Source organism: Centropristis striata, chromosome 11 (genome assembly GCF_030273125.1).
Source record: "Centropristis striata isolate RG_2023a ecotype Rhode Island chromosome 11, C.striata_1.0, whole genome shotgun sequence".
NCBI lineage: Eukaryota > Metazoa > Chordata > Actinopteri > Perciformes > Serranidae > Centropristis > Centropristis striata.
In genome coordinates, this window is record NC_081527.1 from 36,925,993 (window position 1) to 36,986,940 (window position 60,948).

The 60,948-nt window shown below is 36.5% G+C and overlaps 3 protein-coding genes across 5 annotated transcripts in view; 2 read left to right on the forward strand and 1 right to left on the reverse strand.

Annotated features, from left to right (window-relative positions):
* Positions 1-19,629, forward strand: part of mcoln3a (mucolipin TRP cation channel 3a) — a 21,748-nt gene extending 2,119 nt beyond the window's left edge. The window contains exons 3-12 of the mRNA XM_059343991.1: positions 1-125; positions 1,409-1,490; positions 3,350-3,446; positions 3,528-3,627; positions 4,859-4,971; positions 7,621-7,770; positions 9,155-9,256; positions 10,782-10,904; positions 12,389-12,595; positions 19,238-19,629. The exon at positions 1-125 is cut by the window's left edge and continues 29 nt beyond it. Of these exons, the coding sequence (XP_059199974.1) occupies positions 1-125; positions 1,409-1,490; positions 3,350-3,446; positions 3,528-3,627; positions 4,859-4,971; positions 7,621-7,770; positions 9,155-9,256; positions 10,782-10,904; positions 12,389-12,595; positions 19,238-19,378 (1,240 nt within the window). The 3' untranslated portion in view covers positions 19,379-19,629. The remainder of the gene's footprint in view (positions 126-1,408; positions 1,491-3,349; positions 3,447-3,527; positions 3,628-4,858; positions 4,972-7,620; positions 7,771-9,154; positions 9,257-10,781; positions 10,905-12,388; positions 12,596-19,237) is intronic.
* An 8,553-nt stretch (positions 19,630-28,182) lies between these two features.
* LOC131979888 (palmdelphin-like) lies at positions 28,183-33,558 on the forward strand. Its single transcript, XM_059343963.1, has 8 exons — positions 28,183-28,227; positions 28,391-28,471; positions 29,222-29,349; positions 30,070-30,184; positions 30,285-30,309; positions 30,387-30,479; positions 31,530-31,690; positions 32,480-33,558. Exons 1-8 carry the CDS (start codon positions 28,183-28,185, stop codon positions 33,500-33,502), a joined length of 1,671 nt encoding a protein of 556 aa, XP_059199946.1. The 3' UTR covers positions 33,503-33,558.
* Positions 33,559-38,073: 4,515 nt separating this feature from the next.
* LOC131979885 (uncharacterized) lies at positions 38,074-53,766 on the reverse strand. 3 transcript variants are annotated; one of them, XM_059343958.1, is made up of 7 exons: positions 53,548-53,766; positions 45,979-47,031; positions 43,304-43,518; positions 42,233-42,442; positions 40,425-40,981; positions 39,899-39,990; positions 38,074-39,066 (listed from the first exon to the last, which is right to left on the reverse strand). In XM_059343958.1, exons 1-7 carry the CDS (start codon positions 53,677-53,679, stop codon positions 38,974-38,976), a joined length of 2,352 nt encoding a protein of 783 aa, XP_059199941.1. In that variant the 5' UTR covers positions 53,680-53,766; the 3' UTR covers positions 38,074-38,973. The 3 variants fall into 3 exon arrangements, with proteins under 3 accessions (XP_059199941.1, XP_059199943.1, XP_059199942.1); XM_059343960.1 differs by having other exon boundaries at positions 53,544-53,659; XM_059343959.1 differs by lacking the exon at positions 38,074-39,066 and adding an exon at positions 39,454-39,614.
* Between the last annotated feature and the right edge of the window lie 7,182 nt (positions 53,767-60,948).

A 60,948-nucleotide genomic window follows, 5' to 3' on the forward strand; every position in this document is an offset into this window, starting at 1 on the left:
CAATCTGGCATACGAGAGTGTCCACGGCAAGTACACTCCTCTGTCTGTCTGTCAGGAGTTTTACAGAAACAGCAGCATCGATCCGGAAAATGAGACCTTTGACATCAATCCACATATTGATAAAGGTAAAAAATTTAAAGAAAAAGCACAAAAGTGGTATATAAGCACATAAAAAACAGTTTAGGAGTCATACACTGTAATAAATTATTCTGTAGTGATTTAATTTTACTTAATATATTTGATAAAATGTATTAAATATAAATGCGTCCTTGATTTTGAGGCAGTTGTTTAAGTCAGTAGTTCTCAACCTTTTTGAGTCGCGACCCCCAATTTAACATGCATGTTGTCCGTGACCCCCGCTCACTGAACACAATCTCACATGCACAGTTCAGATCACTCAAAAAAGACACAAAATGACCACAAAAAGACACAAAATGACTAAAAAGACACAAAATGACTAAAAAAGACACAAAATGACCAAAAAAGACACAAAATGACCAAAAAAAGACACAAATTGACCAAAAAAAGAAACAAAATTAGCAAAAAAGACACAAATTGACCAAAAAAGACACAAAATTACCAAAAAAAGGAAACAAAATTACCAAAAAAAGACACAAAGTGACAAAAAAAGATACAAAATGACCAAAAAAGACACAAAATGACTAAAAAAAGACACAAAATGACCAAAAAAGACACAAAATGACAAAAAAAGACACAAAATTACCAAAAAAAGACACAAAATTACCAAAAAAGACACAAAATTACCAAAAAAAGACACAAAATTACCAAAAAGACCCGAAACACATGAACACTTTAACACAGTGGAGACAGAGCTGACTCCCAAAATGATTTGGCGACCCCCAGAAATCATCTCGCGACCCCAACTGGGGTCCCGACCCCAAGGTTGAGAATAGCTGGTTTAAGTAACTTTAATATAAAAATGTTTGAGATAGAATCTACTTATTTTGATCACATTAAATATAATCTTTATGTGTTTGTAATTCTAAATCAAGAGAATTTTGAATGAATCCAACACAATAGAATTAGTCCGTTTTTAATTGACATTTCACACTTCCTGTTAAGTTATTAACTCAACTTGTGACGTAGTTAGATTTAATTAATAATATTGCGTGCAATCTGTTGCCTCAATTTTATTGAGTAGCTATTGTTTGTTTTGTTTACGGTGTATGTAGCTGTGGAACTTGAGTATCTAAAGCTCAAATTGTATCCACATTGTTTGATTTATTTATGGAAGCTGATTCATTGCATGAATGGAAAATAATCACAATGTGGATTTACTTGTGACTGTGAAAAGAGGAAGTGGTGCATCCAGAAGAGTCATTGCTTAGTAACCCTTCTGTTGTTCTAACTGCTTTTTGAATTTATTGCCTGTATTTCCTCTTTACAGATTGTATTTCCATATATCCTGTGCAGTCGTTTGACAACAGCGGTTTGGCCTCACATATGAACTTCTCTTTAGATTTCAAAAGGTGACTATACTAAAAATAAAACGCCCGACAGAGTTTTTATGTTCTATATCTTTGCAGTAAATTATTTTCATCATTCAGTATTCCAGGTTTTCCTCAATTAGTTTGTTTTTGATCAACATACATCCTAATTTCATGTTTTCCTTTATTTAAAAAAAAAATAAAATCCCTTTTTGTGTCACTACTCTTCTAATGCACAACATGGGTCAAAAATGACCCATATCCAATTTTATAGCTAAGTAGCTTGCTAAGCTAAATACTTAGCTAACTTCTTGGCTTAGTATTTAGCTAAGTAGCGTGCTAAGCTAACTACTTAGCTAACTTCTTGGCTATGTAGTTAGCTTAGCAAGCTACTTAGTCAAGTAGTTAGCTATGTAATAATACAAAAACGTTTTTTCTTCATAAAGTATGAGCGGCAAAATGGAAATAATGATCTGTTGTTATCAAAAACAAAATATTTAAAGAATACTTGGAATATTCAATCATAAAATAAGTTGATATCAAAAGTTAGAGCACAGAAACACACAGCAGCATTAAATAACATGGAGAATGAATGAGGGTCATTTTTACCCATGTTGTGCATTAGAAGGGGTTAAAATATGTTGTGCATAAAACAGTCATAAAAAAGCATTCATTTTTTAAAATATCAATAAGCAAACAAAATAAGATTAATAAAGGCATGGCAAAGACATAATGGGTGGGTCATGGGTGTTTGTAATGCCATTATTAACACATATATAAGCTTATAAACACACAATAATGTTAATAAGCATCTTGTAAGGACTTACAAGGGCCTTATTACTTGTTAATTAATGGTTATTACAAGGACCTTAATATAAAGCGTTACCGCATTATTAGTTTTGTGTAGTTTCAGATTTAAAATGTACTTCCCGAGTGCCATTGAGGACAGAAATGTCCCTGGTGACACCACACTGCAAAAAAAGAAAAGTTGGGTGAACTCAAAATTTCAAGGCAACAAACTTCGATAAAATTTTAAGTTGGACAATTAAACTAAATATTTTAAGTTTTGTTTTTGAGTTTGCTCAACTGAAATGTCAGCTAATGTTGTGACCACAATTTTGAGTTAGCATTGATACGCTAATGGCTACTCTTGTAGCTGTAACAAGCAGCACTATTATTATTTATCTACTTTTGTTGAAGTCTTTTTTTATGCCTTTTTACCCCAAAAAATACCAAACTGAATTTCGTTCGAAATTGTACAATGACGAAAAATAATCTTAAATCTTGAAAACACCACTTTACAATATCTCCAATACGGGAAAAAAACGTCACAGTAAAGTTTGTCGGTCATAGTGTAGTTAGTCCGAAAATGGCAAGAAATGCTGTAGAATAGCACATTGGTCATGGTAATAGTATTGTATGTCCTAAAATATAAAAAAAAACACCTTGCTATATGTCTAAAAATTGAGAAACATGAGAAAAATAACATGCACATCATGCTTATGCAATTCATATGAAGGCAAAATATGATAATGAAAATTATTTTATTAGATAATCATTCAGATACACATTCAAAATAAAATAAATTAGCAGCATCAGTTAGCCGCTAGCATCAGTTAGCCGCTAGCTTTCGCTGATAACCGAATTTCACAGCAAAGAAATAAGAGTTTTCAGAACTATTGTCCCTTGTTGTGAACCCCAACTTAAAGATATAAGTAACAACAACTCACCAACTTGTTTTTGAGCAGACAACTGGCTTCCTTTGTTGTGCTAACTTACATTATTGCCCTAAATGTCAATAATTTATATTTCCAAGTTTTACCAACTTAAATCACTGTTTTAGGCCAAAAAATACAAGTTGGCTTTTTTGCAGTGCAGAGGGTTAATGTGTGTGTGTCCAGGCTGCTGTCAGTGAACATCTACCTCACTCTGAAGACAATCAACCTGCAGACTGTGCGGCACCACGAGCTACCAGACTGTTACGACTTCCATATCATGGTTAGTGACTAAAAAAATGCCATCTGAGCTTTAAGGACAATTTCACATGCTCATAAGTAATTTATCTTTGTTTTTCCACAGATTATGTTTGACAACCGTGCACACAGCGGGAAGATAAAGGTCGATGTTGTTAATGATGTCAGGATTTATGAGTGCAAAGACTGGAATGTGGAAGGCACGTGTAAGTTTTACCCAAACTCAATTTAATCTCAGTCATAATATACTATGACTCATCAAAACAGAAATAGTCATACTTGTTATTACTTCAGTTGCCAGCAGGGGGCAGAGAAACCCATTTAACAATTCTAATCCGTTAATAGGGTGTCCTGTATTGCATTTAACTTGTTCTGACCATATTTCCTGAAAAAATTAAAGTCACAGTTTTGATATATGTTATGGAGATGCAAAGAAAAAGGCCAATGGTTATTTGTTTTTAAAAATCCGAAAATAATTTATTGTTAAACAGCACTATTAATGTCACAATTTTGATAAATGTTGTGGAAATGCAAAGAAAAAGGCAAATTTGTGTCTGTGCAAGTGCAAAAAATGTGTCTATTTTTTATTTTATTTTAACCCTCTATGTGTTTTTTGTCTTAAAGAGACTAAATATAAATAATCTGAAGAAATGTTATAATTCTTTTTCTTTTGGAATTTTTTGGGGTTAGTTGTCTATAGGCAACATAGTACCATAATGGTGCACAAGTGAAAAAGGAAGTTTTTTAAATCAATTTTAACATGAACAGGAAACATTGTACCATTGAACCAACGACCCATTGAAATGAATGTCTTGAACAGTCTAAGTGTATAAAAACTATCAAAAATGAAGCTTTAACTCACCTCAGTACGAATATATTTGTTTCCAGATTGTAAAGGGCCAGGAAAATTAAGTTTTGAGTGATTTTTTTGTGGTGCAAACTGGCAAAGCTGTTTCCTTTGGGAAAAGTCTGCAAAATAGGGGTTCAATATGGCCTCCTGGAGATCATGTGACAAATTAAAGCATTGCTATTGGTTCCCTATATTCTTCCCTCTTTTTTAAAGTATCGCATCACTCAAAAACATGCATTGTAGAAATTTAACAGGCAAAAAATGGGTATGTTGCCTCAGAGCAACACCGTACCATAGAGGGTTAAAATAACAAATATCATACCATAAACGCCCAATGTCACATCACAGATCTTTGACATTTAGGGGTAGATTTAAAAAAACAAAACAAAAAAAACATCATAAATGTGTTCTATGTGGTCCACTTGGTCTGTGATATATCCCCCATAATTTTCCTTTAAGGACTACTGTGTCTGGGTTCTTATGGGCTCACTGAGCTGACTCACAACACTGGATGTCTTATGTTTGTAGCAGCAGCAGTAACAGAAGCACGCTGTGATTTAACCTGAAATCTGTGTCTCTGGTTCTAGCTGGTAAGAACGATTACCTCCTCCTGTCCTTTGACTCGGTGGTCATCCTCGCCTGCTTCGTCTCTCTCATCCTCTGCACACGATCCGTCATCAACGGCATCCAGCTGCAGTTTGTAAGTGATGAAGTCAGATTTTAACATCATCATCCATCCATCATTATCAACATCGTTATTTTTACAACAGAGGACTGAGACAGATTCAGAGTTATATGGACTTGATCTCAGGATAAAAATATTTAAACAATAACAATAAAACAACAGATTAAAGTTTCCATGGTTGCTATGTTGTCTCTAGGTAAGTCAACTATATAAGATCAGAATTTAAACAAAAACAACTTCTCAGACGGTCAAAAAAATATCTTTCTGAACTTTCACTCAACGATTTCTCTCTAAAAAATGTATCTTTCTGAACTTTCACTCAACGATTTCTCTCTAAAAAATGAATACAAAATATTTATTTATCACCTAACTTCCAGCTGCATATGCTGATATTTTCAATTCAAATGTAGCCATAAGCTAGCAGCTCTGAAGTGTTTGAACCTTGCAGATGTGCAATTTGGTACAGTTTCTATCAACATGTGTAATATAATATATGCAGTTTAGTGGTGGAGGAAGCACTCAGACACTAAAAGGTTAAATAACACGCAGTAGAAATGCTCCATTATAAGTAAAAGTGCTGAATTGGAAATATAAGTCAAGTAAAAGTACATAGACATCATCACTAAAATGTAGGCTACTTAATGCACCAAAAGTAAAGTAAAAACTCCTCAACACAGAAAAACTTTCCACACTGTACAGAGCATGTAAATATAATAATAATAATAATAGTAAATAAAACGTATACAAGACAACAGAGGACTGAGACAGATTCAGAGTTATATGGACTTGATCTCAGGATAAAAATATTTAAACAATAACAATAAAACAACAGAAATACCCATTAATGTTTCCATGGTTGCTATGTTTGTCTCTAGGTAAGTCAACTATACAAGATCAGAATTTAAACAAAAACAACTTCTCAGATGGTCAAAAAAATATCTTTCTGAACTTTCACTCAACGATTTCTCTGAAATTATCTCTTCAACTCTGAACTTTTTGCATCTTGTCAAGAGTTAAAGAGCCAAAGTGAAAAGTTACAGAGAGAAAAGTGACTTTCATGATGGAAAATGTAAGATTTTAACAGATTTGTTTTCCATATAAATAATGTAAGAGTTTTTACTGCAATAAAGCATAAAACTCAGAATGTATATAGGCCTTAAAAAATGAATTCAAAATATTTATTTATCACCTAACTTCCAGCTGCATATGCTGATATTTTCAATTCAAATGTAGCCATAAACTAGCAGCTCTGAATTGTTTGAACTTTGCAGATGTGCAATTTGGTACAGTTTCTATCAACATGTGTAATATAATATATGCAGTTTAGTGGTGGAGGAAGCACTCAGACACTAAAAGGTTAAATAACACGCTGTAGAAATGCTCCATTAAAAGTGCTGAATTGGAAATATAAGTCAAGTAAAAGTACATAGAACTTCAGGAGTAGAAATTGGTCATTTATGCTTGTGAAAAGAAATGTCAATTTTTAGGGAAACTTTTAAAATTTTTGGTTGAAGATGGCATCAAAGAGACAGCAATTATAAATTCATAGGCTCCCATAAAGTTGGAATACAGTATTTTTTTTTTTATGTCTTTTCATGGAATAATTGTGACAATGTGATTTATTATTGACAGATAAAGTGTATATCTTCTCAAAACTTTATTAATCAATCTCTTCCAAACATATCACAATGAGAATTAAGCCAAATTTAACAGAGAATTGTGTCTGAAAATATAATTATTCCAACTTCATGGGCAACCTATGTATATATTTTCTGTATGTATGTCATGTTATTCAAAACAGTGAAGTTAAATAGTAATAAAAAAGGATGTTAGCACTATAAACCAGCAGCTTGCACATCATGCTCATGTAATTCATACGAAGGGAAAATATTATAATGAGAATTATTATATTAGATAATCATTCAAATACACATTCAAAATAAAATAAATTAAAATGTAAAGTTGTTCAAGACAAATTACAGTAGAACACCACTAATATATTTCTATATTAACAATATAGAAACTAAAACCAATCATATATAAGGCAACAGAGGACTGAGACGGATTCAGAGTTATATGGACTTGATCTCAGGATAAAAATATTTAAACAATAACAATAAAACAACAGAAATAGCCGTTAAAGATTCCATGGTTGCTATGTTGGTCTCTAGGTAAGTCAACTATACAAGATCAGAATTTAAACAAAAACAACTTCTCAGATGGTCAAAAAAATATCTTTATATATATATATATATATATATATATATATATATATATATATACATTTTTTTTATTTTTTTAAAAATTATTTATTTATTTATATTATTGTCGGTATTTTATAGACTAATTCAAGTATTTTAGATTCAGTATATTTCAGTTTGACTTGATGTAAAAATAGCCTAAATGAATAAATTCCTAATAGTTGAAGAAAGAAAGAAAGAAAGAAAGTAAGAACACAGACAGACAGATAGACAGATAGATAGATAGATAGATAGATAGATAGATAGATAGATAGATAGATAGATAGATAGATAGATAGATAGATAGATAGATATTTTATGTTTTATGTCATGTGTGACTCAATTTATCCAGCGTCAATGTGTAGGTATGAATTATTGTTTGTTCTGTATTTGTCCTACAATATCATTTTTTCTGCCCATGCAGGAGTTCAACATATTCTTTCATGCCTACTACAATAAAATTGTGTCGTGGTCGGACCGCATGGAGTTTGTGAACGGCTGGTATATCCTCATCATCGTGAGCGACACACTGACCATCGCGGGGTCAGCACTCAAGATAGGAATACAAACAAAGGTTTGTTTATTATTGATCATTATTGGCTCTATTTTTAATTAGATTATTCACTTTGGGCATGTAAGACTGTGGGTAAAGGGCTTAGTTAAAGAATATAGACTAAAGAATAAAGAAGAGTTATTCTTCAGTGACTTGTACCAGGAGAACTTGACTATGACACCATATTAGGGCCAAGTATGAATAAAAATAATAGTAATATTTAGAGAAAAAAGTTGCAAATTTACTAGATTAAAGTGGCAAATCTACAAGAAAAAAAGTCGCAGATTTATGAGATTTAAAGTAGCAAATCTGTGCAAAAAAAGTTGCAGATTCATGAGAAAAAAGTGGCAAATTTACTAGATTAAAGTGGCAAATCTACAGGAAAAAAAGTCGCAGATTTAAGAGATTTAAAGTAGCAAATCTGTGTGAAAAAAGTCGCAGATTCATGAGAAAAAAGTGGCAAATTTACTCGATTAAAGTGGCAAATCTACAAGAAAAAAAGTTGCAGATTTAAGAGATTTAAAGTAGCAAATCTGTGCGAAAAAAGTTGCAGATTCATGAGAAAAAAGTGGCGAATTTACTAGATAAAAGTGGCAAATCTACAAGAAAAAAGTCTCAGATTTATGAGAAAAAAGTGGCAAATTTACTAGATTAAAGTGGCAAATCTACAAGAAAAAAAGTCACAGATTTAAGAGATTTAAAGTAGCAAATCTGTGCGAAAAAAGTCGCAGATTCATGAGAAAAAAGTGGCAAATTTACCAGATAAAAGTGACAAATCTACAAGAAAAAAGTCTCAGATTTATGAGAAAAAAGTGGCAAATTTACTAGATTAAAGTGGCAAATCTACAAGAAAAAAAGTCACAGATTTAAGAGATTTAAAGTAGCAAATCTGTGCGAAAAAAGTTGCAGATTTATGAGAAAAAAGTGGCAAATTTACCAGATAAAAGTGACAAATCTACAAGAAAAAAGTCTCAGATTTATGAGAAAAAAGTGGCAAATTTACTAGATTAAAGTGGCAAATCTACAAGAAAAAAAGTCACAGATTTAAGAGATTTAAAGTAGCAAATCTGTGCGAAAAAAGTCGCAGATTCATGAGAAAAAAGTGGCAAATTTACTGGATTAACGTGGCAAATCTACAAGACAAAAAGTTGCAGATTTAAGAGATTTAAAGTAGCAAATCTCCCCGAAAAAAGTTGCAGATTTACGAGAAAAAAGTGGAAAAAAGCTACTTTTTTCTCGCAGATGCCCCACTTTAAATCTCATAAATCTGCAATTTTTTTCTTGTAGATTTGCCGCTTTGATCTGGTAAACTTTTTTCTCACAATATGATCCCCCTCCCCTGGGTCCGTATGTTTTTTTACACATTCTGACAGTATGTAATATCCTCCAATATTCTCTTTCACAGTGTCTGACCAACTATGATGTGTGCAGCATCCTGCTGGGAACAGCCACCATGCTGGTCTGGATCGGCGTGATTCGTTACCTTGGTTTCTTCAAGAAATACAATGTAAGAACTTCCATGCTTTTTGTTTTTTTTTTGCATAATACAGCCTATTACAGTTTTTCTCAGTCGCTTTCGTGCATTTCTCACATCACTATTTACTATTTACTATTACTATTATGACTATTCATTTACTATGTATTTGCACAACAGTTAATGCATTTCTCAAAACAATTAGTACAAACTGCAAAACCGAGTTGATAACCTGCAAAAGTGTGTCACTTGCTCTAAATGGATCATAGCTCATTCCTTCTTCAAATATTCATGTCAATGAAAGTGTCATCAAGATGAAAAGTCCTGACACCATGTTTACTCTGTAAATGTTTTACAATGCAAATAAAGTCAGATCTTGGTGACGCTACCTGAAAATGCTCCAGACAGACTATATACTATTTGCACAGCCATTTGAAAACTACAGTAAAGTTACACATTACTGTATTTAGTGAGGTAACTGAGTACAACACACTGAATATTCATGTTTCACATTTTTATTGTATATGCTCTTTTCAATTCTAACTTGTTCACAGAATTGTGCAAAAGAAAAAAAAAACACCCTTATTTATAACAAACATAAACTCCCTTTTGGAACCCTAGTTCAACATTTTTGTATGTAATGACTCAAGCAATGAAATGAGGACTATTAGTTTTATATGGAATGACTATCCAGCATTCACAAGTATAGCTAATGACATGACATAAGCAAATGATAATGTTATAAAACAGCAGAGAGTTGTATGAAAACACTTGATTCATGTCCAAAAGCATTTGTAATTTGTTGCAAGCAAGGTTATTATAGTTAACAAAAACTAACGAAATAACGAAAACTAGAATTGACAAAAACATTTTTGTTAACTGAAATAAAATAAAAACTAGAGTTTTTAAAAAAACGATAACTAACTGAAACTGTATTGCGTGGTTACAAAACTAACTAAAACTAACTAAAATTATTGTGAAAATGTCCTTAGTTTTCGTTTTTGTCAACTTTTTTCATTCATAATTCAGTGTATTTATTTGAACATGCAACACATGGTGAATATGTTTACTGAGACTGGGATGTTTACACTAGAACCAAAACACAAAACACCCAGAACTGTAAGAGTTAATAACCTTATTGAGGCTGAGATGATAAACCAAAGGAAATAAAGGAAACATTTATTATGACCTCTTTGAATCTTGCACCCAACACATAGCCCATTACAAAAAAACTAAAACTAACACTAAAACTAATAAAAACTAAACTAAAACTAGAAAACTCACTCTAAAAACTGACTAAAACTAACTGAATTTGAAAACAAAGATTCACAACGAAATTAAAACTAAAACTAACGAAAAAAATCCCAAACTATTATAACCTTGGTTGCAAGGAATGAGAAACTGCTACTATGATGTACACACGACTAAATGTTGTGGAGGTTGAACTAACTGTTGCAAATATTAATATTGATGTGAGAAATGCACCAAAGTGACTGAGAAAAACTGTAAAGCAGCAAAGTCACCTCCAGAGGAACTGACAGCCTTTATTCCTCTCCAGATCCTGATCTTAACCCTGAGGGCGGCGTTCCCAAACGTGATCCGCTTCTGCTGCTGTGCGGCCATGATCTACCTCGGCTACTGTTTCTGTGGCTGGATCGTCCTCGGGCCCTACCACGATAAAGTATGAACATTATTATCATAATCAATCTTTTTTAAGTGTCATTGTGGCCTAATGCTAATGTTTGAAACTCACAAAGTAAGAACTAATCTTAACTACACTGCAAAAAAGCCAACTTGTATTTTTTGGCCTAAAACAGTGATTTAATTTGGTAAAACTTGGAAATATAAATGATTGACATTTAGGGCAATAATGTAAGTTAGCACAACAAAGGAAGCCAGTTGTCTGCTCAAAAACAAGTTGGTGAGTTGTTGTTACTTATATCTTTAAGTTGGGGTTCACAACAAGGGACAATAGTTCTGATAACTCTTATTTCTTTGTTGGGAAATTCGGTCATTAGCGAAAGCTAGAGGCTAACTGATGCTAGCAGCTAACTGATGCTAGCGGCGCTGCTTGTTACAGCTACAAGAGTAGCCATTAGCGTATCAATGCTAACTCAAAATTGTGGTCACAACATTAGCTAACATTTCATAGCGGCGTTACAATCGTGCCAGAGAAATTCAGAGTTGAGCAAACTCAAAAACAAAACTTAAAATATTTAGTTTAATTGTCCAACTTAAAATTTTATCGAAGTTTGTTGCCTTGAAATTTTGAGTTCACCCAACTTTTCTTTTTTTTTCAGTGTATGTTAGTTTTCAAGAAGACTTTCAAGTCTAAAATTATCAAGGGTTACAATGAAATTTGATTGAATTTGATTTTTCAGTTTAAGGTATCATGTGTTTTGTAACAATGTGAATTATTCAGTTAATGTAATGTATATAATGTATACATGTAGATAGTACAGGAGAGGCAAAAATACGCCTTTAGTGGGGCTTCAGCCTATTCCTTTTTCGGTTGCTGTAAAAACTGTAAAAACATGATTTTATTTTGTTGTCTTTGGGTTTTTTTGTAACCGAAATAAAGCATTCATTCATTCATTTATTCATTATGCACAACATATGGACAACCCTCCTAATGCACAACATGGGTCAAAAATGACTCATTCATCCAAATTTGATTTAAAATTAAATGACCTAATACTATAATAATAGTAATTTGTTTCAAATAGTTACTTTCCACACTCATTTATTTAATATATTTAACATGTTTGTGTATCATTTTGTCACACATAAAGTGTATCTGGAAGGTTTTAACAGCGCTTCACTTTTTCCACATTTTTTTTATGTTTCTGCCTTATTCCAAAATTGATTAAATTCATTTTTCCTTAAAATTATACACACAATACCCCATAATGACATTTCTGACCCATGTTGTGCATTAGAAGCGTAGTGATAATAAAAGGGTTTTTATGCAAAAAGTAAGAAATGAAAAACAAAAAATTAGGATGTATGATAATCAAAAACAAATTGATTGAGGAAAACCTGGAATACTGAATGATGAAATTAATTTCTTGCAAAGATATAGAAAATTAAAACTCAGTCGGGTCACTTTAGACCCATGTTGTGCATCAAAGGGTTAAATGAAATATTATTCAACTTTTTTTTCAGTTTCGGACGCTGGACAAGGTGACGGAGTGCCTCTTCTCTCTGATCAACGGGGACGACATGTACGCTACCTTCCTGAAGCTGAGGCACGAGGGCTACATGGTGTGGCTCTTCAGCAGAGTTTACCTCTACTCCTTCATCTCGCTCTTCATCTACATGGTGCTCAGCCTCTTCATCGCTCTCATCACCGACACCTACGAGACCATCAAGGTAAGTGGGTCAACATGTTCTCTAACCCTTCATCAGGCAAAGAACTATATTTGGTAACTTCAGGTAATATTTCGAGAAAAAAGTTGCAGATTTACTAGATTAAAGTGCCAAATCTACAAGAAAAAAAGTCACATATTTAACAGATTTAAAGTGGCAAATATGCATGAAAAAAGTTGCAGATTCATGAGAAAAAAGTGGCAAATTTACTAGATTAAAGTGGCAAATCTACAAGAAAAAAAGTCGCAGATTTAAGGAATTTGAAGTAGCAAAGCTGAGCGAAAAAAGTTGCAGATTCATGAGAAAAAAGTGGCAAATTTACTAGATTAAAGTGGCAAATCTACAAGAAAAAAAGTCACATATTTAAAAGATTTAAAGTGGCAAATATGCATGAAAAAAGTTGCAGATTTACGAGAAAAAAGTGGGGAAAAAGCAACTTTTTTCTCCCAGATTCACCACTTTAACCCTTAATAGGGCACTCATTGAAATACTTGCAAATTCCAAATTAATACAGCCAGAATGTGTAAAAAAAAAACATACTAAAATAATATTTTGAGAAAAAAGTTTACTAGATTCAAGTGGCAAATCTACAAGAAAAAAGTTGCAGATTTACGAGAAAAAAGTGGGGAAAAAAGCAACTTTTTTTCTCCCAGATTCACCACTTTAAATCTCATAAATCTGAGCATTTTTTTCTCGTAGATTTGCCACTTTAACCTTGTAAACTTTTTTCTCGAAATATTATTTTCGTATGTTTTTTTTTTTTTACACATTCTGTCTGTTTATAATATCCTCCAATATTCTCTAGGGTTGAAATTTGGAATTTGTAAGTATTTCAATGAGTGCCCTATTAAGGGTTAAAGTGGTGAATCTGGGATTTTCCACTTATTTCTTCGTAAATCTGCGACTTTTTTCATGCATATTTGCCACTTGGCACAGTGGCAAACCTACAAGAAAAAAAGTCACATATTTAAAAGATTTAAAGTGGCAAATATGCATGAAAAAAGTCGCAGATTTACGAGAAAAAAGTGGGAAAAAAGCAACTTTTTTCTCTCTGATTCACCACTTTAACCCTTAATAGGGCACTCATTGAAATACTTGCAAATTCCAAATTAATACAGCCAGAATGTGTAAAAAAAAAACATACGAAAATAATATTTTGAGAAAAAAGTTTACTAGATTAAAGTGGCAAATCTACAAGAAAAAAGTTGCAGATTTACGAGAAAAAAGTGGAAAAAAGCAACTTTTTTCTCCCAGATTCACCACTTTAAATCTCATAAATCTGCGCATTTTTTTCTTGTAGATTTGCCACTTTAATCTTGTAAACTTTTTTCTCAAAATATTATTTTCGTATGTTTGTTTTTTTTACACAATCTGTCTGTTTTCAGTGACTTGTACCAGGAGAACTTGACTATGACACCATATTTGGGCCAAGCATGAATAAAAATAATAGTAATATTAAGAGAAAAAAGTGGCAAATTTACTAGATTAAACTAGATTAAAGTGGCAAAAGAAAAAAAGTCGCAGATTTAAGAGATTAAAAGTAGCAAATCTGCGCGAAAAAAGTTGCAGATTCATGAGAAAAAAGTGGCAAATTTACTAGATTAAAGTGGTAAATCTACAAGAAAAAAAGTCGCACATTTAAGAGATTTAAAGTAGCAAATCTGCGCGAAAAAAGTTGCAGATTTACGAGAAAAAAGTGGAAAAAGCAACTTTTTTCTCGCAGATTCACCACTTTAAATCTCATAAATCTGCGCATTTTTTTCTTGTAGATTTGCCACTTTAATCTTGTAAACTTTTTTCTCAAAATATTATTTTCGTATGTTTTTTTTTTTTACACATTCTGTCTGTTTTCAGTGACTTGTACCAGGAGAACTTGACTATGACACCATATTTGGGCCAAGTATGAATAAAAATAATAGTAATATTAAGAGAAAAAAGTGGCAAATTTACTAGATTAAACTAGATTAAAGTGGCAAAAGAAAAAAAATCGCAGATTTAAGAGATTTAAAGTAGCAAATCTGCGCGAAAAAAGTTGCAGATTTACGAGAAAAAAGTGGAAAAAAACAACTTTTTTCTCGCAGATTCACCACTTTAAATCTCATAAATCTGCACATTTTTTCTCGTAGATTTGCCACTTTAATCTGGTAAACTTTTTTCTCACAATATTACCCCCCTCCCCCGGGTCCGTGTGTTTTTTTACACATTCTGACAGCATGTAATATCCTCCAATATTCTCTAGGGATGAAATTTGGAATTTATAAGTATTTCAATGAGTGTCCTATTAAGGGTTAAAGTGGTGAATCTGGGAGAAAAAAGTTCTTATTTTCCACTTATTTCTTCGTAAATCTGCAACTTCTTTCATGCATATTTGCCACTTGGCACAGTGGCAAACTTACAAGAAAAAAAGTCACGGATTTAAAAGATTTAAAGTGGCAAATATGCATGAAAAAAGTCGCAGATTTACGAGAAATAAGTGGGAAAAAAGCAACTTTTTTCTCCCAGATTCACCACTTTAACCCTTAATAGGACACTCATTGAAATACTTGCTAATTCCAAATTTAATTTTTTTAAAGTGGCAAATCTACGAGAAAAAAAATGCTTAGATTTATGGGATTTAAAGTGGTGAATCTGGGAGAAAAAAGTTGCTTTTTTCCCACTTTTTCTCATAAATCTGCAACTTTTTTCTTGTAGATTTGCCACTTTAATCTAGTAAATTTGCAACTTTTTTCTCAAAATATTACCTGAAGTTACCAAATATAGTTCTTTGCCTGATAAAGGGTCAGGCCAGCTGACAGTCTTGCCTGGGCCCAGGACGAGATTATCTTAGATTGGCCCCCCGCGCCCAGATGTCTCCTTTTCTCTTGTTGTTCCTCTCCTCTCCTCTCCTCTTTCCTTATAAGCCATGACTAAATGTGCAGCTATTTACCCTGTAGATTATGAGTATATATTTTGAAATAAGGGGCTAATTCCCATCTTTAAAGTATAATATCCCTGATTTACAAAAAGCTTTTTTGCAGATAGCCTATTTGTGCAATGAGCTTTATGAATCTATTTTATACTTAAAAAATAAATTAAATATTAATTTAATAAAACATTGCAAGCAAAAACATTCTCTCCTGTTCCTCTCCTCTCCTTTCCTCTCCTCACATCTCTCTTTGACAAGAGACAATAATGGTTAAGATTAACAAACTACACATGCGCTGTTGCTAAATACACTCTTCATATGTATTGGAATTCTGACACTAGCAGGAAAATAACTGACTAAATAAATAAACTATAAATGACTCTCTCTCTCTCTCTGTCACCTGACAGCTGCTGGATCTCTCCCCTCTCTGTCTCATCCTCTCTGACGGAGCTACCAAACTTTGTTTCTGTCAAAGATAACGTGTTGTGTCAGGCTTTCATACAAGCTAATGGACGTTAACATTAGAGCGAGCTTGTTAGGTGACGTTACAAGGCTGTATACATTGGCTGCGCTGTTTCTTACCTTAGTGGGGCGGATTAGCTGAACAATCGTTCACTTTGTGATAAAAGCATGAAATTTGGTAGATGTGTTGGTGAATATGTTTCAAACAAATCTGGATATTGGGCCACCTCAAAAGCGCCCCCTAGTGGCCATGGCAGGCATTTGTTATACAAATAAATCAATGATGAATAAAAACTGCCCTTTTAATAATACCAACTGGTGATGAATTGTATATTGTTGGAAAGCCTGATTAGTCACCTTTACAACGAGGTACAGCTTGTAAGGATAGTGCATTCATGGAATGAGCAACGGGGCTAAACGTGTGGGTAGCACCGCCCAGAAATGTGCATCCCCTGTGGGGCGGATTAGCTCAATAAATCACAAGAATTGTTTATTTTGTGATAGAAGCACACAATTTGGTGGATGTGTTGGTGGGTATGTTTCAAACAAATCTGTATATTAGGCCATCGCAAATTCGCCCCCTAGTGGCCATAGCAGTCATTTTCTTAATTAAAATGACAAAAAATATTTAAATTATTTCTTAAAATATTTAAAAAATTTAAACTAAATATACAAAGGTAAATTAAAAAATGTAAATACACATATTAAATTAACAAAAATCCAGTTAGACACTCTTTCAGTTATTTTTCCTGCCAAACCACAATCGGGCTAGCCATCGAGCTAGCTAGCAAATGAGCTAGCTAGCATTTGCTTCCTGGGACAAGCAGTGCAGTGGACTGTCCATCAAGGTATGTCTAAATATTTTATTTCACCTGTTATAATTATGAATAAAATATGCTATGAACATCATAAAGGCTAAAGAGAAAAACAATCATCATGGGCCTTGGCGGAAAAGTAAATTAGCAAGATAGCAAAAATAGGTACTTAAGCTAGCTAGTTAGCTTGGAACATGTATCAGTGGCTGTTGGGTGTGAAAGCTTAATAAGACACTGTTAAATTATGTCCTGTGGAATATGGACATCCCTCTCTGCACACACACACACACACACACACACTATATGTAATGTCTCCTTTGCCCATGTGGTTCTTTTTTCCAGATTTGAGAAGAAAGGGACACGCCGGACAAAAGCACCAACATTTTTCCACATGCTCTCTATCACCAAAGGTTTCAACTTTTGGGAGGAGCCACTTCATCAAGATTGCAGATAGGAGATGGCAGCCATATAAGCCATAAGTCTCTGAGAACCAATATATCTTCCAAGCCACTTAGAAGGTCAATCTTGGTGTCAAAATATACATTTTCTGGGTCAAAGAATAATTTAAAGCTATTGAGAATATCACTAGATGACTCACTGTAAATAATTTGTTGATCAAGATCTGACATGAGATGAAAGCGTACCCTTGATTTTTTTGAGCAGTGTACATGGCAGCTAATCCACACTCTCCCGTGAACATTGATTCCAAACAGTTTCAACTCAGGATTCCCTGCTGCAGCACTTGAAGCGAGTTGCCCAGTCTGAGTGAAAATGAACATATCTATTTGATCAAATAATCATCTAGTGATATTCTCAATAGCTTTAAATGATTCCTGGACCCAGAAAATGTATATTTTGACACCAAGATTGACCTTCTAAGTGGCTTGGAAGATATAGCATTTCTCATAGACTTTATATGGCTGCCATCACCGCAATCTTGATGAAGTGGCTCCTACTAAAAATTGAAACCTATAATGATAGAGAGTATGTGGAAAAAATGTGGTGCTCTTGTCCGGCGTGTCCCCTTTATTTGGCTAAGCCGCCTGACTAAGTCACACACCTCAGTACAAGGATTTTGCCAGAAAGAGTAACCTGCTACAAGTAACCCTAGTAGAATTTTTAAAATGTATGATTTTTTTCTCTGTCTAAATGTGTTTTGTTTTGATTGTTGCAGGTCATACAATATTGAAAATTATTTTTTCTTTTTAAGGAGCAACAGAAGAATACAAGCTAAAGAGGAGGCCGTAGCCTGTGAATGGGAATATCAAGACCTAATAAAATGTTATACAAAGTTAATGCTCTTATCTATTAGTACTAGTACTAGTATTAGTTACTGTAATAAAGCTTTTGTCACTTTAACATGTCTCTAAATTATATCTGTGGTGCTGAAAACATGAAACAGCAGCTGTAGGGTAGGCAAAGCATTCCTCGCCAGTAACCACCGGCGGCCATTTTTAAAAATGGCCGCTTTTAAATGGCCATTTTTAAAAATGGCCGCCACAGCCATCAGAATTTTTTTTGCTATGGCCCAATATCCAGATTCATTAAACATGTATTCAGCAATGAGTGTACCAAATTTGATGCTTTTATCACAAAATGAACGATTGTTCAGCTAATCCACCCCACTACACAGGGGATGCACATTTCTGGGCGGTGCTACCCACACGTTTAGCCCTGTTGCTCATTCCATGAATGCACGATCCTTACAAGCTGTACCTCGTTGTAAAGGTGACTAATCAGGCTTTCCAACAATATACAATTCATCACCAGTTGGTATTATTAAAAGGGCAGTTTTTATTCATCATTGATTTATTCGTATAACAAATGCCTGCCACGGCCACTAGGGGGCGCTTTTGAGGTGGCCCAATATCCAGATTTGTTCGAAACATATTCACCAACACATCTACCAAATTTCATGCTTTTATCGCAAAGTGAACGATTGTTGTAAAATATTGAGCTAATCCGCCCCACTACCTTGCTCTACGTTCACTTTACTAGTCCCAGCTTCACCTCACCACCTTTTTAAAAAATATTTGTTCATAAAATAAGGCCTCCATTGTCTTCTTCTTGTCTTCTCTTTTCTTTCCGTTTCTGAGCACCGGACTTGTGTTTACCGGACATTTTGAGCGAACTTCAAATCAAACGGCAACATCAAAGTTTGATCAGTGGCCAAACCATTTTTGTGTTGGGGGTGGGGGGGGTTCTTGACCACTAGTTCAAGGACAATTAGGAAGAAAACAAATAAAAAGCTTTTAACTCAAATAAATATTACATATTTTTCCACAAATAGGCCTATTTCATTTTATTTTTTTAATCATTCCATAATTTAATGAGGGCCCAGTTCTGGGCCCCCCCCTACCCTGGGCCCGGGACAGCAGACCCGTTTGTCCCCCCCTATCGGCGGGCGTGTAAAGGGTTAATCTCGCTGTAGAGAGGTATTAATACTGTATTTTTTCCCCCCAGCATCACCAGAAAGACAAGGTGCCAGTGTCCCAGCTCCAGGCCTTTATAGCAGAGTGCAGGGACCAGCCTGAGTCTGGACGCTACCAGACGGATGAAGAACCAGCGACCTGCTGCCTCTCTGCATGCTGCTGCTTCGGATAAACTGACAAGATGGAACTTTTTACCTTTGCCAGGTGTGACCAAAGAGTGGGCATATATCAAGAGACTGAATAAAGCTGCGTAGTGCACTAAATTACACTGCTACGTGATGAAAATGCAGAAACAGAGCCGGCCCAAGCCACCATGGGGCCCTAAGCAGAATTCGATTTTGGGTCCCTCTAATTAAACAATAATTAAACAATTTAATAATTGATTGTTGATCATTCACACACCTACTATAAACTCATTGTGGCTCTGTCGGTGTTGTTTACATGATCCTATTGTCTGCCTGATATGTCTTTACACATTAATGCAATAATAATACAAATAATACCAATGAATAAATGATGTCCAGGGTGTCACTTAATATGGTTTTTAATCTCAAAATGTAGCACATTCAACGAGAAGAGCGAGCTAGGGTTGATTTACACATCGTTCCAAATGGTAAAATATTATATTAAAAAAAACCCATATTATATATATTTTAGTAAAAGTTTCATCTGGATTATTATTTTTGGCTTCAAAAAACTGCAACAGCAATGTGCAGCTAACAATTTGTGCAAACAACAAATCTCAAACTATATAAAGTAGCCGGATGCAAAAACAACTAGCTAATTTGCTATTAACAGCTACACAAATCTCTTTGATAAACAATCCATTACCAAGACAACATACCTTTATCTTGGCATTTTTAAATAAAATAAAAAATATTGTTTTGCATTGCTCTTGGGGGCCCCCTAGTGGCCCCGGGGCCCTAAGCAGTCGCTTAGTTCGCTTATGCCTTGGGCCGGCTCTGTGCAGAAATATCACCTAATATGCCAGAAACAGTTAGTGTAATATAAATATGACTATACACTTCCAAGCAATTCCTCTTAAGGTCAGTAATGCATTTAAAAAAATGGAGATTATCTGAAGAGGAATTTCCTCCTGAATGCACAACAGTAAGCTACTTTGTTATGCTACGTTAAAAAATTTAATTAAATTAATTAAATTAAAATTAAGAGGTAAAAGAAAATAAACTCATTTTAAAATCTAACTTACCCTGAATGTACTAATTCATTGTATGCCAGAAAGAAAGACCACATCATTGTATGGTTGCTTTTCCTCTTTTGTGTACTTTTTTTCAGCATAGTCTCTGTATGTAAACTGTATTGTTAGGCTGTATGGGTTGTTTGGTGGTTTTACTTTGTGCATATTAAGATTGATTCACTGTATTATTGAAGGCTCAGACCAAATCAATTGTTTTTGCCAATTAAATTAATAAATGAATCTTGAATTATACTGCATGAGTCTTACCTGACAATATTTTCATTGACAAAAATGGAGAAAACGTAACGTGTCCCAGTGTATGAAAAGGCTCCATATTATGTTTAGTTTAACCACATCTTGGTCTGTCTAGTATCGTGCCTATTTCTAGATATTAACCAAAATCATTATCAAGAAAACCATAGAAAATGTCTAAATATCAGCTCTTAAATTAAACTCTTATGAGGTATTTTTGTTGTTATCATATTTGTCCAAACAAATGCACCTTTAGTTGTACCAGGCATTAAAAAATGATCAATAAAGCGTGTACTTTCAACCACTGTCAATAAATATAATTAATTTAATTTTATTGCAGAGTGAATTCTGCCCCCTGCTGGTCAAGGTTTGTAATACACCACATTTTAAACATTTTATTCCTGAATTGAATTTATTTTTAGATTTATATATTTATATTTAACATTTATAGACACTCATTTCGCCTGGATACATCAAAACTCAACTGCAGTTCTAGCCGCAACAATGTTAATTTATTACATTTTATGACCATGACCCTGCTTGGTAAATATCCTATATATTTGATGATTTGCTTAATTGAGTTTCACTTTATTACATTAATGCAGTAAAAACGAAGCAGCATGAAACCCTGCTTTCAGCTTTTCTCTAAAGTTTTGGCTTTTCCAGAAGTTTCCATGTCCAATTTAATGCATCGAACAGTGTTATTATCACTTTTTTTTGCAGATATTTTCTAATTCTGCAGTGTGCATTCAGCATTTTAATGTTATATTTTATGTTCAATGTTTTTTTTGTGATTTTTGTGTTTTTTTTTATGTGTTTTTTTTATTTTTTGTGTGTTTTTATGTGCTTTTTTGTCATATTTTGTGTTTTTTGTGTATTTTATGTGTGTTTTATGTTTCTCTTTGTCAAAATTAATTTATTTTTGTGTGTTTTTATGTCTTTTTATGTGTTTTTTTAGTGCGTTTTTTGTGTTCAAAATGTTGATCCAGTCAGTCAAAATTTAAAAAATGATTAGGTCATATAGGTGAGGTTGTGCTGAAAAAAAAAACGATGAGCCCCGAACTCCAAAGGGTTAACTACAGGAAAAGCTTAATTGCCAAGCTCATTGCTTTTGATTGACAGGCGGACAGCCAACTGTCAATCAGCTGTAACACGCGTAGCCCCGCCCACCTGCAGCCCTGTGGTCTCGAGCTTCCCGCGGGACAAGGGCAGAAACGTCCCTCGCGAGGCAGGAGGCGCGTGCTGTTGTCAGGTAGGTTACCTCCTCACCCTGTCTCTAAACTATGACGTCTTCTCTGCTTGTGTAGATGCGTTTTCTGATATACAGCAACATTGTTTCATAGTTCCAAACAAGTTGAGCAACTATAGTTGCTCCAAATAATTAAACAGCAGTTTATTTACAAATATTAAGTTACTGTCCACCAAAAAGGATAAAAAAAACTGTATACTGGAGTTACATAAGTAATGATGGCAGGTGTTAAATAGGAGAAACTATTATATGCTTAATGTGGTAAAGTATACTGACACACACACACAGAGAGAGAGAGAGAGAGAGAGAGAGAGAGAGAGATAATTCCTTAATTCTGTTTAAGCTTCAGTTTCTCCTGCTGCTGCTTGTCCCAGTACCCCTTTGAGCTCTGAGGACCTACATTATGCACTACATTTACATTTACATTTAGTCATTTAGCAGACGCTTTTATCCAAAGCGACTTACAGGAAGAGTAAAAACAAAAAATCAAGGTATAGTGCAATAATAATTAGTGCATCAATGAGTGCTACACTGTAACAGATTGCCGTAAGAAAACAGCCAAATTGTGACAGTAACATACTGTTTTCCATTAAAATTGTAATATACTGTAGAAAACAATGCATTCTGGGCAATATTTGTAGGTAGCTTGCCGTTTCCCATAAAATATATGATATATATCTATGATATTTTCTAAGTCTTTTCTTGTACACATTTTTTTACGGGTGTATTTTATTTAACTAACTCATTCAGTATATGGTTTATTAAAATGACTGAGGTTACAGTGAAGACAGCGCTTAATTCGTAGTAATTGGCTTTCAGACGGTAATATGCTCTATTTACAAAAAAATGACTGCATTTTATACTGCAACAATATTGCAACTAGCTTCAGCTCTATACTGTGTTTTAGTCTACTGTAAAAATAAATTAAATGCAGGATTTTACTGTAATTCAGTATGTGGTTTTATCACAGTAACATACTGTAAATAAAGTAAATAACAGTAGAGGAAATGTAAAATTAACAGTAGAATGCTGCAACCATGCTGCCAGTATTCTACTGTTAATTTACAAGACAATTGTTTACAGTGTACATTAACTTCAAAACGTGAAGTGTGTATACACACTCCAACTCTTAGTTGTCTATAAAAAATGTTTGTAGAAATTACAGTAAAACACTGTCAAATTGCATCAGGTTGTAAAATTAAACATTGTACATCACCGTAGTAGACACTTTTAATTTCCGTAAATCAAAGAATAGCATAAAACTTTGAACTCTACTGTCATAAACTGTAGAAAACACATAGTTTTGCAGTAAATATAAAATTTTCATGTACAATTTATGGAGAAATGCCATGATGACACAATTACCCTAAAAGTAATGGGATTTTTCAGTAAAAAAATTACAGTTTTTGCTGATATTTACATTTACATACGCTCACTGTATTTTTTACGGTGAAGTTCTGGCAACTACAGCTGCCGTTATTATACCGTAAATTAAACAGACTTTTTTTTTTTACAGTGTATGCATTCATTAGCAAATTTCAAATGTCTGTTACTCAAGGTACAAATTTTACTCTCACAGCTTACAGCTTTTATTAACTACTCAATAAAACTGAGGCAACAGATTATTAAATAAATCTAACTAAGTTACAAGTTGAATTAATAACTTAACAGGAAGTGCCTGTCATTTAAAAATGGACTAATTCTATTGTGTTGGATTCATTCAAAATTCTCTTGATTTAGAATTACATACACATAAAGATTATATTTAATGTGATCAAAATAAGTAGATTCTATCTCAAACATTTTTATATTAAAGTTACTTAAACAACTGACTCAAAATCAAGGACGCATTTATATTTAATACATTTTAACAAATATATTAAGTAAAATTAAATGACTACAGAATAATTTATTACAGTGTAGCTGTTGAGTCAAAGACGTAAGATTTGATGAATTCGGACCATTGAAGATAACTTATAAGTGCAATACTTTATATTGATGCAGTAACTGTTGATAGCTGACAAATTCTGTCAAAGTAGGTAAAATGAAGTTCATAATATGTATTGTTTTTGTGATACATTCATGTTAAATGAAAAACATTTGTTGATTTTTTTTATTTTTTATAACTTTATTTTAGGCATTTTTAGTTATACAGAAATGAGCATACATACATACATATACAAACATACAAACTCAAAATATAATATAATATATATATATATACTACTGGTCAAAAGTTTTAGAACACACCAACTTTTCCAGAATTTAATTGAAAATGATGCAGTTTAATGTCTCAGTGTACTCTGAAATTAATGCACATTTGCAGCATTTAAAATTCTTTATTGAAAGCACAAAAAAAAGACACAAAATGACAAAAAAAAGACAAAAAAAAGACACAAAATGACTTACAAAGACATGAAAAGAATTCAAAAATGGACAAAATAGCCCAAGACTCCATAGAGTTAAGTTGTTAACCCATTTCTTGTTCCCTGAAAAAGGCCTACTTGTATAATTCTGAAATGTACATTATTTTTCAGTTTTGGTTAAGCTTACCTTTTTTTATTTACCTCTGGCAGTTCACCACTTACCTTTGGACCCTTTCAAGCTGTTCATTTGACTTGAACTGCTTGAATTTCAATAAAAAACTGGAAAAATTGGGGTGTTCTAAAACTTTTGACCGGTAGTGTATATAAAATATATAATACAAGATCCAGTTCTGCAGAGTTATACCAATGGGCTAGTCAGACAGATGACTAGAAACATTTGTTGATTTAATTTAAAAAGCACTGTTAGAGTAGAGACCTGTCCATTGATAATCTAATGGCAACAACATGAAGTAAATACTTTCGAGCAACAAACTGTTGTGAGAGTTTGTAGATAGTCAGGTAGTGAGCACATGGCGGTCATACTGGAGCTGGCAGCAGATGGTTTACACAGATTATCAGCCTGATGAGCAGATTAGCTCAGTTTGCCCACTGCTTTACTGACTGACAGGCTGATACCAGTTGTACTGTGCTCTTATTTTGTAGGCGTGATGAATAAATGAATCAGTCCCTCGAATTGATGACTTAGCTGGTGGGAGTTACACCACGGTGGTTTAGTGCAGCTATTCTCAACATTGCGGTCGGGACCCCCAATTTAACATGTATGTTGTCCACGATCCCCGCTCACGACCCCCACTCACTGAACACAATCTCACACGCAAAGTTCAGATCATACAAAAAAGAAACAAAATGACCATAAAAAGGAAACTAAATGACCAAGAAAGACACAAATTGACCACAAAATGATCAAAAAAAGACACAAAATGACCCAGAATGACACAAAATGACCAGAAAATACACCAAATGACCAAAAAAGACACAAAATGACCAATAAAAGACACAAAATGACCCAAAAAAGAAACAAAATTACCAAAAAGACAAAAAATGACTGAAAAAAACACACAAAAAGACCAAAAAAAGGAAACAAAATGACCAATAAAAGACACAAAATGACCCAAAAAAGAAACAAAGTTACCAAAAAGACCAAAAAAAGGAAACAAAATGACCAAAAAAAGACACAAAATGACCAAAAAAGACACAAAATGACCAATAAAAGACACAAAAAGACAAAAAAAAGGAAACAAAATGACCAAAAAAAGACATTAAGTGACCAAAAAGACTAAAACACATGAACACTTTAACACAGTGGAGACAGAGCTGACTTCCAAAATGATTTGGCGACCCCCAGAAATCATCTCGCGACCCCAATTGGGGTCCCGACCCCAAGGTTGAGAACAGCTGGTTTAGTGGTTAGCACTTACACCTCACAGCAAGGTGTCACACACAGGTGTCAGCCCTGCATTAGTCTGGGTGGACCCTGCCTCTTGCTAAATGGGATTGACTCCAGTCCCCCACAACCCGAGTTCAGATTAGCGGTTAAGGATAATGAATGAATGAATGAATGAATGAATGAATGAATGAATGAATGAATTGATGGCTGGTTGTAAAATGTGTTTCCCTTCATTCAGGAGACAGTGGTAGGAACAGGGTCAGATTAAGCCCCGGCCTCAGGCTGACAGGGTGGATACCTTGTTTGAGGGAGTTAGGGCAGAATAAATGTGTTTGTATAGACGGTTTGTTGAGGCGACTTAGAGCAAAATTAATCTGCGACCCTTTTCTCCTGCTGACCTGAGGCAGTGGACCGATAGCATGTTAGTGTGTCCATTGTTTGGCTTTGGGCTGCAGTGCAGTCCTTACATGCAGAGGGCTCAGGAGGTATTGGTTAAATATGACTAAAGCATATACCCTCCAGCTCTGACCCCCTTATACATGTGGACTAGGGCTGGGCGATATGGCCCTAAAAGAATATCATGATATTTCAGACTATTTTTGCGATAACGATATTCTTGACGATATTACCAAATACTAAAAAATATATGGAAAATATGATTTTTTTTTATTCTGTATAAATAAATAAAAATCTAAAATGTAGTGTGAAGTGCAAATCTCAACAGTTAATACAAAATACAAAAAAAATTACTCTTGACTCTTGAGTATGAGCAAATAATAAAAATAACCATTTAGGGGTTCCGGGGGCATATTTTAATGACATTTTTCTTTCAGGTTCTTGTATGTTTTATTTAAAGCATCTTATTTTGACAGTCTTCTTGTAAGTTCTGTGGTGGATTCTGTTAACACACTGTGCTCTTATTTTGAAAGCTGCATGTGTTTAGCGACAGGGAGTAAGTAGCTTTTTGTGATTAAAACAACTTTAACCACTACATCAAGAAGTAGAAATGTTGCCAATATCATGATATGCATTTCTTTAACCATAAAAAAAATATACCGATATTATCGTGAACGATACGATATGGCACACCCCTAATGTGGACATGCTTAAACCGCTGCTATAAACTTTCATGACCCATATCTATATTAAACACACAGCCTCCCTGCCTGAATACATGCAGCAAATGACCCCATGAACAGTGTATTTTTTTTTCCACAATATTTTTATTTTATTTTCAGTTTATAACACTTTGACATACAGCTTTTACATTCATTTATCGTCATTCAACTTCCATATTTTCAAATAGCTGCATTTACATAGACAGAAAAATAAAAACAAACAAAACAAAACACTTCGAACAGGTTTGCTCCACCGGTTAGAGAAAATGGTCACAAAATGACTAAAAAAAGACACAAAATGACCAAAAAAGACACAAATTGACCACAAAATGATCAAAAAAAGACACAAAATGACCAAAAAAATACACAAAATGACCAAAAAAGACACAAAATGACTTAAAAAAAAACCACAAAATGACCAAAAAAGACACAAAATGACCAAAAAAGATACAAAATGACTAAAAAAAAACCACAAAATGACCACCGGATAAGCGGTTAAGGTTAATGAATGAATGAATGTTAAACCATGGACCAAGAAATAACATTTTAAAATACATCAAGGCTATGGCATGGTATACATGTTGGACAGCTAGACCAGCTGGACAATGCTCCCTGAGCAGACAGCCCACTGACCCACTAGATATAAATAAAAGATTTGACCCAACAGGATTTAAAAAGCCAGAATGCTAAACATGAAACATAAACATGTTATCACAGTGATGGATGTGTCACCTGGAGGCTTAAACATGAGGAGGGCTGCTTCAAAATGATCCAAACACTCAAAACACTGTGTGAGGTTGTAACGGGGCAGGACACACACACACACACACACACACACATACACACACACACACACACATACACACACACACACACACACACACACACACACACACACAGTTATATATATGCTACTGGTCAAAAGTTTTAGAACACACCAACTTTTCCAGAATTTAATTGAAAATGATGCAGTTTAATGTCTCAGTGTACTCTGAAATTAATGCACATTTGCAACATTTAAAATTCTTTATTGAGCATGATAGTGTTTTGAAAGTTAAAAAAAAGATTCAAAATCACATTTTATGTTGGACTAAAGGACTAAAAAAGACACAAAATGACCAAAAAAAGACACAAAATGACTAAAAAGACACAAAATGACTTACAAAGACATGAAAAGAATTCAAAAATGGACAAAATAGCCCAAGACTCCATAGAGTTAAGTTGTTAACCCATTTCTTGTTCCCTGAAAAAGGCCTACTTGTATAATTCTGAAATGACCATTATTTTTCAGTTTTGGTTAAGCTTACCTTTTTTTATTTCACCACTTACCTTTGTACCCTTTCAAGCTGTTCATTTGACTTGAATGTTCTGTGTTTTGCAGCAGCATGGAGGAGTCTGGCCTGCTGAAAGAGAGGCTCCACGCCATCACTGTAATGCTTTACTCTACTATCCCAAAGATCTGTAACAATTAACTATGTTAAACATCCATTATAAATGACTTGTGCATATCTACATCACCTTGTTGCGTTACCTTTACTATTTTTGGAATATTGTCACTGCTTTGTAAACTCTTTGTGTCTTTAATTGTAACAGGAGAAGCATCGTATTCAGGAAGACATTAGACGGAAGAAACTGGAACTGGACCAAGAAAAACTCAAACTTCAGCATCTAAAGGTGAACTATATTCATTTACATGTGAACTCTGTCTTAGTAAATGTATAAATGGTTAATAGTAATAACACCGGATGAGGTGTGGAAACCATTTGGATGGATGGGTATTATCTCTTCTTTGCATGAATAATCACTCTGTCCATCTGCTTGTCAACTAATTTAATTGTACATTCTTGGGAACCTGGTCTCACAGGAATCTGTGAAATAGCCACGGATTCGCTTAACTCAAAATCCGTGGAATAGCCACGGAACCACTCAAATTTCCGTGAAACTGACACGAATTTCGCTACAATTCAGGTTAATGACAGTCATATCCCGTGGCTATTCCATGGATATTTGTTCCTATTGGTTTGTTCCAAGTCACGTGACTTTCAAGGTCCCGGCGGTCAGAACAAAAAACATGGCGGACAGTTCTCTCATTTTTAGTGAAAAAATCAATATTTTGACTTAGTTTCTGCATAAAAATGGATTTTGATCACATTTCTGGGAGAAATATATGTTTTATTTTCTAAATATTCACTCAGTGAATGTACATAATCACTTTGTATGTTGGAATAGCCACGGGATATGACTGTCATTAACTTGCATTGTAGCAAAATCCGTGTCAGTTTCATGGAAATTTGAGTGATTCCGTGGCTATTCCACGGATTTTGAGTTAAGCGAATCCGTGGCTATTCCACGGATTCCTGTGAGACCAGGTTGGTAAATACATAGACATGATCGAACTCTGTTTCATGTCTGCTGAATCATCAGAAAAAATCCTTGAAAGAGCAGTGGTTGCTACAGGACTCAGCTTCCCACAATGCAACAGAACCCCGACAGCAACAGAACCTTCTGAGTGACCAGCAGAAGACCAGAGAACTGCAGCTCAGCATCCACAGGTCTGTCTGTCTGTCTGTCTGTCACACACACACACACACACACACACACACACACACACACACACACACACACTCACACTGTAAAAACAAACCTGTTGTTTTTACGGTAAAAACCGGCAGCTGTGGTTGCCAGAACTTTACCGTAATAAATACGGTGCAACTTTTTGTAATATTACAGTAAAATTGTATTAGCACTGTTGATTTCCTGTTTAAGATGCCATTTTAGTCCATATTTTAGCGTAAAAATAAAAAGTTTTTCCATCAAAAGAAACGCTGCTCTGCCATATAACTGACAAGAAACACTTTATAAATGCCAGATTTTACCATTAAATATTACAGTATATTTCTGTTGGAGATATGGTGTTTAGTACATTTGACAGTGAAAAAAAGTATTTTTTACAAAAAAGAAATGCAAAAATGACGGCTTGTATATATAAAGTATATTTTTTGCACGACAAACATGGTGCCAGTGTATTTTACAGTGGAGTAATGTATTTATTTTTTTAAATGTAATACTAAATACTGTTTTGGCTGATATAAACATTTACGATGTTTCATTGTTACTGAAACTGAATTAACCCATTTATTATTTTACAGTCTTTAACTGTCATGGTTTAGCAGTTTTTTACTGTAAAATCTAAAGACATTTTTTACAGTGCACACACACACACACACACACACACCAATATGGCCTGTAAACCTGCACTGTGTCACCATTAGAATAGAAACAGAGGTGGAGTTTCTGGAGAGGGAGGAGTCTGGAATTTCTACCAAAGAGAGCTTCATCCTCACCAGACTGAAGGCGATAGAGAAGAGTCCAGGGGATATTATCAAGGTACACACACATACACACACACACACACTGTTTCACAGACAGCAGTTATTGAAGTGCGTCTGTGATATCTTGCACTGATTGCTTTGTGTCTGTCCTGCAGGAGGCCCAGGACAGCTCTGTTCCTGGTAAGTTATTCCATCAGTTGGATGTTTAAACCAAATCCAAAAAAAACACTTAACGGTTCTGTTTTTCGGTCCCACAGAGCCTTCGCAAGTCACCACAGTGAACTCTGATGTCCCAGAATGCTTCACTCCACCAGCCAACAAACACTTTGAACTAAACACAGCACAAAAAAGTGAGATCATTTTTACACATCCCTGTAAAGTCATTCAATGTACTTTGTACTCTGCAGTTTATACTGACCACTGTTTGTCAACTAGAAAAAAATGTAAACTGTGATAAAGTATTTGATAAAGTATTCTTCACATTTAATTTCTTCAGATATAGAATGCAGACACCTTGTGGGATTCAAAAACGGAACATTTGTTCTTGTTTGAATTACAAAAACTGTCCTAATATTCCTGAATTCACCGTCATTTTATTTATTTATTTTATTTTATTTTATTTGCACAGTTAGAATTACATAAAATGACAAAGATAACATATAATGTAAAGTGCAGGGAGAGGCAGAAAACCCAGATGGGCTTATTTAAAGCCTCCACCTAAAATTTCGTTAATAGTTATTAGAAAGTAATAAACTGATAATAGAAAAAAAAAAATCTTTTAATTTTTTCTATGAAACGATTGTGACAATGTGATTTATTCTTGACATGTTGAGTGTTTATTTTCTCAAATCTTTATTAATCAATCTCTTCCAAACATATCTCAATGAAAATGGAACAATAAACAGAGGATTGTGTCTGTAAACAAAATTATTCCAACTTTATGGGAAACCGTGTAGAAAGAACTTTTTATGACAGATAGGAAGTGCTGTGTTAAGTTTTTATACAAGCGAAATGACGTTAAAGTTTATGCTAAGTGGACGAGTTAATTGTGTTAATGGTCTCTTATGTTGTAATTACGCACCGGGGCGTCAACTATGTTGGAGTATCTGTTTAAAGATACCAATTGCCTTCATCAAGGATCACCAAAAATGTTGGGGATTAAGGATGGCTCTTTTATGAATAAATGATGACCTTGCACAGGGCGTCGAATATATAAATAAAAGGGCGTTATCATAAATGCTATCCCTTCCATAAGGATACCAGATATGCAGAAGGAACCTGAGCAACAGTCGGAGGACTAAATGTCTGTACTCCCACTAAAGAGGGAACTTAATACAGATGAGTCGGGCCAACATATAGATATTAACATGGGCTCTGTCTGTTCTTCTTCTGTGTCCCAGCTCTGTTTGCCATGGAGGTCAATGTGAGTAAAAACCTGTTGACTGGAAAGAGCTCAGTGCTTTCTACTGCTACAGTTCCCCCTGAGGAGATATACCAACACACCGGGCTCAAAGTTTATGAAGATGACAGGAAGTGTGTGTATGCCTTGAATTCACAAGAGGTATTCAATATTTACCTTTCTTTATTTATCACTTCAAATTTTTCATTAAAAAATCCCAAATGATTGTTACTACACTGTGTCAATTGCACCACCTAGTGGTAAATTTGGTATATTGTCTGGTGTTTCAAAGTGTTTACACTGTCTCCACCCTCAAGGTTATTATAGTTAACGAAAACTAACGAAATAACGAAAACTAGAATTGAAAAAACATTTTCGTTAACTGAAATAAAAATAAAAACGAGAGTTTTTAAAAAAACGATAACTAACTGAAACTGTATTGTGTGGTTACAAAACTAACTAAAACTATAAAATTATAGTGAAAATGTCCTTAGTTTTCGTTTTTGTCAACTTTTTCATTCATAATTCAGTGTTTCTATTTGAACATGCAACACATGGTGAATATGTTTACTGAGACTGGGATGTTTACACTAGAACCAAAATTCAAAACACCCAGAACTGTAAGAGTTAATAACCTTATTGGGGCTGAGATGATAAACCAAAGGAAATAAAGGAAACATTTATTATGACCTCTTTGAATCTGGCACCCAACACATAGCCCATTACAAAAAAAACTAAAACTAACACTAAAACTAATAAAAACTAAACTAAAACTAAGCATTTTCAAAAACTAAAAACTAAACTAAAACTAGAAAACTCACTCTAAAAACTAACTAAAACTAACTGAATTTGAAAACAAAAATTCACAACGAAATTAAAACTAATACTAATGAAAAATACAAAACTATTATAACCTTGTCCACCCTAACACATATTCCTTTGTACTTTAAGGGGTCACATAGTCAGAGCTGTGTGTCTGAGCTGTCTGCCAACGAAGTGGAACATTTACTGAAAAGTGCCACAGTGCATCGCCAAGTAAACCACCAAAACTACCAAAACCAAAATCACTGCAGGAGGAAGCAGCAGTGCTTTTCCAATCACCAAGAATATGACCGAGTGGAGGAGTTGGACCTCAGAAACCAGCGAGGGAGTTATGATAAACATCTCCTTAAATCCTTTAGCTTCAGGGAAAACTGTCAGAGAAGACCAGCTCACTATTGTCACCAGGAAAGCCAGAACAGATGGCAGGAAAAGAGAAATAACCAAAGCAATCTGAGGGAAAGTAACTATGGAAACCAGAAGAATGGCCACTGCAGTTCATACCAGTTAGTTAGGAGAGACGGGCCTGCTAGCCACCACACTGGCGGCATCTTCAGAAGCAATAGTGTCGTAAATAGTAGCAGAGCCAATGAGCGGCCTCCTCCCAGATCACATGACCAGGAAGCAGTATCTGCCTACCAACCACAGCTCTGCTACACTCCAGCCAGTTATATTCCTCTAAATGATTACATTAGTGTGGATGAAGAAGAACTTTACTGCTACAGCCATGATGGGAAACCACCCACTGCCCAGTACAGTGAGCCCCACCACTTTGACACAGTGCCCTCCCCCCTCTTTGCAGATGACACCCCGTACTCTATCCTTAACGCCATGGAGACCTCCGAGCCAATCACAGCCATCTTCATGGGTTTCCAGACGACACAGAATGACAGTGGGGAGGCTCAGGAGTTTGAGGGTTCACTGAAGGCAGAGATAGTCGTCATTGGAGAGAATGAAGACAATGATGAAGATGACAACAGCGTGAAAGAGAAGAAGAACTATGTCCAGCTTGGGGGCGTTAGTTATCCAGCAGCAAGTTCATCCAATGGGAACTTGGGGCGTTTAGAGGGAGTTGGAGACAGACGGACAGTTAGACGGGGCCCAGGGATCAGAAAGATCCAGAAAAAATCCAAACCCTGCTGTTCTGTCTGCTAACGGGAATATCTCATGCATATCTGAGTGTCAACTGCTAACTAGGGCTGCACCGATTGCAATTTTCTGGCCGATCACCGATTTTTAAAAAGCCTGACCTGCCGATTCCGATTTTGGCCGATACCGATTTAGACTGTTCAAGACATTTCATGTCAATGGTTCAATGGTACTACAGGCAACATTCAGACAAGAAACAGGTTTAAAAAGGTCCTTTTATGAAGTTTTTCAATTTAAAATGTTTTGTATTGTACCCTGTTGAAGCTACTGAATCTTTGAATGTTCAAATTATGTATAAATTATGTTAAAAAAACAACACTTTTTCAATTATTGTGGACCGTTATGGTTTCCCAAAAAAAAAATTGTAAAATTTCTTCAAATTACGTTTATTTTGTCTATTTTAAGACCAAAAAATTAAGGAAGTTCCTCCTTTTTCCATTAATACACACCTCACAAAGAAATCTGTAGAGCATATCTGCTCCTTACTACAGTTACCGCTCTATCTCAGTGAATAAAAAGAAGGAAACATGGCAATTGGACAGTGGTAGTCTTATATTCAGTAATAGAAGTTACCTGGATGTATATAACTATACTATCATATAGTTTGTAGTATCATTGCTCCATGTCACAGTTGAAAAAGTTGACTGTGGATTTATTAGTAAAACAGGATTAGAAATGTTCATTGGCTTGTTACTCAAAAACTGTCATTTATTACTCATTACGCTTTCCAAAAGTAATATTGATACTTCACTTGTTACTCCCTGTCAACAGTAGTTTGTTACACTACTCATTATTTTAACTTTCAGTACAGTCACTTGTAGTCAAGTTCTATTTATTATATATTTTAGATAGTATGATAATGCACACTTCAGGTACATTCCATTTTTAAAAATCAATATAATGTATCTGTTTAACAACTGAATAGCTTTGCATTGCATCAAGAAAAATATGCCAGCATTCAGGCTGATAATTAATGTTTTTGTCAGTTTTATTCTTTAGAAAATACCAAACTAAAAAATACTAAACTCTCTTTTTGGTCTTGTTCCTGTCTCGCTGTCTGTGTTTATTTATTTATTATTTTTTTTACACCTGTACATTTTTTGCTCTGATTATAATAAATATAACTCTTATTGGGTTTTTGTTCGCTGGGCTGTCCCACTGTCTTTCTTCAAAGCTCAAGCAAAGGCTAGAGCAGTAGTTCTCAACCTTTTTGAGTCGCGACCCCCAATTTAACATGTATGTTGTCCGCGACCCCCACTTACTGAACACAATCTCACACGCACAGTTCAGATCACCCAAAAAAGGAAACAAAATGAACAAAAAAGACACAAATTGACCACAAAATGATCAAAAAAGACACAAAATGACCAATGAAGACACAAAATGACCAGAAAAGACACAAAATGACCAAAAAAAGACACAAAATTACCCGAAAAAGAAACAAAATTACCAAAAAAAACCACAAAATGACTAAAAAAAGACACAAAATTACCAAAAAAGCACAAATTGACCACAAAATGGTCGAAAAAAGACACAAAATGACCAAAAAAGACACAAAATGATCAAAAAAAGACACAAAATGACAACAACAAAAAAAAGACATTAAGTGACCAAAAAGACAAAAACACATAAACACATGAACACTTTAACACAGTGGAGACAGAGCTGACTTCCAAAATGATTTGGCGACCCCCAGAAATCATCTCGCGACCCCAATTGGGGTCCCGACCCCAAGGTTGAGAATAGCTGGTTTAGAGAAATATTATGGCTTTACCTCATTCAGGGTTGTTATCATGGCTGAGATCAGGATTGCTTACATTTTGTATAAAACAAACACATGTTGAAAAAAATCAACATTTTTGTGTCAGACCATCATATGGTTGCTGGCAGATAAACAGACACTAAACACACACACACAGTAGGTTTCAGGAGTCACACACTTTATTGAGGATGTCATCACCAGATCTTTAATATGGCAATAATAAATCAGGCAAATAAACTAAGAAAGAAAAGAGAACCAGAGTAAATGATGCTAGGCTAGTGAGGAGAGCTGTAGTAGTCAGGGCAGATGCTTGAGAAGTGCACTACAACTCTTTAAACCAAATGGTCAAAAACTATGACTAATTTCACTTTCCTTCTAAAAAAAAAGTGGTGTTTTGGAGTAATAACGTAACTCGGATAGTTGAGAATGTCTTAAACAAGAGTCAAAGCAGGTCTGGATGTATGGAGTGTGTAAGATGTGATCTCATACACAGTGACATCATGGTGTGTTCACCTAAGCTAAGATATTGTGCATTTAATACATCTCAGTCTCTCCCATCTTATCACAGCTCCTGGAGTTTTGTTCCTTAAGGATGTGTTGACTCTTTTTCACTGTAATCCTTCCTCCTTCTTCATCCTGGCCCTGAGGGAATCATTTCCTGGACAATAGCAATAGTATACTGGGCAACAAAACCATTTTTCTGCTAAATTTTGTACCAAAAATGCACGCTGCAAAAAAGCCAACTCGTATTTTTTGGCGTAAAACAGTGATTTAAGTTGATAAAACTTGGAAATATAAATGAATGACATTTAGAGCAATAATGTAAGTTAGCACAACAAAGGAAGCCAGTTGTCTGCTCAAAAACAAGTTGGTGAGTTGTTGTTACTTATATCTTTAAGTTGGGGTTCACAACAAGGGACAATAGTTCTGATAACTCTTATTTCTTTGTTGTGAAATGCGGGAAAGCGGTGAAATTCGGTCATTAGCGAAAGTTAGCGGCTAACTGATGCTAGCGGCTAACTGATGCTAGTGGCGCTGCTTGTTACAGCTACAAGAGTAGCCATTAGCATATCAAAGCTAACACAAAATTGTGGTCGCAACATTAGCTGACATTTCATAGCGGCGTTACAATCGTGCCACTTCAGCACATTGCAGAAGTTAGCAGAAGTAAGGATTAAAAGTTATTATAACTTATAATGTAAAATTATAAATTAGTACAACTTACAGTTGAGTTGACAAAAATCTGAATTCACAGTTGAGCAAACGCAAAAACAAAACTTAAAATATTTAGTTTAATTGTCCAACTTAAAATTTTATCGATGTTTGTTGCCTTGAAATTTTGAGTTCACCCAACTTTTCTTTTTTTGCAGTGCAAAGAAATAATATCAACCAAGTCGGTGATTAAATATTAGACTTGTTAAATTAAATATTAGACTTGTTTTTATTGTATTTTGTTTTCTTCTCATGCATCAGGTTGACAATGGTCTAAGCTCTGCTGAGAACATATTTGAGGACCACCTTGCTGTTCATCATTCTCGTATATTGAAAGGTTCTTGGTTCAACTTTTAAATAAGGTGTGGGCTCTAGACACAAAGTCAAACTCATGTTATGAGTGCAAGAAGCAGAATCAATAAAGACACAATGATTTAGCTGAAGCCTCATTAACTTTTATAAGCATTTTTCCAAAGAATGAGGACCATATTGTGCCTTGTCTCTTGGGGTTATTGTTTCTTATTCATTTTATACCCAATAAGAAGAGGGGGAGATTTTATAATAAAGCAATATCTCATCTTATTTCTTATGGAAACCAATAACTATTTCAATGTGCATATGAAATGTATTGATTTGTATTAAGATAGACCTGAAGAAATTCAAACCCAGCCCCTTTAAAACTGAATGCAGAAATAAAGATAAAGGCTACATCTGACTTGTAGACACAGCTTTAGGTTGCACAGTAACACACTACTCAAACGTTGGTAGTTAGTTACTGAGGTGGTTTGATCCTTTGAGCTATATTTAATACTGTACCACAGCAGGTGCAAAGACATCAAAGCTCATAGCATGATCAGTATATAGTGATGCTAAACTGACTATCATTCCACTCACATGGAGTTATTTCAGCCTGGCAGTTAAAATCCCCCATTTCTGAGTTGACTTAAATGCACCTTATTGGACGGTCAAGTCAGGTTGAGTTTTTGGTGAATGAGCTTGTTCTGGAGCTTTAGAAGCCAAACTGCAGTAAGCTCTGACCAGCCCATGTATGAAACACACACATGCACTCTCAACACACACTAAAGTCACAAAACATGGCAAACTTGCAATCCAAACAGTCATTCTATCATTATAAACCTTTTTATAAATTAAAGTTCTAAGGATTTGTAAGCATTGCTCAATTCATAAATATATGCAGCAAAAATACAGTACAAGAAATCTCTTTTTAGGAATCAAGACAAGACACAAAAATATGTCACTCTTCACAAGATTAGAATATCTGATTCTCTCTGAAGTGCTCAAGTTATTTTTGCTGAAGCAGCAGAGCCACAGACAGACAGAAAGACAGACTGACTGGAGTCTGTTCATCTATTTGCCTCCAACAATTAATGTAACAATTGTACAGACATTAGCTGTAACCTAGCTAGCAATGTATGCACCGGACATGAAGAGCATTACTGTGACGGTTCTCGTTGTTTTTGTAACAGGACCTGGTAGTCTTCAGTCACCAGTTGTGACTTTGATGGTTATATTACATTAGGAAGCTAGCTGTAAAGGTTTCAGTGTTTAAAATTGTAGAACATCAACAGCTTTTATTTAAAAAAAAAAAAAGTCCTGTCCATGCCCTATGCCATACATTGCACATTCCATATTGAAAGAGGAGTAAAGACAACCAGCATGGCTTCTTTCCAATTTTTTTCCCTTTTCTATAATAAGCACATGACGTGTTACAAATGACCACTTCTAAAGAGGCAGAAAGGTCTGTCTGACCTCAATGGTGTAATTAGCATCTAGCACTTTTTAGCCAACATGGCCGACATGAAACCTTGAACATCTAAAGTCTTTTATGGCTCAATGGCTCATTATAATATTTAATTAAGGCAGTGATTTTCAATGTCTGGGTTGGCACCCAAAATACATGAATTGTCATTTGAAAAGAAAACGACATGCTAAATGTTTTTGCATGTAACTTCTCAAATTTCTGCATAGCTACAATATTTTCTTAAATATGCGCTTTAAAATACAGGGACTAAATTAATACATTAATTAAAATTTTACTGCCCCAAAAAAGTTTGAAAATCACTGCATTACATCCAGTCATAATCATAAAAAGTAATACATAAACAACAGTACCACTACCATAATTCATAAACATCTAAAATCAAAGTTATTAAATGCGCTTCCAATATTTTATACTTTATACTACTTATTATTATGATACACCTCTTGGGAATGTGCCTCAGAAGTCACCATATATATAATACAAATGTCTAAACTGTGACATGACGGGTAGTTCCACTGTGTCATTGGTTCAGACATCATGCAACAGACCAGTTTAGCTCATCAGCTTTCCCATACATTAAAGCATACAGACACCCAAGATAAGTAAAGGACCTTGATTGGCTTCATGGGTTAGTTATCCCTCAGACAACACATTTCTGACTCATTGGGCTGCCGACAGACGAAACTCTTTAAGTGGCTGAAAGTTGAACGTTGTTGTTCCTCACTCCTTCTTCTGATTGGCTAATAGAGAGGCCTCCCATCGCTGTGCCATGGCGTTCTGTCGTCTTGGCACTGAAGAGAGGGAAAGGGGGAACTGGAGGGAGGGGGAAATTCAGCTAAACCACTGGAGCCAAGATGGATGGATGGATGGATGGATGGATGGGTTGGTGGATGGATGGATGGATGGATGGATGGATGGATGGATGGATGGATGGATGGGTGATGGATGGATGGGTTGGTGGATGGATGATGGATGGATGGATGGATGGATGGATGGATGGATGGATGGATGGATGGGTGGGTGGGTGGGTGGATGGATGGATGGATGGATGGGTGATGGATGGATGGGTTGGTGGATGGATGATGGATGGATGGATGGATGGATGGATGGGTGATGGATGGATGGGTTGGTGGATGGATGATGCATGGATGGATGGATGGATGGATGGATGGATGGATGGATGGATGGATGGATGGATGGATGGATGGGTGGATAGATGGGGCAAAAGAGAAATAAACAGAGGATGGGATAGATGGCGGAATCATTAAATTGATGAATGCAAGAGTGATTAGTAGGTGAGCCCAATGATGAATATATTTGCTAAATTGTGAACTAATGGATTAAAAAATTAATCAGTCCAACTGATTAACAAATCACAAAGTTCACAAGCAATATATGTAACAAATGAATGAATGAGTAAAGAAAGAAATCAGTAAGTACATTGTTAAGGCTGACTGGTGTTCTGCCAGAAAACTTGTTAGGCTAAGCAACATAGTGTGTGTGTGTGTGTGTGTGTGTGTGTGTAAACCTTGTTTTTATTTGGCTTTTAAGTAGACATATATATACATGGCAAAAGACTGAAAGAAACTAATTTGTCCAGTCAGTTAGACAGATACTGTACAGATAGTGTTTTATGTGTGCCCACCTTGTGGTCACATGACATACTGGATCGTTCCATTTTGCGGGTCCTGGAGGGGGATGAAGGGGAGGAGACAGATCTGTCTGGAACCTCTGGCACTTTAATAAATGAAATAAATACATTTTATCACAATGGAAACTATATTTATCTTACTATATTTTTAATTATTAAGATCATTATTGCAGACAGAAACCAGTTTTTCATCACACACACTCAGTATTGATGGGTGGTCTGCTCAGAATTGTAAAAAAATAAAATTAAAAATTAAAGAAAGAAAACCCAACACACCATCATTATTGCTGACACTATTTTAAATCCCAAACACAAAACTGAACTGAATAAAAGGAAGTGACACATTGTGCCTACAATACTACAGAAGAGTAATTCAGTTGGTTGGTTTGTTTGGTCTTTTGACAAGTAAATAATTGTTTTAGCTGACCTATAGCACAACAGAAAAGTTCCCAGGATGTTCAGTTGTTTATGTCCCCACAAAAGTTTGTGATGCTTGGATTAGTGTCATGATTCTACGTACCATTGTAACTGATGTTATCGTTCAGGCCTGGAGACACCAGCACAGTACCGTACCTCTCTCTTCCTCTCCTCCACTCCTCTTCCCTCCTCCTCCTCCACATCTCCTCCCTCTGCTTTCTCCACTCTTCCTCCCTCTGCCTCACCATGCGGATCTCTTGCTCCACCAGCGATTGGCTGCTGAGGGAGCGTAGCTTAAAGAATGGATTGGATGAGAAAGTGCTCTCCTGTGTTTCCATAGATACAGGGGCGGAGCTAAGACAGAATTCGGAAGCGCTTCGAATGATGAGATTGGATGTTTCCACCACAATGACATTAGCGGAAGCATCCTGGCTTGTCGGCCAATCAGAGAGGCCCCCAATTGCAGAGGAGAGTAAACGGTTCCTGGAGGCAGAGCCAGAGCAGTCAGGCTCCAAGATAATGACATTATTGGCTGTCATTTCATGGTAGACAGACCGGGGAAGGGAAGAGGAGCAGGAAGGAGATGGGGATATGGACAAGGTAGGGGTGCGACAGGCTGGTGGTCTGGGTGGAGATCTTCCTGTCTGCAGGGTGGATGGTCTGAACAGAGAACAAGAGAAGAACAACTATCAGTCAGAACGTTTACATGACACTTCAAAAAACAAATTATTGCCTTAATCTGACTATAACTGGACAACTGAAGTGCATGTAAACGTGTTAGTCGGACTAATGTCTGAGTTCTCCAACTCCGATTAGGACACCCAGATAATGCGATTGGATTTGGATTTTTGCCGCCATGTAGGACAAGACAACGCATGTGCACATGTCACATTAGCCCGTCACAATAGCTGGCCGGTAACATTAGCCCGTCACATTAGCTGGCTGTCACATTAGCCCGTCACATTAGCCCGTCACATTAGCTGGCCGGTCACATTAGCCCGTCACATTAGCTGGCCGGTAACATTAGCCAGTTACATTAGCTGGCTGTCACATTAGCCGGTCACATTAGCTGGCCGGTCACATTAGCCCGTCACATTAGCTGGCCGGTCACATTAGCCCGTCACATTAGCTGGCCGGTCACATTAGCCCATCACATTAGCTGGCCGGTAACATTATCCGGTCGCATTAGCTGGCTGTCACATTAGCCGGTCAGTAGCAACGGCACAAAGTGTCGAACTGAGGTCAGCCGGAAAGGGCGTCGTATTAACCCACTGAAATTACGCATATCGCCACCCAGAGTTGAGGAGGAGGACACGTTCCCGTCAGTTATTCAATTTTGTCAGTTGCATGTAAACTGGGACAAGAATCGATTTTTAAGCATAGCTCGATTAAAGTGTGCATGTAAACGCACTGACTCTGATTCATTTTGGCTCAGCCTATCTGGTTTCCCACAGAAGGAAACACAGTGGAATCCAGCTTTTTGAACTCTTGTTGGATATTTAATGCAATATTCCATAACCATATTTTCAAATCTTTTTTACATTAACAGTGGATCCAATGACTGTGTAATGTGAATATTTTGCTCAAAGTCACAAAAAGAATCATCACAAACTCAGCAGTTCAGTTCAGCCTCTTTAAGCTCATTGTTGTGGTTTTCCAGCTTACATGCTCACTCTCACAAGGACAGTGAATACAACTAATATTATTCTGTGTTTGTTGGATGTGCTAATGGCAACTGGTTGCTAACATGTTAGCCATAAAAACATTGTAATTTTATAATATGTAAGTCATGTGTGCTTGTTCTGCTGCCATCAAGTGGCCAGAAAAAACATGCCACATTATGGCACAATGACTTGAAATGCAGCTAAAGAAAAACACTTATATTTCAGTACCCTGAATATTTTCCATTACCTGGGTATTGCCAAGCCCTGTGTAATCTCCCCCCTCTCCCTGCGGTGCCGTTCCTCTCTCTCTATAGTCAGTCGGATCTCTCTTTCCACCGCACTCTCTGGTTCCTCCAATGTGCTGCGGTATGACAAGTCATCCAGGCCTGAGTCCTCTGAACTCGGGGACAGGGTGGAGGACAGGACGGGCTCCCTGGGCACGGCTGGATGGATCTCCCTTTAAAAGGAGAGGAGGAAACCCAGCTTTGAATGGATTAACTCGTATGAATCTAATGATAATAAATGCAATGACATCCATTGTCAGTGATTACTGTAAAAACAAATTGAAAGAGTATAAACAACTTGTCTATTTGTGTGCACTTTATGTACTAAGCTGCATCAAATAACCAAGATTTACACTACCGGTCAAAAGTTTTAGAACACCCCAATTTTTCCAGTTTTTTATTGAAATTCAAGCAGTTCAAGTCAAATGAACAGCTTGAAAGGGTACAAAGGTAAGTGGTGAACTGCCAGAGGTAAATAAAAAAAGGTAAGGTTAACCAAAACTGAAAAATAATGTACATTTCAGAATTATACTATATTAAGTAGGCCTTTTTTCAGGGAACAAGAAATGGGTTAACAACTTAACTCTATGGAGTCTTGTCCATTTTTTAATTCTTTTCATGTCTTTGTAAGTCATTTTGTGTCTTTTTTTTTGTCATTTTGTGTCTTTTGGTGTCTTTTTTTAGTCATTTTGTGTCTTTTTTTGGTAATTTTGTGTCTTTTTTTAGTCCTTTAGTCCAACATAAAATGTGATTTTGAATCTTTTTTTTACTTTCAAAACACTATCATGCTCAATAAAGAATTTTAAAAGTTGCAAATGTGCATTAATTTCAGAGTACACTGAGACATTAAACTGCATCATTTCCAATTAAATTCTGGAAAAGTTGGTGTGTTCTAAAACTTGTGACCAGTAGTGTACATTTTGAAATTGTCGTAAAAAATTAAAAGTTTTGTTTTCTGTAGAAAACATTCTGTCTGAGAAAGCTCAGTCTAGTTTTTTGTGCATACAAAAGTAAAGGTGTTCACTGTTTCCTACCTGTGTTTGAGTCGAGGGCTGCGAGTGGGGGGGTACAGTGAAGTGTGGGTGCCCTGGAAGCTCCCCTGAGCCCTGAGCCCTGGTTTGGGAATTGGCTGACCTTTGACCTCCTCCTCCATCTTCCTCCACTGCTTGCGGGCCAACAAAAAGTCCACGTGTTCAGTGGAAACATTTTCACTGTGGGCCTCTTGTTGGACACAGAAATCTACAGGAACCTGACAGAAACATGAGTTTCAGGATTAGATGCTAAACATTGAATTTATTGGGGAATGTTGAAAGCATTTTAATATGCATACATTATTACTACTAAACAACAACTGAAATCATTCTCAGATGCACCTTATGAGAGTTGAAGCAACAGTTACAGTAAATCATTCCACAACCAAAAACCATGGATTTCCAGAGCCATCCGGAATGTAATTATTTAGCCCTGATTATAGACACACCCAAAAAATGAACACAGAAATGGGGAAAATAGGAAAAAATACCTCCAAAGTTAGCAGTTAGCTATTTTTTTCCAGCAATTATATTACCACATAAGGACCTTTTGCCCTGTTCAGGTCGGGAAGAAGGTACCAGAAACCCCAGGCCAGCACTGGGAGGCTCAGGGAGAGCCTAAACCCTCAGAACATCAGGATGCTAAATGAAGACACTGCCTAAGGCTCCGTTTACATGATGACGGTCTGAACAGAAGACGCAAATGTGGCGTTGCGTCTTCACTTTTTATTCCGCGTTTAGACGAGCGTTTTCAGGAGGAAATCTGCTGCATACGGTGACACAAAAGTGTGTGGAATTGGATTGTATGCAGCCAGGCGGCATCACTTAAAGAGATAAGAGCATCTTTTTTCATGCCACGTATTTTCATCAGCTACTCCTTCCACAAAGTTCTCCTCCATCACTAGATCTCCCAGGTCTCGTTCACAGCCGTCTGGCTCCTCCCACCAATCGCTGCATCCAGAATGTGATGGAGGTAATTCCAGATCCTTCTCTGTTCACTAATACTATCTGTACATATCCTGGACATTTGGTGGAAAGACTCCTGTAAGTTTATTAGAGCTGCCAGAGCAGCTTGAAGGTCCCACCATGGAAATAATCCCACGTTTCTTTATTTCCTGTCCTGGAGCATGTATGTGACGTAAACACATACGTGACGTGAGCAGATCAGATCAGAGTTTTGTGTCTTGTCAGTGTAGACGACACGCTACGGAGGAGAGGATTACACTTTTACACTTTGGAGGGTGGTTTCAGATTTTTGCGTTTTTAAGCCCCAAAAACGCCGTCACCGTCTAAACCAGCTGTTCTCAACCTTGGGGTCGGGACCCCAATTGGGGTCGTGAGATGATTTCTGGGTGTCGCCAAATCATTTTGGAAGTCAGCTCTGTCTCCACTGTTTAAAGTGTTCATGTGTTCATGTGTTTTAGTCTTTTTGGTCACTTAATGTCTTTTTTTTTTTTGGGTCATTTTGTGTTTGTTTTTTTGTTCATTTTGTGTCTTTTTTTGGTCATTTTGTGTCTTTTTTGGATCATTTTGTGTCTTTTTTGGATCATTTTGTGGTCAATTTGTGTCTCTTTTGGTCATTTTGTTTCCTTTTTTTGGTCATGTTGTATCTTTTTTTAGTCATTTTGTCTCTTTTTTGGTAATGTTGTTTCTTTTTGGGGTCAATTTGTGTCTTTTTTGGTCATTTTGTTTCTTTTTTGGTCATTTTGTTTCTTTTTTGGGTGATCTGAACTGTGCGTGTGAGATTGTGTTCAGTGAGCGGGGGTCGCGGACAACATGCATGTTAAATTGGGGGTCACGACTCTAAAAGGTTGAGAACTACTGCTCTAAACGACAGGCGCTTCTGAGAAAATATTTTGTCGTTTTTACCCGCAAGCGTCCTCATGTAAACGGGGCCTAAGACTGACCCCCTCACTCTCGAAGGAGTATGTTGATATGATACATCTAAAAATGGTGAGTTACCAAAAAACAAACAAACACTCAAGCATTGTCTCCCCTTTCTCCATAAAGGTCCATGACTTCCTGCACTGGAACTAAACATACATAATTGTGTGCTGCAGAATCAATATAGATTTCAGTATCCAGTAAACTTAATGCCTGGGGCTACTGGACTGGACATTACACCTTTTTAAAACGTCCTTTTCAATCTTAAAATGTCTTTTTTTCTTCTTCGTTTTTTAATTTTTATGCTTTTTTTTCTTTTCTTATTTGAATATTTTTCATTGTTGTTTTTGTCAGCTCCGACAGCGTAGTGAGTCAGAATTAAATGTTCAAAAAAATGTTGGACATGGTGAGATGTTTAGATGGAAAGATTTTCTAACACAGATGATAATACAACAGATATACAGATTAAATGTTGTATTTAAATAAGTGTCACTAGCAATATATTCTGATTTATAGCATACTAATAAAGAGAATGTCATTTATCATCAAAATGTTTTATTTTATTTTGCAATAATAAAAAGTAAAAAAAACTAAAAACGAATGGATATTCCCTCTGAGCAATGCATGCTGCACTGCAAAAAAGCCAACTTGTATTTTTTGGCCTAAAACAGTGATTTAAGTTGATAAAACTTGGAAATATAAATTACTGATATTTAGGGCAATAATGTAAGTTAGCATTTATTTCTTGCAGCCAAAGTTTTGGCACAATGTAACATGAAGGAGTTTAGTCTTACCTTCCTGTCAGAGTCTGTGTAGCTGGCTGTAGAGCTGACAGAAGGAGACCGCAGGAAAAGATCTCTTCTTGACCTCATCTGCTCTTCGCCATCATTACTGCTCCTCCTCCTCTCCTTCTGCTCCTCTTCTACATCCACCACCTCTACTCCAGTCTCTGATTCTGCCTCAGCCTCTTCTTTGCCTCTCTCCTCCTCATCTCCTCCTCTCTCCTCTTCCTTGTTCTCTCCATCACAGACGCCATCATTAATCCCTCCAACTGCTTCTTCCTGGTTGGCAACATCACATGATGCAAAGCCATTTGCAGCCCATTGGTCCTCCCCTGCCTCGCTGTCTGAGTACACAAGAGCCAGCTCAGCCTGGAGGCAGTCGCTAAGGTGACCGTCGCTAAGGTCATCTCGGTTGCCGGGGTCATGACCCCAGGCCTCGTACAGCATGGTCTCTGTAGGCTGCTCTGCAGGATCTGGTATCAGGACCTCTAATGATGGAGGACACAATGGACTGTCAGTAATAAAGAAGAGCTCTGACAGAACATCATCTTTCATCTCTCCCACTGTCTCCTCTTTTGTGTCTCCTGTTCTTCCATCTTCCCTCTCTGTTTCTCCACCTCCTCCTTCCTCTCCTTCTGTTGTTGTTGCTCCTCTTCCTCCATCTTCTCCTCTCTCTGTGTCTTGTCCTCCATCACTTTCCCCTCCTTCGTCCCCTCCCTTCTGCTTTCCTATCTCAAAAACAAGATAGTCACACTCATCCGCATCCCTTTTTTCATTTTCTTGCTCTGCAGCCTCCTCTTCCTCCTGCTCGTCCACGATTGGCTGTTGCCCCCTGTGGACTTCTGGGTAATGGAGTTCCTCTACTTTTTGGCTGCACCAGCCAACCAAGTTTTCTCTCTCCATGTCTGTTAGCGGTGGTGATGAGCTGATCTCCATGGCAACTGAATCTGTTGGGTGTATAGGGGTGGGAGAGTCGTTGACAGGGTTATTGTTGCCAGAGCTACTGTCGTCGTGGTTACCGTCTGTTAGCTCAGCTGCTGTCCTCCTTAGCCCAGCTGTTGCCCTCTGTGGACACAAACTCTTAATTATAACTTGTTCACATACTTAATACCAATACATTCTAATCATATTGTGTGGTTGCTGATACTTTTGTACTTTTACTTAAGTAAGTTTTGAATGCAAGACTTTTACTTGTAGTGCAGCAATTTTTCAATGTTGTATACTTTTACTTAAGTAAGGGATCAGAATACTTCTTCCACCACTACTTAAACTTCACTACGTTGCAAGTAGTAAAGTTTAATTGCACTTATAGACTATATTGTAACGTTAGTTGTCAAGTCAGATGTGTGTGTGTGTGTGTGTGTGTGTGTGTGTGTGTATGTCTGCATGTGTCGGCAAGACTATCAACATGTCTTCGATTTGTGACAGGAGCTGATGTTGGCTGTGTGAACAAAGTTAGCATAGAGTGCATGTCCGTGCCCCGCAGACAGCTAACGTGCAGCTCTACCATTAAATACAATTTTACTCATTTTAAATTGTAAAAAAGATATAAAATCAATAACTAGTGATGTGCAGATCGATACTGAAATATCGATACTTCCGATACCAAATCTGTGTGCTCTAAAATCGATTCTCTAATAAAAAATATCGATACTTTTGATACTTCAGTCATTTGTGGTAATGTATATCATTAACAGGAATACAGTGGAAAGTAACTAAACTATTCAGATCTTGTCTAAATGACAAGCTGCTGGTAGGAACTACTTCTTCTTCCGCCTGGGTAAGAGACTAATACGTAAGCGCAGTGGCATGCTGCTGCTCACTCGTCTCTCACTCAGTGTGTGTGTGTGTGTAATTCAGTGGCGGAGCGGAAAAGAAGCTATATTGTGAGTGAGGTTGCTACCTCAGTAAACTGCTGCACAGCAAGAAAGCCAACTTGTATTTTTTGGCCTGAAACAGTGATTTAAGTTGGTAAAACTTGGAAATATAAATGATTGACATTTAGGGCAATAATGTAAGTTAGCACAACAAAGGAAGCCAGTTGTCTGCTCAAAAACAAGTTGGTGAGTTGTTGTTACTTATATCTTTAAGTTGGTGTTCACAACAAGGGACAATAGTTCTGATAACTCTTATTTCTTTGTTGTGAAATGTGGTCATTAGCGAAAGGTAGTGGCTAACTGATGCTAGCGGCTTACTGATGCTAGCGGCTAACTGATGCTAGCGGCTAACTGATGCTAGCGGCGCTGCTTGTTACAGCTACAAGAGAAGCCATTAGCGTATCAATGCTAACTCAAAATTGTGGTCACAACATTAGCTAACATTCATAGCGGCGTTACAATCGTGCCAGAGAAATTCAGAGTTGAGCAAACTCAAAAACAAAACTTAAAATATTTAGTTTAATTGTCCAACTTAAAATTTTATCGAAGTTTATTGCCTTGAAATTTTGAGTTCACCCAACTTTTCTTTTTTTGCAGTGTGAGTTTAAAATAAATAGCTACAGTGACTCTGATATCTTGTATTCTTAATTTCTCATTTGAAATACACTTCTTTTTTAGATTTACCAGGCACATTAGGTGTATCGGTATCGGATCTGTATCGCCGATACCAGCCTGAATTTTAGTCAGTATTGAATCGGAAAGGAAATCGGTGGTATCGAACATCACTATCAATAACTAATGGCCGGTGTTGATGTTGTGACATGCTGCAAGAAATAAATTAATTAATGGGAAACACTGCACGGTGTACATAGTGCTTGTAAATTGTATGACACATACTACATACTGCACACCTGCATGCACAGTAGTAGGCTTTCACAGTCTGTAAATGCTCCATTGGTTTAAACACAAGCATTCATTACCATGGTGGCAATGCGTTGGCTGTGAGTGGGTTAGCAGATTATTATGGTCTGTCATTCCAGGCATGTGCTGGCGACCGACGAGAGGTGTTGCTATGGTAACACTTAGTATAGCTGCAGAGGCAGGCAAGCTGCTACAGTTTTTTTTCAGTTAAGTCACAGCTATGGCTCAGCTGGTTGAGCAGCCGCCCACTGATGGGAAGGTCGGTGGTTTGATCCGTAACTCCTTGAGTCTTCATATCACAGAAGCCTTACAAAGCTACACAAATGCAAGTTTCATCACATGATCCAGCATCAATTCTCCTTCCTAAACAGAATGACAGTTTCAGTGATGTGATGAGCTATTTTAGTGTGGCTCCGTCTAGTTTTACTTAACCCTATAAAGCCAAGTGTATCATATTAGATACAGTAATTTTTGAGACCTCTACATCATCAAAAACCTGATGTATACATGTGTTGAAGATAAACAAACTATTGCACAAAAATACCAGATGATATGCAGGTTCCACGAATGAATCAGCTATTGCTGCATTAAAAAACTTCATATCAGCAGATGTATGATGTTGTGTTATATGGAAAAAATATGTATTTTGCATGATTGAGGAGAAAGGAAAAGTCAAAGTCTTAATAGGTTAAATATGTTAGGGTTTATATGTTTTTGTTAGTTCGAGAAAAACAAACTGTGAGCAACAAATTGCACAAAAAGACCTGATGTATCAAATATGATACAAATTAGAATTCATATATGCAATTTATTTATTTCTTAAAATTCGTCAGCAGGTTAATAAGCACTCAGTTTTTACAAAAATTGAATTTTCTGGCAATTATTTCATGGTTCAGGCTTTATAGGGTTAAAACGCACACTTCAATTATAGAGCGTGAGGATGTAGTAAATCCCCCAGTTTCTTTCTTATGGTTTATTGAAAACCTTTCGTTTGAGCATTACAAACAATAAACTGCAGCAATCCAAAATAATAATAATTATGAGCAAAAACTAGTGGGCTCTCCTCGTCTCCATAATCCTAATTAAAGCAAAGTAAGCAATTATGACGTTACACACATCTCAGCCAATAAGAAGAGTGCAATTCCTACGAACCAATAGGCATTCCTACAACCTCAATAAAGAACTATAAACTTATGAAATACAAATCTGAATTATTTATCAGCTTCTCTACAATGTACAAAATGGCTCTAACAAGCTGTATAGATGGAAATATCAACACATCTATTCCTGCTTGCTAAAACAAGACCTGGAATGACTACAGAACACAGCCCAGTCTCAAAAGGCTGGATATGACCATTTATTAACAGATAAGTAATGCCTTTGCATCAGTGACACACATTCATACCAATGAGCAATGAAACTCTAGCCTTGTTTAAGTGCAGTCTGGCCAGAATCAATAGACAGTTTCTTTGGAAAAGCTTCATTTTAAGCACAGCCACACTGCAAAAAAAAGCCAACTTGTATTTTTTGGCCTTAAACAGTGATTTAAGTTGGTAAAACTTGGAAATATAAATTATTGACATTTAGGGCAATAATGTAAGTTAGCACAACAAAGGAAGCCAGTTGTCTGCTCAAAAACAAGTTGGTGAGTTGTTGTTACTTATATCTTTAAGTTGGGGTTCACAACAAGGGACAATAGTTCTGATAACTCTTATTTCTTTGTTGTGAAATGCGGGAAAGTGGTGAAATTCTGTTATTAGCGAAATCTAGCGGCTAACTGATGCTAGCGGCTAACTGATGCTAGTGGCGCTGCTTGTTACAGCTACAAGAGTAGCCATTAGCGTATCAATGCTAACTCAAAATTGTGGTCGCAACATTAGCTGACATTTCATAGCGGCGTTACAATCGTGCCAATTCAGCACATTGCAGAAGTTAGCAGAAGTAAGGATTAAAAGTTATTACAATGTAAAATTATAGGTTAGTACAACTTACAGTTGAGTTGACAAAAATCTGAATTCAGAGTTGAGCAAACTCAAAAACAAAACTTAAAATTTTTAGTTTAATTGCCCAACTTAAAATTTTATCGAAGTTTGTTGCCTTGAAATTTTGAGTTCACCCAACTTTTCTTTTTTTGCAGTGCAGTCGTCTTCATCAGTCAAACGTCAGTGTGCACACCCCCTACATCTGATTGGTTGAAAGCTGGGTGTTTAAATTCTAAAATGTAGGGAAAACAAAGCTCAACAAAGAAATCTGTTCTGAAACTTTGTCAAGCTTTTTAAGCTAAATGACCCACCAAACACCATGCAGAAGTAGTATCATGATGTGCAATTCCCAAAAAGTTTCAACAACTAAATGGGTCATTTCTGCTTTAGTTCTAAAAATAATCACATGATGCCTATCACCAGGATGCCATACTGTACATACTTATAAAGCCTATATACAGTTTGTCAGTGCCTATGAAAATCTGGTGAATTTAATTATCATTTTGATATCTGATATACAAATCACATAAATGATTTGTTTAGTTTCTGTGCCTCAGATAGGAGAGCGATAGAGTGGTCTACATGTCGAAGTATCCTTGGGCAAGATACTGAAATTCCCAACAGAATAATTTGTCAATACCACCCAGAATTAACTATATGAGCAATTGTCAAAACGACAGATGGCACAGAGCTGAGCGGAGCATTCTAAAAATAGCACACGTCATTATACAAACACGTACGGTTGGCGGTTGTAAAAAAAGCTGCCGTTTCTTTGAATTTAGGCTTCAAAAACACTGACCTAGATTTAGGGCAAAAAACATCCTGGTAAGACGTTAGAAAAGACAGTTTAAACAGTAAATATTGTTCTAGCCAATGTGATGATCAAGGCGGAAAATATGTGACGTATGTTATTTGTGAAACAAACATTCAGGTAATGAGAAATTAAGTCTGGGGTGTCAAACTCAAATACACAATGGGCCAAAATGTAAAACTTGAATAAAATCGCGGGCCAACATTGAACAAATAAACCTTTTAATATATACCAAACATGTTTTGCTTTAACATTAAATATGGAACCAGCAACGCTTATAAACATACAATATCAAATAAAAAACACATCAATGTCATTAATTTATTAAATAAAAATTAAATAAAATTCGTATGCCTCTTTTCTATTTGCATCCTTCTGATTTAAATATCAAAATAAACTGTTTCAACAGGTTAATAAATTCTGCCTTTCTTTTCTCCATTTTCGGGAAGGGGTAGCTGGGAGACAGCTCTAGCTTGAGGTTGCTATGACGACTGTCACAGAGGAGCGTTTCTGGGTCCTGTCCTGATTGACGCGCCAAAACAACAGCAGGGCATTGTGGGATTTGTAGTATTATCGGTAAATGTGCCGTATAATACCGGCGGGTCAGCTTTTATAGTACAATAATAATATAATAATTTGGTATTGCCTCGCGGGCCAAATAAAATTACACTGCGGGCCAAATTTGGCCCGCGGGCCAGAGTTTGACACCCCTGAATTTAGTGGACCGTATCATCGTAATTGAGTCATGTTCAGCAAAATGCAGAAGAACTTTGCTTGAGTACGTAGAATCTCTATAGGGAGAAACAGCACAACGTGCAATTACTCCACCATAATTGTTTGAATGCACTCTCCGCTGCCGTCACTTATTGTTTACATACTGTAATCGCTTATTGTTTACATACTGCTGCAGCTTATTGTACACATATTGCCACAGCTAATTTTTAACAGAGCAGCAACACTGTTACACGCTATTAAAATTTGAGATTGTAATGTGCATGGAGGCCAATACTACACCATTGCATAATCAGTATGAATGTCCTAGGGCCAAATGCCGGCAGAGCCTGTTACAGCACTTTTGCTGCACTTTTGTGGAAATACAGTATGAAAAGGCTGAAAGAGTGTTGAGAAGTCAAAGTAAAATGAGATATAAATTTAAATATACTGTTGCAAACATGGCTGGGGAGCAGACATTGTTAACGTAACGCATTCATAGAGGATTTATAAATAAGTTTTAATGCTTCTGTGGTGATTCAATCTATCTATTCCAACTATAGCCTTCAATTCCTCAGAGAAGTCACAGCATATGGGGGACGGATTGGAGAGTTATTGATTGTGCAGCAGCTCTAATCCATGCTTCCGATCACTGGCTGTCTGGATTCAAACCAGTGACCTTTTGGATTATTGGCTGACCTATCTCACTCTATATATCAAAATTAAAAATTGCAAACCTGTTTGTCCCTAACAACATCTGAAGTCAGTCTCATCAGCACCATTTATTCAGACAGCTGTGTTTGTGTGTGTGTGTGTGTGTGTGTGTGTGTGTGTGTGGGAGGATTACAGAGCAGCTTTAGACCTCATGTGTCGAAGATGAGGAATAAGAGAAGGTATGTTGCCACATTGCCTCAGCAAGCATTCAACAATTCACTAATCTATCCTATTCTATTCTTTTTCTATACATTTTAATGATAATATTATATTTTGCTACAATAATCTGTTCAGTCAGAAGAGTGCCGCCCCAGTGTGTTACATAACAGCATCCTAAAATCGGGCAAAGCACCAAAATCGTGACAGATAAGCGCACATACACAAGCCAAGAAAACCGGGCTTTGATGGTAGCTGAAGCTAAGCCAAAGCCTCGCGCATACACCTCGCGCATAGGATACGCACTGACCGCCAAAAAAAAACGTCACCAAATCCACACCCGGGAGAAGAAGTGCTGCTGTTTATTATAACGTGTGTCGTTTGTTTGTTTGTTTGTTTATTTACCTACCAACAGCTTCCAGCACAGCAACCAAAACGAGATCATCTCCAGGCGGCCGCGGCGCGCGCATTCCTCTCCTCCTCTCCCCAACGGCAGCGCGAGCAGCCAGTCGGCCACCCGCTGGCGCGAGGAGGGACGCATGCAAGCTGACGGATGCGGCGCGTGTGTGTGTGTGTGTGTGTGTGTGTGATGGAGAAAGGCACAGAGTGAGGAGGAGAGAGGAGCAGAAAGAGAGAGAGAGAGAGAGGGAGTAAATATCGACCTGGGCGATTACGTTCCGGTGAATTAGAGCAGAAGAGATAAATCTGTATTGGCAGACTATTGTACATCTCTCTCTCTCTCTCTCTCTCGCGCGCGCTCTCTCTCCCCCTCTCTCTTTCATCCGCGCGTGCTGCATTACCGTTCCCGCCCTCCACTCTGTAAAAGGAGGTAACGTTCACTGGATTAACAGTTTGACCGGATGTGTTATGGTGTTATGCATATTTTGAGTTCATGAAGGCAATACCTTCTTTAATTACCCTTTGATGCACAACATGGGTCTAAAGTGACCCGACTAAGTTTTTATATTCTATCTATTTATATTCTATATCTTTGCTATAAATTAATTTCATCATTCAGTATTGCACGATGATTGATCATCATACATCCTAATTTTTTGTTTTGAATAAAACCCCCATTTTATCACTACGCTTATAATGCTGTCATCACTTATTGCTGCAGTTTATTGTACATACAGTTTATTGCACACATACTGTCATCGCTTATTGTTTACATACTGCTGCAACTTTTTTTATCACTACGCTTCTAATTTTTTTAATTTTTTTGGCATTTTTCATGCTTTATTGAAAGTGATAGATAGAATGGGGGAGACAGAGGGGAGGACATGCGGATTCGAAACCGGCTCCACTGCAGCAAGGACTCAGCCTTAACGCGGAATGGAAATTATTATTTGGTGGCTCTAATAAGTCTCAAATGTTAAAATATGTGATTTTCCAATGTAATCTGGTGGTTCTAACAACTCTTTTAAAGTTAAACCTTAAAAATAATATCAGGATATAAGGATCTGTTGTAATAATAAAAAATATATTCAAACAAACAGCCAGCATGAAACAACATGGGAAATGAATGTGGGTCATTTTTGACCCATGTTGTGCATTAGAAGGTGTTTACATGTTGTGCATCAAAGGGTTAAAACATTTAGCTCCTCATTTACGCAATTTGCATCTAAATTCATGTTCTCTTTCAGAGTCATAACTGAGTTGGAACACACAAAGATGATATGCTATCAGTATATAAGGAAATATTCTCAACATTGTTGCAGACACAGCAGAAGTGATGGATGAAATGAAATGAAATAACTCTGCTGGAGTTAATTCATGACCCTTCACAGTGACTGACAGACTGTTATGTCATCATCACGTATTAGAGAGAAAGAGAGAGTTGGTAAAGTAGGTGAGGTAAGGTTCCAGTGTCTGCACTTCAGGTCACATCTGGCTAAACAGTCCAAACACACACACACACACACACACACACACACACACACACATCAGAGCACAGATTACAGATTAGAGAGAGAATGATACAGACAGACAGATGAACAGGGAGAGAGATGGCTTTGCCATCATGATGGGAGGCAAACCTAGATTTGACCTTCAGATCGGAAATCATCATCGAACCGCCACAAAACCAGACTGTTGATGTAATAAATTGGGCTTTAATCTGGTGACAATCTGCTCTTAACCCTTTAGAGTAAATAAAATACAACTGTGGCTATTTCTGAATGCAGTATAGATTACAAATCTTTACATATATTTATTTTAGGTTGTTACTTTTTTTCAATGTATTTAGTGTTGAGTTAAATTATTTAGGCTAGTAGTACATAATCATTGGGCGTATCATAATAAACTACATACCCAACTATGGCGTCATATTTGAGCCATAAGTCACGCGATAGATAACATCTGCACCCAACCGTTGTTGTTGTTGACATGATGCCGCCGCTACCACTAAGCTGTCAGCAGAAAACTGAAAAGGCCACGTGGAGGGCTGGAAAAGGACCAATCACAAGAGGCCCGGGGTCAGCCTTGGCCCCGCCCCCAATGTGTTAAAAGTCCTTGGTTCGAGTGAGCAGAGCTCCACCGCGAGCTAGCACGGGGGGAGAGAGAGTGTTGTTGTGCATGTTGCTGTTGTTTTTTACCTGCTTGCACCTGCCTCTGCTTCACTCGGTTGCTTAATATGTATGCGGAGATCAAACGAGTGCGCGCGGCAGTTGAAATCTGCACGCGTGACACGAAATAATTTATGCACGCAGAGAGATCTGCGCACGTGCAGATGTGTTACTGCTCGCGCGACTTATGACTCAAATATGACGCCATACCCAACATACAATATGTCTAAAATGCAACCTGGTCTCACAGGAATCCGTGAAATAGCCACGGATTTGCTTAACTCAAAATCCGTGGAATAGCCACGGAATCACTCAGATTTCCGTGAAACTGACACGGATTTCGCTACAATGCAAGTTAATGACAGTCATATCCCGTGGCTATTCCAACATACAAAGTGATTATGTACATTCACTGAGTGAATATTTAGAAAATAAAACATATATTTCTCGCTAGAAATGTGATTAAAATCCATTTTTATGCAGAAACTAAGTCAAAATATTGATTTTTTTCACTAAAAATGAGAGAACTGTCCGCCATGTTTTTTGTTCTGACCGCCGGGACCTTGAAAGTCACGTGACTTGGAACAAACCAATAGGAACAAATATCCATGGAATAGCCACGGGATATGACTGTCATTAACTTGCATTGTAGCGAAATCCGTGTCAGTTTCACGGAAATTTGAGTGATCCCGTGGCTATTCCACAGATTTTTTTCACGGAAAAAATGGATTGAAGACCAAGTTGAAGTTCCTTTTAGTTTTCTTTATTACCACTCATCAAAAAATACACAATCAACAGTGGAGGAGAACTATGTCAAACTATGTCTGTGCCCAATGCAGCTCTGTTCTCTCTCTTCTTTCCCTATGTGTGAGGGTATTTTATGTCTTCCAGGGGCACGAATACACTACTAAATTTACTTTTTAACCTTATTTAGGCCGACATTCCAACTCATCTTCTATCTGATCTATAGACTTGTTTTGTTCACATTCCAACATCTCCTCTGTCAGATAGGCTCTTGTCCCCAGAGCTCCCAAATAGATCGGCGACTCTGTTCTTATGTTCTTATTTTATTTTGTGCGGGCAGTACATTTTACTTTATTTTATTTATTTGTATCCCATTTTTAATTTATTTTATCTTATTGCATCTTACTGTTCTATTGTTTACTACATCTCTTTTTATTGTGTTATGTATTTATTGTTTGTGCAGCACTTTGGAAACCTTGTGTTTGCTAAAGTTGTGCTATATAAATAAAGTGGATTGGATTGGATTGGATTGGATTATGAAGAGTCAGGATGTGACCCCAAGGGTCAGAGAGGCCCCTCCTTACAGAAGCCAATCTCCTCCATCACATGTAACATGTGGCACAAAATATACTACATCTTTAAAGACATTTCAACAATATTTTGGCTTTGTAATTTAAAATGAATACATTGTATACAACTAACCTTTTATATTAGGTTTGCAACACTGTTAAGCACAAGCTCATGTTACGGTCAGAGTTAGTATAAATACATTCATTTGCTGGCTAACTATTACAGCACCGACATATCTTGGGCACATGCTGGTCGGTGGCTTCAGCGAGAGACTCTCTAGTTTGGGGCAGCAGTTGGTAGAGCGATTACCAACTGATCGGAAGCTCAGTGGTTCGATCCCTGACCATGGCAGCTACATGTTAAAGAATCCTTGGGCAAGATACTGAACCCCAAATTGCTCCCGATGCTGCGTTCATCGGTGTGTCAATGAATTCCCAATGGTGGCAGGTGGCACTAGTTCTTAGGGCAGTAGTTCTCAACCTTTTTGTGTGTTTTTTGGTCATTTTGTGTCTTTTTTTTTGTGGTAATTTTGTGTCTTTTTTTGGTCATTTAGTGTCTTTTTGGTCATTTTGTTTCCTTTTTTGGTCATTCTGTGTCTTTTTTTGGTCATTTAGTGTCTTTTTGGTCATTTTGTGTCTCTTTTGGTCATTTTGATTCTTTTTTGGGTAATTTTGTGTCTTTTTCCGGTCAATTTGTGTCGTTTTTGGTCATTTTGTGTCTTTTTTGGTCATTTTGTTGGGCATTTTTTGTCTTTTTTTGGTCATTTTGTTTCTTTTTGGGTGATCTGAACTGTGCTTGTGAGATTCTGTTCAGTGAGCGGGGGTCACGGACAACATGCATGTTAAATTGGGGGTCGCGACTCAAAAAGGTTGAGAACTACTGGTTTATGGCACAGAGAACCTCAATTGTTTGGTGGATGTGGTGGCTCACATTAACCAGGGATGTGGCATGTTTCTGTAATTTCAGGGAAATACTTAACAATAGAAAACAAGATAACAAGATACAAAAGATCCTTTGCTCCTACACCATCAGGCTGTCTCATTCTTCCACGGTTACCAAACTGAATTTCCCCTTGGGGATAAAGTAATTTTGATTTGAATTTTTGATTGATTGAACAAGTCTGTTGTCACTGCTGCTTTCAATAAGTCATTCAGTGCATCACAAAGCAACTTTGAATCTTCTTTCCCTTGTCATGTATGTGCATCCATGACTTGTGCTTTCATCTAGTGTGATGCTAATACAGGAAGCAAGTGATTATATATGAGAAATAGGCTTCTTTTTAATCTCTTGTGCAATGTTCCCTATAATCTGGGCACATGGATGATCGGATCAATGAGCAGGGCAGGCTGACCTTCAGCATGATGAGGTCTGGTAGCACAGCAAGCATGTTCTGTAGCAACAAAGCTAGTGCTAGCTGCCATGGCATCAGGTGCATTTTTGAGATGACTAAAACTTGTCTTTTGTGTCTTTGTGAAAGAAAAACAAATTGCCAGACATGAAGTGGCCTCAAGTGGCTGCAGCATGCTTGCAACAGCATATTTCGCCACACAATATTTTACTGCAGACCACAGGGGCTTGGTGGTGGATGCAGATACTGTCATTCATTAGAGAGTCAGAGTGACTATAGTGAGAATAATATATAGTATGTACACTACCGGTCAAAAGTTTTAGAACACCCCAATTTTTCCAGTTTTTTATTGAAATTCAAGCAGTTCAAGTCAAATGAACAGCTTGAAAGGGTCCAAAGGTAAGTGGTGAACTGCCAGAGGTAAATAAAAAAAGGTAAGCTTAACCAAAACTGAAAAATAATGTACATTTCAGAATTATACAAGTAGGCCTTTTTCAGGGAACAAGAAATGGGTTAACAACTTAACTCTATGGAGTCTTGGGCTATTTTGTCCATTTTTGAATTCTTTTCATGTCTTTGTAAGTCATTTTGTGTCTTTTTTTGTCATTTTGTGTCTTTTTTTAGTCATTTTGTGTCTTTTTTTAGTCCTTTAGTCCAACATAAAATGTGCTTTTGAATCTTTTTTTTACTTTCAAAACACTATCATGCTCAATAAAGAATTTTAAATGTTGCAAATGTGCATTAATTTCAGAGTACACTGAGATATTAAACTGCATCATTTTCAATTCAATTCTGGAAAAGTTGGTTTGTTCTAAAACTTTTGACCAGTAGTGTATGTATATAGTTCTTTCGTAATAATTTAAAAAAAAAAATCATTAAAAAAAATCTTGCTTTTAGAGTATGCCACAATTATTCAATTAAATGATAGAAATGTCTAGAAAGATCATTTTAAAAAACTTTCTTTGGTTAATTCATGTCACGATTTATTCTGTTAGGTATGATTGCATACTAAAATTGGCAAGCTACCAATTAATTAAATGTTCCAACAGTCAGTACTTGTGTGGATTTGGCACTTTTGTACGACAGATCGTCATTCACCCATTCACACACACACACACACACACATTCATACCAAGTGGCCAAGGCTATGGTAGTCCATCTAAAATTTGAAAAACAGTATTTTTGCCTGCAATTTGAATGTGGCCTCGGTGATATTGTTCAAGATGAATGTTGACAGGTGACAAACTGAAGAAACTAAAGAGCCAAATAAATCTTGGTATTGCGTAATGATGTCATTAGAAGGATGTGATCACATGGTATGAGCCAACTGAACATCTGAAGGGCCTCTCCACCGCCATAATCATCAAAATAGGAAATATCTAGGAAATAATGTGGTTCATCTCTTCTGAGGAGTTTCACACTCAGTTTGTTAAAATTGTTTTACTTTCATTTGTCATCCATGATGTCAAATCAGAGGTCAGTGACATCACAAGCATGGGTATCATCCATCCTACATTTATGTGAAGTATAAAAATAGGGTGGTGTATAAAATACTTTAGCGTAAACGCAGGTTAAGATTTAGTTTTGCACACACACACTGACACAGCGAGCAGTGAACACACCACGCTTGGGAGCAGTGGGGGGGTCAGGTGCCTTAACCCAGCTATTCTCAACCTTGGGGTCCCGACCCCAATTGGGGTCGCGAGATGATTTCTGGGGGTCGCCAAATCATTTTGGATGTCAGCTGTGTTCATGTGTTAATCTGTTTAAGTCTTTTTGGTCATTTAATGTCTTTTTTGGTCATTTTGTGGGTTTTTTTTTTGTCATTTTGTGTCTTTTTGGGTGGTTTTGTGGGTTTTTTTGGTCATTTTGTGTGTTGTTTGGTCATTTTGTGTCTTTTTTTTGGTCATTTAGTGTCTTTTTTGGTCATTTAGTGTCTTTTTTCGTCATTTTGTTTCCTTTTTTGGTCATTTTGTGTGTTTTTTAGTCATTTTGTGTCTTTTTTTGTCATTTAGTGTCTTTTTTGGTCATTTAGTTTCCTTTTTTGGTCATTTTGTGTGTTTTTTAGTCGTTTTGTGTCTCTTTTGGTCATTTTGTTTCTTTTTTGGGTAATTTTGTGTCTTTTTCTGGTCAATTTGTGTCGTTTTCTGTCATGTTGTGTCTTTTTTGATCACTTTGTTGTCAATTTGTGTCTTTTTTGGTCATTTTGTTGGGCATTTTGTGTCTTTTTTTGGTCATTTTGTTTCTTTTTTTGGGTGATCTGAACTGTGCGTGTGAGATTGTGTTCAGTGAGCGGGGGTCGCGGACAACATGCATGTTAAATTGGGGGTCGCGACTCAAAAAGGTTGAGAACTACTGCCTTAACCAAGAACACTTCACTTCCTGATATGTGATTCAAACAGGCGACCCTCCAGGCCACAGACTGCCCATCACACGTATTCCATGCAGTGGATTTTTCCAACAGTATAAATCATTACTTGATTTTCTATTAGGTGAAATACAAGGTCACAGCTAAATGACATTGTGCTGTCAGCCGTGTCACACTCACACACACACACACACACACACACATACACACACA

Coding starts and splice junctions, on each gene's coding strand:
- LOC131979888 (XM_059343963.1), top strand. CDS start 28,183: ATGGAGGAGTCTGGCCTGCTGAAAGAGAGGCTCCACGCCATCACT. Junction 29,350..30,069: donor CTGCAGCTCAGCATCCACAG/GTCTGTCTGTCT, acceptor TGTCACCATTAG/AATAGAAACAGAGGTGGAGT. Junction 30,185..30,284: donor GTCCAGGGGATATTATCAAG/GTACACACACAT, acceptor TCTGTCCTGCAG/GAGGCCCAGGACAGCTCTGT.
- LOC131979885 (XM_059343958.1), bottom strand. CDS start 53,679: ATGCGTCCCTCCTCGCGCCAGCGGGTGGCCGACTGGCTGCTCGCGCTG. Junction 47,032..53,547: donor TGCTGTGCTGGAAGCTGTTG/GTAGGTAAATAA, acceptor TTGTGTCCACAG/AGGGCAACAGCTGGGCTAAG. Junction 40,982..42,232: donor CAGGGCTTGGCAATACCCAG/GTAATGGAAAAT, acceptor TTCTCTGTTCAG/ACCATCCACCCTGCAGACAG.